The 71,534-nt window shown below is 44.8% G+C and overlaps 1 protein-coding gene and 3 long non-coding RNA genes across 5 annotated transcripts in view; all 4 read left to right on the top strand.

Moving 5' to 3' along the window:
- Window positions 1-5,895, top strand: part of LOC118177068 — a 53,743-nt gene extending 47,848 nt beyond the window's left edge. For both annotated transcript variants that reach the window (XR_004755665.1, XR_004755666.1), the window contains 3 exons: window positions 101-180; window positions 1,147-1,220; window positions 2,023-5,895. This is a non-coding gene — a long non-coding RNA (uncharacterized LOC118177068). The remainder of the gene's footprint in view (window positions 1-100; window positions 181-1,146; window positions 1,221-2,022) is intronic.
- Window positions 5,896-17,494: 11,599 nt separating this feature from the next.
- LOC118177237 lies at window positions 17,495-21,719 on the top strand. Its single transcript, XR_004755715.1, has 4 exons — window positions 17,495-17,568; window positions 18,045-18,171; window positions 19,954-20,118; window positions 21,499-21,719. It is a non-coding gene; the product is annotated as an uncharacterized LOC118177237 (long non-coding RNA).
- Window positions 21,720-30,361: 8,642 nt separating this feature from the next.
- LOC118177278 lies at window positions 30,362-34,547 on the top strand. Its single transcript, XR_004755730.1, has 2 exons — window positions 30,362-30,434; window positions 33,882-34,547. It is a non-coding gene; the product is annotated as an uncharacterized LOC118177278 (long non-coding RNA).
- Window positions 34,548-69,479: 34,932 nt separating this feature from the next.
- Window positions 69,480-71,534, top strand: part of LOC118177277 (actin-85C-like) — a 16,158-nt gene continuing 14,103 nt past the window's right edge. Inside the window, exon 1 of the mRNA XM_035344851.1 lies at window positions 69,480-69,490. The gene's annotated coding sequence lies outside the window, so the exon portion shown is untranslated. The remainder of the gene's footprint in view (window positions 69,491-71,534) is intronic.

Here is a 71,534-nt window from a genome sequence, read left to right as displayed (position 1 = left end):
TTTTTTTTTTTTTTTTTTCTCCCTTCTGTTCGTGTGGTTTAATCTTGATTGTTTATCTTTTTCAACCTCTTATCTCTCTCTTGCATTACTTTTGTATTAGGAATATTTCTGGTGAAGTCAGTGGAGTTACCCGTGTGTAATTCTGGAATAATCAATTGGAGGCAACTACGGACTGCTCTGGTAAGTAATGAGCGCACTGTGAGAGGTAATCAGATTCAGACTCTGCTTGTGAATATCCACTGTTAAAAGATCAGTTATAAGTCTCCATGCTGTTTGGGACTCAGAAATGCAAAGCCAGTCGAGTAATAGGTGTTCATTGCATCACAGATTTGGGCATAAGGAAAAGGAATATCTTCAGCTTCATTTATACTGCAAATGAAAATAATCAGAAAGATACAAACCACCAAGGTGCAAAATGAGTTTTCCAATTCATAAACACAAGCCACCAGGAGTTAAAACCTCTTGGTTTCTTCCCGTAGTGCCCCAGGCAATAGTTTTCATATATATTTCTCCATGGTCAGAAGTCAGAGCAGACCACTGCTATCTAAGACCTTGACTTTTTTTCCCTGACAGTTACAATTATTACAGCCCGGGGGACTCATTTTCTCAGTCTGGCCACCCGCTGACCTAGCCTGCAACCAGAATACACTTTAAAACAAACAAACAACAGCTAGGCTCCCTCTCCTTGCTTCTCCTCCCCCAGCTCTGGAATATTTTTACACCGCACCCCTTGCAAAAGGATATTAGCCACTTTTGCTGAAGGCACAATCACATTATCAGCACCATTCTCTCTCTCTTTCTCCCTCTCCTCCCCCAAAGATAAATTTTTTATGTTGCTATTTTCTTCTCTTTTGTATTTGGCATTCGATATTTACTTGATAAACTGCAGAGCTGCTACTAAATGGGCCCTGATACAACTTAATAAATACATAACAACATCCAGACTGCACTGTATTACTTCGCTGTGTCCTGGGCTGCTAAGGAACCTTGGAGATAATGTCAGCTAAATAAAAGTTATACCTTAGCACAGGGAAAAAAAAAAAAAAAAAGATACTTATTCTGGAATAATTATTTGAGCATTAAATGACTGCTGTTGGTGCTGTTGAAATGAGCTGCCTGATAATCCTTCCCCGTGTGTTTCTGAAGTGCACACATGCTCAGTGTTTCTCGTGTACAGAGAACCTTGCTGTGTTGGAGCATCTATTCTTTTGGAGGAATATGTAAGTAATACACAACTAACAATTTTTTACTGGGAGACTTTCCACTGTTCTAGCCAGGAAATATCCACAAGCAAGACCTTGACATCTGCAGGTTAAACTTTTAGAAAGAAGCCTGTGTTTAGGTGTACTGCTGAACTGAGGTGTGATTCAGTGAGTGAGTGTGGCAAGACCCAAATACAGGGGCTGGGCCTCATTAAATAAAGATATGAAAGAAGGGGATATAGTAAAAAGTTACAGATCAAAGCTGAAATGGAGGTTACTCACTTTCCTCTAAAGTGCACAAAGTTTTCTCTATTCTCATTGTCATATTATAACACTTCCAAATTTTTAAACAAGTTTTTAGCATCTTTAGATTATTATTTTTTTAATACAGAAACCAATTTAAATCAGGTAATTGGTAATCACCCAATGTACAAAATATTATTCCCACATCTGCCAAGCACTGACCAGTGAATATTCCCAGGTGTGCCTGAGTGATGGGAATCACCACTCAGTGTCCTGGAGAAGCACTGCATCCCATGTCTCAGAGATCCTGCTGGGACCCAGGTTTAGAAGCTATTCATAAAGCCCTGTTTCTCTGGGGGAAGGTACCCAGGCATTTCTTTAGCCTTAGCCAAAGCTGGGAGGCCTTTTTGTGGAAGCAGAAGTTCCTTGTTTGATGGTAAGCCCTTCCTTATAATAAGACTAGTCAGAGAGGTGGAAAAATTTGAATGGAGATAACAGGTGAGAACTGTACACCTATCATTTACATGAGGGAACGTTACTTCCTATACAGCACATACCGTTTTTTTTACCTTTCCAGGAAGAAAGCAGAGATAATTCCAAAGTCTGTATTTAACGCAAAAGAGCATTGAACAAAATACCTCAGCAGACTCTGAACTAGCTGTGGTTTTGGGATGACCTGTTTTGCCTTTAATAACACGGTGAAGAAGATGTATGCATGCATAAACGTGGACACACGCACAGGTATATCCAGGAGTCATTCCTCTAACCTTCACTATACTTCCCTTTTCCAGGAGGGCTGGATTTTCTTTACTAGTCTTTTCCAACTGTGTTGTAATTGCTGAAAGCATCAGCATAAAGTGCCATCAACCAAAACGAAGTGAGGCAGACTCCCACAAGCTGCAAAACTTTGCAACACAAAGCCACAGTACAAAGAGTTTAGCTCTATAGAAACCACAGTGAATGCTACGAAGAATCCCAGAAAACTTTGCACGATGCTTCAAAATGCACCACAGGGATCCAGCGCTTGTTACCTCCTGACACCATCTCTCTGTAAAGCAAAAAGCGTGCAGCGCTCCGTGCAGCGATTACCCCGAGGTCCTACGCATTCAGTGCTAACGTTGGAAAGTTTCAGATCTCACAAAGAAGACAACAAGGAGCTTTGATTGCCCCCGTTGAAGCTCCTGGTAAGGAACAGGTCACTTCCCTCCAAGCCTCTGAGCCTCGCTGTGTGGATATTTTCATGCCCGCTTGACAGGTGACTGGTTTACCAGACAGGGTTGTCAGTGCTGCTGGGGGTTATCTGGATTTAGCTGTAGGCAGGAACTGGACCACAATGAGCATTAAAAAAGCTCGCTGTTCTTCGTTTGTTTAGAGACAAGCCATCTCAAACTTGTTTGAAGCCTTTTTTATTGAATTCACACTCTTGTGCCAAGCACTGAAAGATTTACTTTGGCTATTGCTGCAAGATGGAAAGCATATGAATGCGTGGCTGGCTGCCAGCCGTGGGTGCGCAGTGAAAGCTCTGGTACAATGGCCGGTTACATGGAACAAATGTGAATGCGCTGGGCAGACGTGACTAAAGAAAGGCCTTGGCATTCAAAGAACTGTTTGAGGTTTTATCCAAGTGACTGAAGTAGGGTCAAGAGATAACGCTTCTAACCTGCAAAGCTTTTTACTGCGCAGCAGCTGAAAAGTAGCGAGCTACAGGTACGTGTGCGTATCACCTGAAGTCGCAGCTGCCTGGTGGTCCTCGCAGGCTCCAGCTCTTCCACAGATGCCATCTGCGAAGGCAAAGCCCCACTTGGACTTATCCAGTGCGAGGCACCCCAACTGCTGTTGTGTATTTCTTGCAGATGTTGCCATAATTTTGTTGTGGTACAATTTGACATACGGCTCCCTGCTGCATCCGAAAGGGGCACATTATCTCAATTAATGTTTCACAGCAAACGTGGCACTGATAGTATTCATGGGACTAAAGACTATTACCATTTGCATGGTGACTAGAACAAGAATTATGACTATGTGTGTTTTCTGCAGCAAAAATTTGCCCTTGGGCTCTTTTTTTTTTTTTTTTTTTTTTTTTCCTTTTTGGCTTGTGACAATGTTCTCTTTTTCTTCCTCCTTCTGTTTTGATTTCTACTTAAAGTTTTATGGCTCTGTCCCCTCCAGGGTGCTATTATCTTGTATGCTAATAGGGCTATGCATATTCTATTAGCGTTGTCAGTGTGAGATAAGAGGCACATTCTGTAAGGAGCACTCAGGGGGTAATAATCACAGCAAGGGGTCTCAATGTTAGTACATTATCAGTCATCTTCACATTTCAGTGGAGCCTGTTTATGCACCTCTTCAGCTGCGCAACTCAGACACTGAAAATTGCTGAATGTTTACGGAAACTGTTGTAGAGGAACATAATGAGATTTGAGATTGACTTGATAAAGGAGCCTTCTCCCTTGTTGCTTCCAGATACAAGATGTTTGGAACTGCATGCAGTAAGTAGGATAATACGTTATATGGCAGTTAGCAGCTAAAAGCAGGCTCGGATCTGTATTCCAAGCAATAGAGCAGCTATCTAGGAAAAGATTTCATGAGGGTCCGCATCGTTGTGCTTTCTTCAGAAATTTCTGTCTCACTTTTCTACGTGGTAACACATAAATGAGCACACCTGGTTCACATCAATAGGAAGGCTGACAATTTTTACACCCTTTAGTCATGAACTTGAATGATTATAAGTTGGTCCACAGCAAGAAAATCAGCGACAGGATGTGAAGGGCAAACGAGTGACCATATGCAGCGCTTAGTTAAATAACAGTCCCTGGTTGTAGCAATGGCCAGTGGCATTTGAAATAGGTGTCGTGCAAGTGTTTCTTCCAGCTATTGATGATGCTATGGGCTGGTGAGGGTGAGGCAGAGGCTTTGCTGCTGCTGGAAATGTCTGTCGTTTCTCCCAGCTGACTTGTGCTCCCACCAAATGGGGGACTTTGTAATAAATGCAGTGCCTGGTTTTGCAGACCACGGGAAAATAGCCTAATGAGGGATGACACAAAATACAGGGTGAAAAACTAATCACATATTCAGAACGAAGGAGCAGACAGTTCTTGGGGACAGAGAGGGAACTTTTGCTGTAAAACTTTTCCTTTCTGCAAATAAAAAACTAAACATCCTGCCATGGGCAAAGCTGTCAGGAGAGCCTTAAAATGTTGCTCGGTATAAATATGCAAATTCCTAAATGCATAGATGCCTAGTTAGATGGTCTAAAATTAATTCCTGGGAAGCAGCAGCTATATGCTGGCTACAGCTGAACAACCATAGCAAGAAGGAAAGTGCTATGTTTTGGATCACTTCTGTAGTACTTAAGATTACACATGGATATGAACGCTCCTTACTTTAAAAATGTTTGTCCTTGACATTTCCAGACACATGGCTCACACCAAATGTATTCAGCTCCATCTCCTGAGGGTCTTGAGATTAAAACCCCTGCTTTCTCACCTTGTGATCTGGCATTAATAGCTGATAGAAAAATCACATACATGACTGACATCTTCCTAGAAATGTGAGACTGTGGAATTAATGAATGCCATGCTGGAAAGCAGGGGTCAGTTTGGAAATAGGATTTCTGTTGCCAGCCATCCAGTCATGAACTGGACAATCTGCCGTTCATTTTTTTTCTTCAGCATTGAGGAAAATTGGTCTGGAGAATAAAGCAGTCAGAAAATAAGTAGCTATGTTTCTTTGGCCACTGGAGGTTGATGGACTTTTACGGCTTGTGGAAATCAGGCTGACTTCTGGTTTACAGAAGAGCTGTTAGCACATTCTTCGTGCCCTGCTAAGTTCTTTATCCTGCTGTTATCCACAGGAAGAAAATTTGCAAATCTGTAAATCTGCAACTTCTATAGGCTTGGGTGGCCCAAGGAACTGATGGCCAGACATTATGGTATTGTTAGACCAATGACAGTGATACAGCAGCACTAGGCAGCTGCGCTCCCAACCTCTGGATGGTTGGTGAAATGTCAGGGGAAAAGATATCCCTGCCCTACCTGGGGGAGAGGGGTATTTCCAGCCCCAAAGTGCATCAGCTGATAGAGACAGCTGGAGAGAAGGGGCCATGGAAAAGTCTGCTCCGTATGATTTTAAATCACTTTCAGCAAGATAATACATGTGGTGTACCTTATCTGATGTTTAGAGATCCTCCCTGACCCCAGTGGTGCTAATATTGTTGCCTATTTTCTACCTTTTCTGCTCCATCTGTCTACAGTTTTGTCAACGCTGATCTTGTCAATGTGGCCACGATGAAATCACGTTTACTCATGAAATAATATCACTCGTAAATGAAATAGCACAGCCCCTGTACAACACTTTTCACTAGCATGGACTTAAATTGCTAGCAGCTCTGTGGAACTAGTGATGATCTCAATGAAAAAAATAAAATAAAATCAGCACTTTCTAGAAAGTAGATGGTTTCATGAAAGAAATAATGCCTTTTTGTGTATTTTTAGCATGAGATCAAAGCATGGAAGCATTTGTTTTATGGGAAATATATTTCCTTTTCCCTTTTACTTTCTTTCCAATTTTCTGCTCTCTTTTCTCAAGAGCAAATGAAGAAAAAAAAAAAGATAAATACAAAGGGAGCTGGAAGAGAGGATTGGAAAGAAAAAACTTTTAGTTAGACTTTTTTTCTTGGTTAAAAAAAAGAAAAACAGGAATATTTGATTGAAGTGTTTGCAGGTGTTTTTTGGTTTTGTTTCTTTTTTGCGAATGACATGCTATTTCTCATTGTTCTGTCAAGGTAGCTCCCACTCCCTCTGAGCTCTGCTGCAATCATTCTTGTTGCTTCTGGGTGCACACTGGTTATTTTGGCTTCCTCAGTGAAACTGCACGACTCCCGGTCTGTCAGCTAAGCCAGAAGACAAATGCAGAAAGGGAATTATATATCTTTTGCTGCTCTTTTTACATCTCATCAGAAAACAGCATCAAAACCCTATCTGTGCCCCTATCCCTTTCTTTATCCACATTGCACGAATGCACTGAGTGGCTTTAATCTGAGCGAGGGTTAAATCTCTTTTCTGGACTCCCTCTAACTGGATTCCTGACTATAGGTGTGATCAAAGGAAGGTTTAATTAAATCAAAGGTAGTTTGCATTCAGCTAAAGCAATCGTTATAAATAGGCTTTCTTTTTAAAGGGTCATAATAACTGTGTTTGTTAAAAGAATAAAACTAGTGAAAGATCTGAAAGCCAATTATCTTCTGTATTCTGTGACTTCCTTATTGTTTCAGAGCAACTTTTAGAAAAATAAATCCCAAAGCATCCTGTTTACTTCAGCCTGTGGGATCTATAGGTGATAGAAGAGAAAAGCACCGTGCCACCAGGATGCTGCAGGCGGCCTTATTCTGCCTGAACTGTCCCACTGCTCGTGGCAGCTGAGCAGGTAGTACCACGGGCCTGAACCCAGCCACCGCTGGGAGCTGCGCAGGAGCCCTGGTGCTGGAAGACGAGACGGGACCCACAGGCACTGGCATGTCTGAGAGCCATCCCATTTTGATCAGCGAGCACATGAACATTGCACGGGGAGAAATGTGGAAGCAATTACTTTAAGAGCCGTCTTTTGGGCAATTCCCAAAGAGACATCAGACCCTGTATTTATGAAGCCTATTGCATCGGGCCCTAATGAAGCAATTAAGCAAAGGGTCCTCTGTGTTTGATCTAAATGTGGTAATTTTTACAAAAACATCGCCGAGTGATAGATACCCATAACTCAGAGTCCTTAATTGTACTTAATTTGTTTGGAATACGAATGTGCATTTAATTAAGCCAGGGCTTTGCCCACATGTTTAAAGAAGGGCTGTCAAGGAAAATTAAGACCCAGTTTGTTTTCAAAGTTACTGGTTTTTATCAGGCCAGGACAGCGATCTTCGAACAGAAGGTTACAGATAATTAGGCAGAGACCTCAAGCCAAAAAAAAAATGCAGAGACACTGTACAGCTGAGAAAGCAGGAAGAAAAACTCCTTGATGAAGAAACATAAGAATCGGCTGTTCACATAGTAAAGTCATGCATGGCTAGGATTTGGTAAATGTGACCTGTTGGTTAAAATGTGTTTTGTGTTCTTAAACTCCAGCAATGTGGATGGAGCCTGGCTGTGGTTAATGGCAAAGCAGCTGGCTCTGGGACCAGAAGTCGTGCCGCACTTAAGGACCACTGGGAGCTGATGGCATCTCCATCAAACGACAAGAAAGTGCAAAGGACAAAAAGCACATTTCTTGCTCATTCAAATTTACTGAACCTAAAGCAAGGACTTTGAAAGGTGGTTTTAAAATTGTCTATTTCCCAAGCATGGAAATACTGTAGGTGCTTGTCATTCTCTAGGGAAGAATATTAGTCCGGTGCACGGAAAAGGACTTTATTCCTGGATAAGCAGTGCTTTTGACCGGCTGATACTAGTACAGAAAGCAGCAGAATGCAATTTTACACGAGCAAAAATATTTCAGTAGGAAAGGAAGTATTTCAATAGGGGAGGAAAGGCTGTAAATAAAAGTGTTGAGATGTGGATTTAAATATTTTTTTCCTTCTTATTTAGTGGAAAAATAATGAAGTTGAAAACAAATAATGCTTCAACACACATGAAGAAGAAACAGATTTGGATTCCGAAGAATTAGTATCAGCATTACAGCAAACAACGTTCATGTGTGGACACTGAAACCTCCAATTTCTGTGAGTCCTTCACGAATCACGTGCTGGTTATCGGTTTCTCAACACTGTCATTTTTAATGTCACAGGGAAGCATTTATGTCAAGGCTCTTATTGTGGAAAATAGTTTCCCTGGCGTTATCTCGCAGCCTAAATAGGTTACGTGGCTGACAAGGAAAGCTGTGCACACATCACTGGTGAGTGGTGAGGTAAGTCACAAAGAGAGTGACTTGTCTACAGAAAGGTGGTGCATCTGTAACAGAGCTGAAAATTGAACCCAGATTCCCTGCACCGAGGGAACGTCGGGGCCTGAATTGCAAAAATCGTACTCTGAGTGTTTTGATGGGCTACCGCGCTGATGACAGCTGCAGTGGTTCTTAATTACGGATCACAAAACATGTGGAGAATCGGTAGAGCTTTTAAAGGGAAACTCACTGTGGACAGCGTTATCTCCTGTTTCTGGATCTGCTTTTAACTGATTAGCAGCTAATTCAAGCTGGCATCTCACTGTGAGATGGTACCTGGCCTTTTCTGCTTGGGTGGCTCAATTTAAAGTTGGCAGAATACCCAGAACAGCATCAGACCTAATTCAGTATAAAATTATTCGACTTAAAATAAACAGAATAAAATAAAATAAATCCTATGGTATTAGAGTTCTCTTGGCTGGATTGTTTTATGCCTAGCAAAGATTTATGGCCTGCTGTTGTTAAGAGTGTCAGAAGGACTGTACAGTGCACAAGTACAGTGCACAAGTACCAGGGGTCTCCTCACCCCCAGTGTCATAGGCATGTGAAAGTTTGGAGACCCCCCCAGAAGGAGATGCTGAAGGGGAAGGATTCTGTGGGGGAGCAAGAGGGTGCTCAGTGGCACCGGTGAGGCAGAACAAAGGCAGGGAGGTGCTGCCATGCATTCCAAAGCCACTCCAAGGAGGTCTCTCTTTTTTGATGTATCTGCTAAGCACATTGAACCAGTTTGCATGCGCAGGCCCAGAACACAATTCTTCTCGTGGTAAATGAGTATGTCAGCCGTTTCACCCCCTTACTGGTGTTTAAAATTTTTGCAGCAATAACAGAGAATTTGAAAGGACATCAGAGGTGGATTTACGGGACTCCTGGGAAATCAACTGTTTCCTGTTTCAACAGCTTCTTCATCATAACTTGCTTTCTCAGTCACTGAATGATGTTCTATTAATCTTGGTGCACAATGATTACTATTAAATGCAGAGCTGGATTGAACCTCAGTTTGTGAAATAACCTTTTCTGTGTCTTCTGTGAGTCCAGCATAGTAAACTTTGGGTAGAGGTCTACTGACCAAATGGATAATTGTGTTCCAATGCATCCTGTGAATAATGCAGATAAAAAAACCTGGAGTGAATAATTCATTTTGCCTCCACTCATTTTGAATTAGTCTATTCATGTATGTATCCTTTCCAGTCTGCCTGTCTCTATGCATGCATGTATTTACATAGCAATGTTGTAATTCTCAGGTACTTAAATATCAAAGCAATATAACTACTACTCTTCGCATATGTTCCTGACTATGCTGTGTGATTGCATATGTATAAGTCAGCATTGTATATTGTACCATAAAATTCAGGACTTGATTTTAAGATGAAACATGACACATCATTTCTGCTGCTGTGACAGCTATCTAATATTAAAAAAACTTTCAAATGTGGGCAAATCATTTTGGCCTGGCTATAAATTACAGAATGCATATTTTGGGCTGTGTTTGGATGCAGTGCTGCATGTTACCAAAGATCAGATCACATGCTCACAAGTTTACCTTGCTTTTACCTTGCCAGCAACTTCTGGATCCTAGGTCACGCATAGCAGGAGGAAGCACCTGCCTTTGGGGATGGCGTTCTTTGAGGGGTAAGGACAGCAACGAAATTGCCTGCGCATCACGGGCACCTGCCTGCAGCTCAGGAGCCTTCATCCGAAAAGCTGATTTCCTGATTGGATCAGGTTTGTCAGAAAAATTTCAAGAAGCATCTGAAATCTGCATGGACAGCTGAACAGCCCATGGCTCTGGTCTGTGGCAGTATATCAGCTGTGTCTGAGAGCTGTCACTGCCCTGTGGTGGATTTGTTGGCCCACTCGATGCACGGCTCCGGAGGACAGGTACTGGGGATGTTCCCGAGGGCATGGGCTATGTGTTCTCCTGCCTTGGGCAGCCAACAAGTTGTGAGCACACAGCTCCTAATCGGGGCTGGCAGGGCAGGTGGTTTATCTGTGCCTGAGAGGTCCTGCTCTGCAGAGAGGTGGGTGCTGGTTTTGACTCCTTGTTGTGGGCTTTTCAGTTTCCAGTCCATTACAGGTGACACAGCCAATAAGGAGCCTGTCTGTCAGTGCTGTCCCTGGAGGGGTGAATCTTCATCCTTTCTTGTACTCAAAGCAGAGCTGCCTGCTCACACTTTTTTGGATCATGCTGGGCACCAGGTGAGAGCTGCTCTGCTGGAAGCCAGGTCACAGCATCCCAGCCCTGCCAGGCCCTGTCCCACACAGCCCACACAGCACCTCACGGGCCACAGCAGCTCCAGAGCAAACCTCGTCCCCAGTGGGGATGGCAGTGCATAAAACAAATGCACTGTCATTTTCCAAGGGGGTCAGAAGACTTGTTTATCTGTTCTGTGAACAGCTCCAAACCCCTGCTTGGGATCTAGGTTTCTCTGGTAGTGAACAAGCATGCTGTTCACTACTCTGAGCCTTGCTGTTTTTCCTTTGAGCTGACCTCAATTCTAACTCAATTTATTACAGTTTTGTGTTTGATATTTCAAAAATTATTTTCCTAGGGTTAATCCCTAACCCACGGCAATACCATTAGGAAAGTTATCTGGCAGACTGACTTGAAATAGTTACCATTTAGAGCAAGCAGTCTTCTCAATTCATAGGAATCTGTATTTATTATTCACGGATTGGAGAAACTGGAGCAACATTTCTACAGTGCAAAGCATTGCTCCGCTCTAGTTTTGTCTGACAGACCTGTGCTAATTACTCTGTGTGGTTTTGATAGAGAGCCAAGAATGGGTTGTAGAAAAATGTGTATCACTAAAACTTATGTCCCCAAAGTCAAAAGTAAAACAAACAGTGAGAGATCATTATCTGAAGCAGACCCTTACTAGCTGTGTACAGAAAAAAGTCATTCCCATGTTTTGTTTTTCTTTTTCTTTTTCTTTTTTTCTCCTTTAGACCAAGTAGTATTCCTGTCTGTATCTGGAAATGTCATGAGTTTGTACAGTTAGGGCAGACAGTACATTTATTCTGCTTTATCCCTTTTTCCTTCTCTTTGAAAGGCTATAGCTGGCTCTGGGGTGGACTCTTTGTGTGGCCTTCAGTGAGTCACTTAACCTTCCTGTGCATCAGTTTACTCATTTGTAAAAGGAGTATTATAATAATAGGCACCCCTCAGGGGCTCTTCCAGATTTAAATAATTAATGTTGGTAAAGCAGTTTGTGAGTCTCAGATTAAAGGTGCTAAATAAAGGCAATATATAAGTAATTTTTACTCCAGCTCCTTATAGAAAGAGCAAAGCAATAGCCTGGTAACTCTTGGATTTAAAGCTGGGAATTAATGCTACAGTGCTCAGAGTATATTTTGATTTCTGTGGTCTTGATTCAGCAGCGCTCTTAAGTCCATCCTTAATTTTGGAAAGGCCTGTTAATTTCCAGAGGCACGGATCCCAGTCTGGAAAGCTTTGTTGAACTGGTTCCTGGTGACAGACGAGAAGGATCAGCTGTGCATGTATGTGCATGCATGTGTCAGTGTGTGTTTATCCTTTCGCATTTATGACCTCAGTAAGAACATCATTGCAACAAGAATATAATCAGCAAGCCTCGTAAAGGTTGCAAAATTCATCCGGGATGCAAATCAATAAATGTAACAGGAGAGAAACTACAAGCTGTGCATTTCCACGGAGGGGCAGGTTTTGTGGGATGGATAGACGCTGCTGAGCATGACCTAATGCCGCAGGAAAAAAAAGCAACCACAGACCTCAGCATCTAAACAGTATGAATATTGAACCAGAGGTCCTTGAGTAATTGTCCTTTCTTCACTCGAGGGGTGAAAAGGGTACATTAGACATTCACTAGCAGCAAATGGCACCTGACATCTCTTTAAGTGAAAGTCAGCTTGGAATTTTTTTTAATGGCCAAGCATAAATCTTTTAAATTATAAATCAATAAATAGTTAATTCAATAATAGGAATCTTTTAAATATTTAATGAGTCATATGCAGAATGGCTCTATAACTGGATGTTGATGGAACTGTGTCAGAGGAATTTGAATCAAACTTTTCTAAACTCCCCATATTAAAATAGTTATCGATTCAAACATAAACTATGAGGACTGTTGCAAAAGTAAGGGGGGGTGGAGGGGCTTAGCATACATTTTCTCATCCAAGAAAGTGTAGAACTAGCAGCTTATTTTTAATGATGTATTCTTGAGCTTTTCAGGTTGTATTAATGTTCCCAGAACAAAAATGAGTAAGAACCTATGCAGACGAGATTTTGTATGTGTGCATATTCATTAAAATCTTGTTTTAGTGGCAGCTGTGCTCTTAAATAAAAGCTGTGGCAGTCTGCCTCTCATTAAGGGATTCTGCTAACTAGCAATGGCATTGGTATCCTGAACTACCTCCATCTGAAACCACCCCAAAGTTTAATTTATTTACTAGAGTTTCAAGTGAAAGACAGTGGAAGCTGTACCCACAAACGCTACAGCTCAGCTTGTTCCTGCACAATTTTCTCTGGGGAGATCTGTAGGCAGTGTGCACTCTCATTAACTCCGTGCTGCTCTAAGTCAACAACAGTGTTCCTAATTACCCTGAACTGGAGGAATCTCCTGCTCAACCCACAGACCACGTTCAGTGCACTGTTATTTCATAGCAGATATGGTATCTTCAACTAAACTGTAACCTAGCTCTCATGGTCGCAGTAAGTCCTCTAAACCAGTATAACCAGAGCCAGAGTTGCTGCCTCCTTGGCTGGCCCAGTTGTTGGTCTGGCAAGCTGAACATCAGCGTTCCTTCAGCATTTATTTCAGCGTTGGTGCTGGGCACTCTTGGCAGCCTTGGTTTGAGTATCCCTGAGTAGTCACTGCTGGTATCTCCAGTTAAAAGGTGGAAAGGATGGTGCTGAGAGCAGGGTGCGGGCGTTGCTTCGGTGGTGGAAACACAAGCAAACAGGCAAGAAAGGTGCAAAGAGGCAGGAGAAAGATTGGCCAAAAAGCTGGGGTTCTTTCAGAGTTGCTCCATGACTGGTAGATTTGCTTTGGGTAAGCTTATGTGCATTCAGTGCCACACATTTCAGAAACACGTCCTAGCATTTGAGGAACAAAAAAGGCTTTTATGCAAGGCTTGTTCACCATTTTAAAAGCTTCCGGCTTTTAAGCCACTCAGCAAAAATAAATGGTGCCTTTACATTCCTTTAACAAAGATAGCAACAAAGGTGTTTGATGTTGCCTCCTGAAACAACGAAACACGGTATCAGAAACTCCTTCTTGTCACACCTTATTGTACCCATTTTACAGATGGCTAAATACGTTTGTATTCCAAGGGGACAAAACTTGACCGTGCTGAATTCATCCTACTGCCTCTGAGGGGCAACCAGCCCTGATGCAGGCCCTGCCGTTTTCTCTACAGATGCATCTGTAATCAGATGGAGTTGGTTCAGTATTTGTAGCAGATCCGAGTTTCATTTGTATTCTGCACACCTCTTTCCCCTCCCTGTGTATGTACATCCAGAAAAGCTGCCTGCATATCCTTGTTTGGTTTTTGTTGTTTTGTTTTGTTGTTTTCCCCCAGGATGACAGATACTGTAACAATGACAGTAGATTAATATCTCCTTAATCAACCAAATGAACATGACACACAAGGGTGACAGTTCAATTTGGTGCTAACAGATTGTGCCTATCAGAGCCCTTCCATTCCAACGGCTGTTTATTTCTGGCAGAGATTATATGGTTCTGGGAGGACCCCAGCTCCCACCAGCTCATAGACACCCATTAAATACGTCAAGTACCACATAGGTGTTACTCACCCACCTGTCAGGACACTAGCTGCTTGGGAAATTAAATGAGCCTTGACACATGCAATGGAGAAACACTGTCACTTAGCTGGGCAAAGCGGCAGCATGTATTATTGACTACCCGCTGCTGCAGGTCCCTCTCTTTATTGCTTGCTATTTTTTGTTTGCTTGTGGACTGTTCGCTGCTGAAACATGGATCAGACACTGAGTCTGTCTCCTGGGGAGATGCATAACGAAATGTAATGGGGAGGAAATGCAGACAGGGCAGTGGTTTAGGTAGAAGTGATACATTAAATCTTAGCCCCAGAACTGGCGGTGCTCAGAGTTTGTTTGCAGGTGGGATTTCAGGAGGATCTGGTTTCTAATTCTGAAATTCAATCTGCAGGCTCTAATTCAAATCTTTCTTTTCCTGCTTCCTGCGGCATTTCAGATGAAGTAGCCCCAGATACTGTACAAAGGAGCTGCAAGACCTTCCAAAGGGCTGTCCCTGCTCCTGCCCTCAGCCCGGCCACGGTCCCTTCTCTCTTGTGCAGGCTTGTAACACAACACCTAAGCCTAGGAGGGCACCACCATCGAGATATTGAAGTAAAGCTTGGAATTTGTCAGGCTGCACTGTGCTGTGGCTGCAGTATCGGTGCTTGCAGCCCCAGCTCCAGCTGCCTACCCAGCGCTGTGCTTACCGCTGGCTGGGGCATTGGGGTGGCACGCTGTGTACCAAGGCCTGGCATTGCTGCTGCTGTGTAAATCTGTCCTCAGCACTTACAGGTCCAATCCTGCAGCCCTCGCTGCTCCCCATGGGACTGTAATTGAATGGGAGAGTTTTCATTTGCTGAATGAACCCCAGTTATTTATTTTCACAGTGACTCACACCGGCCATCTGCCTGCTTTTGTTTAGACACCCTTGCAATGTCCTTCCCATATATGTGAAACTGCTAAATTTTGTGGAGTCCCACCCAAAAACAAAGCGCATTTGTAGACCTCTGCAAACCTCATCCACAGACAGGAACTGCTCCAGAGCTTAGTGGCAGGCTCATTTCATTACCTTCTGGTTTTCTTACGGAGCTTCGTTGCACAACTCCCAGCAGTTTGCTTAAGAGAAGACAAGAGCCATGTTTATTTTTGAAAGATAAAATGCAAGTAAGTTTCAGCAAAAAGGGCTCCAATACAAAATTAACAACAAATTACCCAAACAATGACATTAAAAGATATCCATATGATTGTAATTATGAAGCCAAATCCTTCCAAAGGAGGGTTCTGTCATTTCCCATACTTGTTACAATTGCTGTCATACAAATGTGTTTGGTATTTTTATCATTTTTTTCCTTCTTATTACAGGTTTTGTCATAAGAATAACTCATCAAGGTTTTATGACTAATAAATTCTCTAAATTACAGTCCAAGGATGCATTACTTTAATTTTTTTCTCCGTATTCTGTATTTTAATTGCCTAGCTATTTCCCACTTGCCTTTTTTAATGACTCATTAGGCTTAAGGGGAAAGAATAGAATTTAGTCCACCTAAGATCTTGCATCAAGTTCTGGGCACCTCAGAAAGGAAGTGATATATGACGGGAGGAAAAATGTGACTTGTATGTCTCTGGAGAAGACTTCAGATTTTGAGTATGAAGGATCCTCAAAACCTACAATATAAAAATACTTAAGAAAGCCCCAGGCCAGGAATTGATTATTAAAATTATTGGAACAGTTATTCCTAATAAAAAATGCATTCAAGAGGCATTTGTAAAGTATAGATACAGGCATAAACTTTACATGTAAGTAGGTCTACTGAGTTCATTGGAGAGTTCTGAAGCCTAAAATTAGGTGAGCCTGTAAGCACGCTGTGAAGCCAGGACAAGCAGAACTAGAGGGGACATTTTTGGCCACATCCTTTTGGGGACAGAGTGCAGACAAGGGCAGACAGCAGCCATAGACAGGGTACCTGCTGGGCCTCTTTTCTGGAATAAAAGGGGAAAAAATGTTTTGAGTTTGATGAACCCCTGCCCATTCCAGCACTGCCTCATGCTATCAGAAACACACTCCAGGATAACCTACCATGGTACCTGTGTAAGCCAAGAAGGCCCCAAAATGCCTTTCCAAATGCAACTGCAGGATCATTTTACCATCCTTCCCGTAAACACCCATGTCTCACACACAGGAACACAAGCCTTGCCTCGATTTTAAACATCAGAGAGATGTGAGCCCCAAGGAAAATATTAGCTGCCAATTCCAGCTGCATAGAGTCTTTTCTTCTAGGTGGTCCTGGAGACCTTGTCTCCTGGATGGACCACGGCTGCTGTGGTCCTCCTGCCTGGCTCACGGGCCGTGCCCCGCTGACACTCATGCACACCCCAGCACGCGTGTGCCGAATAAATCCCAACAGCTTCTGCTGACATGCTGGCAGGATGCTGACCTGGGAAACTCACTCCTTTCTCTCCCTTCTTTGTTGTTAAATTGGTCCCAGATTTTTATGGGCCATCGCTGGCATGGATTTCTTCTCTGAGCACTTGGGTTTCAACACGAGGTCACTAACAATCTGCTTTGGGGCAGAGCGAAGCCCGCGGCCTCCCGCTGCGTTCATGGGGTGGGCACTGCGGTGCCACAGCAGTGAGAAGAGCCCAGGGGGACGAGGCCCTGCCCCACCACCGCCACCTCCTCCTCAGCTTCTTCGCTGCAAGGGCTCTGCCACACCTGAACCCAGGGCACGGAATGCTTCCTGTTATTGTTTGTCTTGCAGGTTTCAGAGGAGGGATATTCGACCTTGCCATTTTCCCAGTGGGACGTTGCTGCCATGGGCTCTCCTGTTCGACCTTTTCCAGCGTCACACGAGGGCCCTGCAGGGAGCTTCAGTCTCCGTCCAGCTCAGAGAGGACTTCTCACCTTTGAAATTTACAGAAATGCTGGCTAACTGCCCCATATACAGCCTGGAAAGGCAGTTGCTTGGCAGAGCAGTGCCTGTATTTTCAATACCAAGCTAACTGGAGTGGGAGAGTGACTGCCAGAGACGTGGTTCCTGTGCCTGTCAGCACTTCTTCACTGCACCGAGGTACTCTCTACCTTCTCTATTCTATTCTGTAAAAGTTACCTATTAGCATGAACAATCGTGGTTATCAGTGTTTGAAACTTGCACATTGAGCCAGTCACAGAGAGCCAACGGAAGGCACAAACGTGACGGTTGCCTCCACGGTCAGCAGCGAGGGGCAGTGTGGGGAGCTCAGCCTGCAGAGCCGCAGGCCTCAGGTGGTGAGGCAACGAGCACCCGAAATGGAGGGACACACCTGAGTGTAACGCTGGGTAATGAAATGCATTCAAGGAAGTGGGACAGCTGCTAATGGGCAGAGTTAAATCCCCAGTACCAACAGTCAGACACCGTTTGCTGCATGGCTGTGGCAGGGATTTGGCTGAACTGCGCTGGGCCTCTGGTAAGCACACGAGCTTTGCCTGTGATGCTGTATGGAGAGGCCATCTCGTGACATGCGTGGGCCCGAACATGACAGAAGAGCTCGGCTGTTGTGCTGTTGGCCCCCTTAGTTAGGGGCTGGTGGTTTAATTTTGCTTTAGGCAGACCTAAAGAGCGAGTTGAAAGCCCATTGACTACAAGCTAACAAAAGCAGGAAAATGCAGCTTTACGGTAGTGACTACCACACAAATCTCTCTAGAGGGTGGCAGAGAGCTATTTCGACAGGAAGATTTGATAGTTTATGTGTGCAGCACAATCAGGAGCAACAGAAAAGCACTCTTTGTCAAGTGTGTTTCAGGTGGCAGCACAGGTTATGCTAGTGGCAAAGTCCTTAAATATTCACCTCCATCATCTGCTCAGCAGGGTTTTTCTCTTGCAAAAGCTGCACAGTACTTTTCCTGCAATTGCAGCTCTCTGACCATAGCCCATCTTGTGCAGAACCAGGGGGTGCTTGCAGGGAACCAGCTCTGAACTGGGGGCTACCTCATCAGGACTGGAAATCATAATGAAGTAGCCTGGTCCTCGCGGCTGTGCTTCCAGGATGGCAGCTAATTATTTCAGAAATGTGAGTGTTAATTCAAATGCACTTCCCAGCATTTTTCGTCCTTCTGCTGATCGCGAGCAGCTTTCTGCGAATGTCTTCTCGTGCATGTTCAGAGGTGTCGCCGGGTGCCTCCTTGGGTTTCATTCACAAAACCACAGATTTTGAAAATTGCTTTGTGTATTCAATGTGGGATACAATCCTGCCTGAAGCTGATGAAAAAATGTTTGTTAGCTTCAGCACAGGGTTTCAGAAAATCTTCTTTTCCACTAAAACAGTTGTTTTTGTTTTCTTTTCTAAATCCTCAAATCCTAAACTCATACAACAATCTAGTCACTAAATCAGTTTTACTTAGTGTACAGATTTTTGACAGCACAACATGGTTTTGTACCTTTTGAGGCCTGGCTTTTTGGAAAATTAGACTCAGAGAGGACGCAGCTCACTGCAACACGGCCGTTCCATATGCCCCATGCCCTGCAAACCCAACCTCGCTTGTGGGTGCTGGAGCAGGTGGAAATGCTCTGGTGCTCTGAGCGAACAGAGCACGGGAAGTCCTGCGTGCGCAAATCTGAAATTCAGTTTGCTGCCACGCACAGAAATCTGCCCCTCGCTAGCTGGGAACAGGCCGTAGCAGGACGCTGCGGGTCACACAAAGAAGTTTGCAGAAGCAGTGCCCTGAAGAGGTCTGAATACAGGCTCAATTAAAGGACTGAAACATCTGTATGTGTGTTTGCAGGCCGTGTTTTATCCCTGATAACTCAAGTCATAATGTACATAAACTGCTTAAAACCGATTTCGCCACAGTTAAAATTGAATATGATGGTTATTCTAGAAAATATGGCCTATTTCCTTTTACTAGTTAGCTTTTAAAGGTGTTTTACAATTCAAATGAGCCATGCAATTAAAGGTGACATTGCCAAAACTGGACAGACTAAAATTAGACATTCCTGCTGTGTGTTAGAGCTTGGCCCACATTTAGCTCACGCTGTCTTTGGGCTGTACCTGTCTGCTCCAATCTTATGAGTCAACAGGATACTGAAATGTTCCAGAATCCTGCTCTTTGTGTTTCTCTGTTCTTTCTGTCTTCTAGCATTATGCTGTCCTTCCTTCCCTTTATAGCATTTAATGCTCAAAACCACACTCATGGGCACACACTTGTATACATACATGCACTCAGAGCAATATTTTAGCATGTTTGCATAGAGAACTAGGAAGCACTTCATTATTATTACACTTACTGACTTGACCACTATAAGCCCATAATTAGAAACAATCCCCGAGTTTACAATCCTAATAGCAGGCAGCGGGGTGGCAGGCTGTTATCTGTGCTTCTTAGCTAATAAACCGAGGACCAAAGGGGAGCTTCAGCTGTGCTAGGTTTGAGCCACAGTCACTTACACATGCTTTGGTCTACGTAGATTCAATGGAATACCTCAGTTACAAGGTTGTCTTGAAAAAGATGATTTTCCCACCTGTGGGTGGGAGCCTGGAGCAGCGCAGAGGGCGTGGGGGATTTTGAGGAACACACAGGAGGTCACTGGCAGCAGCAGCAACAGTACCCAGAGCTCCTGACATCCTTCTAAAAAACCCTATGCATTAATTAAATACATAATTATATGGTCCCTAAGTAATCAGTGACATGATTGCCATTAACATTTAACAATGCAAAGCGTTCTGCCACAGTTTGGGAACAATGTGTTAGTGTGGAGACTCCTGAAAATTCCTGTCGTCAATAGCTCAAGGCAAATTACAAAGTCAAAAGTGAGGGATATCTCCCTGAAAATGCCTGTTGTTCTTTGAAAACAGGATGTGGCCACAGAAAATTTCTCCTTCATTTTGAGTGCAGCTCAATGCATTTAATAAAGACCTTCTTCAAGTCAATGAAGTCTGTGAAGTCACGATTTAACCACTCAGATTGGTTTCATATCAGTACAAGTGAACTGCCTGACATATCACACTCCTTTATATCAGGTAAGCGAGGAAAAATAATTATTTTCTTTGTGCGAGAGCAGGTTGGGTTTTAACCTTGATGGTTGTGTACTGTGTGTGCACAAATACGTGTAAACTTCAAAATCTGGCACAGAAATTATATTGAAATTCTGTGGGTGTGAATGGTGCTAGGAGCCTGAAGAACATACTATATGTGTATTTTAAGTCACCCTGTATAGCTCCCTGCCAAGATAAGATTATATTCTGCAATACATAAAAGTGTAGTGTTTGCATAGCACCTATAAGGTACTAGGTGCTTTACAACGTGCTGTGGAACTCCCATGTTATAAAATAGTGTATAAATATGCTAGGAACTAACTGTATTGCCTATCTTTTTTCCTAAATGCCTTTCGCCGTGTATCATTGGAGCCCTAAAGCCTGTCCCACGGAACATGCCATCTGATTCCAGGAGCAATGAACTTCCAAAAAAAAAAAAAAACAACAACAACAAAAAACCCACCACAGTCACTTTTTAATGGCACCAGTTACAAGATCCAGGTCTTTTCACACCGGGCCAGTCATTTGAATCCAGACCAGGTTGGTAGTTATGTCTGCTGAGTGACCTATATGAAAAGAGTTCTTGGTTTCAATCCAGTTCCTAATGGAAAGATGCCCAAGTTGCTGAAACGAGCATCCCATCTGGCTGCGCCGCTAGCAGTGTGAGCACCGGGGCGAGCTGGGAATGTGCCACAGAGCCAGAGCCTGCGCCTCGCCCCCACGGGTGGTCTTCTTGGGTCAGGGCTGAAACACACTGATGATGGTGACACAGGGTAGCTTGCGTTACTCCGTCTGCTGTACAGATACATGGAAAAACTCTTTCTCCAACTGTGTTTCAGTGGCACTGTTCCGACTTGCTTTAGAGGTTATTAGGTTCTTGCTGCAGAGTGAACACTTGAAAAACTTAAGGACCGCTCTCTGATGCCAGATTTGGCTCCAACCATACAGGGCTTTTCTGTACAAGTAATTTCTGGAGTGAATGAGATAATTGTGGGCTGCTTCAGCAGTGCCAATATAACAGAAAGCAGAGTGCACATAACTTGGATCGAAAGTGATTTAACACTGGAGCCACCTCCTGAGCAACACGGTGGATTTCCATCTCTTGCAGCCCATAGATCAAGACTGATGTTCCAGAAGAGGTGCCACAACCCAGACAGTTGTTACAGGTTTGATGGAGATATTTCTGCTTGATGCATGACATTGTTTGGTTTGTGCTGTTCAAGAGGTCATCCTAAGTCATCATTTTGAGCTGGCCTTAAAATATATGAATGTGGTGACTGCTGCAGAAAGATTGACATGTGGCAATATTTACCCCAGAGATTTTATTGTCAGCACTAAAATGCCTTTCTGTTAATCCTTTAATAGCTGTCGGCTTCATATCTGAACTTGGAGCTCTCTCAAAGTCTGGGGTCAGCACATGCTCGCGCTCCCCAAGCCCCTCCAGCAGCCATGGCAGCAGGGACCCTGACACGACACGCCAAGAGCTCCCGCAGCATCTCCCCCCACCTCTGCCATTGTGTCAGCAGGTACAAATATGTTCCCTGGCAGAAAGACACATAAATCCCAACTGTCAAGAAACAAAGCACTTTTTAAACTTTAACGAGCAGACTAATGGAAATAAAATACAAAGAAAAAGAAAAAACGGAGACTAAAATGTTTTTTTTTTTATTTTGGTATTCTGCAGGAAAAAGTGTGTACGCTAAATAATAAATAAGCCACGCAATGTTTTTACAGCTTCTTTCATATGCGTGAATATTTAAAACATGCAAAAATGTGGAATAGGCATTTACTGAGGACAAAAGAAGAGAACTTATTTTATGTGCAGAGAGCAAGATGGTGAAAGCAGAGAGATGCATGTTTAATGGATTGGTGCTTGCACAAGGGAGGTATTTCCAAGTGTGAACGTATTTGTAGACAAACCAAGCTGACAAGTTAGCTTGGGGAAGATGTATTACAGCAGAATTGGCCTGGGAAACGGGATTTTGTTGTGAGGGTGCTCATTAGTGCAAACATTGCCTGCTGGGTGGTGGCAGCCCAGCAGCCAAGTCCTCCAGCTACTCTGGAAGTCCTCAGCCCTGGTTTCTGGGAGCTCCTTGTATGTAGCCAGCAAAAGATTTCTTTTCATACCTTTGTTATAATTGAAGCCAGAAGGGACTCACTGCTGTGACCCTTGTGTTTTGTAGGAGGGAGTGCAGAGATACAGGTATGGCCGCCTTACCTAACGCAGAGCAGAGAGGAGGAGTATTTCCTTCAGGTACTGTGTGAGGGCAATTGCAGCTGAGGAAAGAAAAGACTATTTTCATGGTAGTAAGGAGAGAGACAGCCTGGAGCAGCGTGGCACGTGAGGCTATCAAGGGCTTTCTCCATGGCTAGCTGGGCCATGCCTTTGTGTTTGGAAGTCGCTGAAACCAAAGAAAGAAAGGCCTGTTGCCATGACTGGCAGGGTCTCATTATTCACTGTTCCATGGCTTATGGTATAATGCTTGTTTAACTGGATTTTTTTTTTCCTGACTTTTGATTTCTTTTTGCCAACTTTATATTTTAATACATGTTTTTATGGAAATATTTATAGTGCACATGTTGCATATAAAACACCATCATAAAGCTTTTTTCCTTCAGCCCTGTTGAAATAAATGATGTTATTATTATAATAATTTCATAGGGTTATATCTGTTCGGTAATGAAAAAGACCTGTGGCTGCTTGAACCATCAACCCAGGCAGGTTTTACAGCTTTCTGTAGCTGCAGTGACCTCATGGAGCTGCTGGAACTTTTAAATACCCCGTTCCCCAGCCGAGGGGGGCACGCAGGGCAGAAGGAGCAGCTAGGAGGTATGGGACACTTGCATGCTGCCCCGCAGAGGACTGAGCATTGGTTCAGTGCCTACATTGCAGACACCTAGTGTCCACCACCAGCTTAGTAGACTTGCAGGTGTGTTTCTGAACAAGAATAGGTCTGAATGAATATGGGCAGGCAGGCACATAATGCATGTGTTGGTGCTTTTCTCTGCTGGGATGTAGGCTGGAAGGGGAGCAAGTATCAGACTAGAAAGATAAGGACTGAGTATGTGAGCATCTATTGGTATAGGCTTATGTACTTGTGCGTGCACGCATTCTCACAAGCTTTAATGATAAATTTAAAGAAGGCGAGGCAAACAACTGTAAAATACTGTGGATTTACAGCAGATTTTAAAAATTAATACTAAAACATGAAAATGCTTTATACAAGAAAGAAACCTTTTAATAACTTCTCCGTCCCAGGAAAAAAAAAAAAAAAAAAAAAAAAAGGATAATGAATAATTCAGCTACCCACCAAGAAAACCGATTTGCTGAACAAGTGTAAAATAAATCTGAGGGAGGACTTGTCCAGATTCCCTAAATTAAGAACCTGGTTTGGGAATGATAAAAGTAAAGCTCGATATAGCGTGACAGTCTCTGTAATACTTTTGTTAGTAGTGTTATTTATTACCATTCATCTTATTGACTGCAGTAGAGCCAAGAGTGCCCCTGTTGTGACAGGTCCATCAGAAAGGCACCACAGGAGAGAGCTGAGCTCCAAACGCTTGTGACCCACCCAGCAGAAGGGGCAGAAGGAAGGGGCATCACGCTCAGGGTGGCAATTCCTGTTGTTGGAATGGAAATGCGCTAACACTGGCTTTAGATTGACTTTCGGTGCAAGAATAAAAAACATGGAGAGAAAGACATTGGAGAGAACAGCACATTAATGCGGCAGCACCTGTGACTCCCTGTAACTTGTCCATGGTGTTATCCTGAAGACTACACCGTGAGATTGCCTTCTATTTATGGGTACCACAAAAAGGTGAGCTTGAGGAAGAAGGCTGGCATTCTCTTATTTTGCCATAGATCACAGTGTGAAATACTTTGTGCCTATGCACAGCCTCCCTCAGCAAAGTCACGCGTAAGCTGGAGTCACATGAAAAGATGAGGGATTAAATTATATGCTGGGAGAGCTTTGCTAGTTAGAACTGGTTTGCCTGCAGAATAGGACCCAAATCTTATCTGAAAAGAAATAAATGCCTTGGTTATCCTGGAATAACCCCAAGACATAAGTCAGTAATGAGTCTTTAATATACTTCAATTTACACTAGAGATTTTAAAAGAATTTCATAATTGATAGGTGGCATTTTAGAAGCAGTAACATCTGCAAAAACACCTGCTGGCTCCTATTTGTTTTATCTCTGAGGGGAAGTAATGGTCAATGGCTAACAAAGCTGACACCAAACTCCAAGCAGGGAGGACAGCAGGATGCCTTTGACAGATCAAGGTCATCATCCTTGGAAGCACAATTCTCCCTTCCAGGAGAGGGTCTGTCCTTCTACTCCCAGTGATGCTCCGGAGTTTAGTTCCTAGCTGTGAGCGCATCAGATCTGAGAGAAGCCACTGGAGACAAAGACCTTGGAGACACCTTTGCATGTAGCAAGGACTGCTGAAGGTTGGGCACACTGTTCTGGAAATGGCACCGCTCTGGGCGCTTCTTGTAGAAGGCCCCTGCTTTACGTACGCCGCCTTCTTTTCCACTTCTGTGGTGGGACTGAGCATAGGTGGGGTGCTGAGGAATTCCTGGTAGAAAGGACTAGTGTTTCCTTACTTGTCAGCTTACTTCAGACACAAATTCATTTGCTGCCCCTGAAGCAACCCGGTCAAGGCTGTGTGGTCTGCTTGGAGGCCCAATCCTGTTTCTGATGCACGGGAGGTGCTCTGCATAGACTGAGCCCCTTCTCTGCCATGCTATAAAAGAGTTGGGCTTTGCGTACTGCGCTTTGGAATGAGCCCCTCGGAGGAACAGGCTCCATAAAGTTTTTATAACCCATATTTTATAAGGTATAGTGAGTTGGACGAAAGGAGTTTTTTTCATGTGTATATGTGTATATGAATCAGAGCTAATGCACAGGTAATTCAGCCTGGCAAAGTAGGCTGGACCACAGTCCCAATTTCTGTCTAAGCTGACCTCTAGGATGTGGATGGGAATAAAGGCTATGGGGAAGAGTATGGCAATAGTTAGAGATGTGATAAAACTGATCACCTTCATAGCAGAAGAAAGAACCCTCCTGGTGCTAGCCCCCCCGTCCTTGAGTGGTGCAGTACAAGGGTTTTGCCAGGGAAGGACCAACCTTCTCCACATTCCATTCTGTGGGTTTGAAGAATTGCTTGTAAGAAATACTCATAAAGTGACTGTGACTGTGCCTTATGTGTCTGTTTTTTAAACCTTAATGTGATTATGAAGAGTGGTGTAGGCATATGAAGGCACTCCCACTGTCATTGAGTGGGGGTGTGAAAGAGACAACAACACGAGGCATTGCTTCTGTGTTTTTTTGTTTGTTTTGTTTTGTTTTTCCCAAATGAATTTTTATTCCAGTAAAGCTCAGAGTTTTTGTATCTTACTGCATCTCTGAATGCAGAAGTCCCTGTATTGAATGCTGAGCACATGAAACATTTATGTGTCTTTTTATCTCATAGGCTCCCCAGGAGCAAATCTTTCCATTCCCAACCCAGCCCTCTCACAGAAGCGTGAAGGTCGTTCACACAGTGTGCGGGTAGGAGTTACGGCTGGGGCAAGAGGCTGAACCACGCGATGCTCTCAGCACAGTCTGGGCCTGGGCAAAGCTCTGGAACCTCATCAGTCTGTGCACATGTTCTCAGCAATCTGCTCCACGTTCCAGGCTCTCTTATAAAACACAAATTTTGGTTGTAGGACAAGAGCCCAGTGGTGACCACTGGTAAGAAACCTGGTCTGATTCACATCGATGCCCTCAGCCTAGTGCAAGCGTGAAGTAATCCCAAATCAGACCCCACACATTCATGACATTGCAAACACGGCCATTTGAAACGCTTTTAAAATTAGGGTTTTCGGCAGTCGTGTTCAACCTCAAAGGCTGGAAATGTCGGCAGTCTCTGCCACAAAGATGACCACAAGCCAGTGGGGATCACTGGCATCCAGCCACAGCAGGACAAGCAGGAGGCGCTGGCCCCCTGCTGTGCCATTTGCTGTCCGATGAGCACCAAACCTGTAAAAAGCTGCTTCTGGCTCAGGGTGGACTTCTGCTGGGGAAGAACTTCAGAAGGGTGTCTGCAGTGGTCTGAGCTGTGAGACAGGGGAGAACTTGGTCGCAGTGTTTTGTAGTTAACAAAACAAAAATTAACGTTATTCTGCAACAGTCATTTAGACGTGGTCAAGGTTTTAGCAGTTGTAAGGAATATTACCTGCTATAAAGTCTGAACGGTGTTGAATTTACAAAAAGTGCCTGATGTAAAATCATACTGTCAGGAACAATTAGCCATGGTGCATAAAAAACCTCTTACAGAGATTACACTTCCCAGATTGTTTTACAGAGAAACTTTGTGTTAATGTTATGCTTTGAATGCCTTTTGCCGTGAAGCATTTAAGAAACAACAGTTTATAGACTCAGATCTTTATGGTTTGGAAGAATGAACACTCCCCTCATGTTAGGCCAAATTGATGTTTTAAATTCAGGAGAAACCCCATCATGTTATAAAAAGGAGAGAATGTCCTAAGAAAGTGGTCAAATCATTCCAAGATGTTATGGGTTTAAGGTTTTTTTTTTTTTAGCTTTTTTTTTTTTTTTTTTTCCTACGGAAAAATTTTCATGATCCTGGGCATATGGTCAAAAAACACAGAAGTGAGATATTTTTAGACAAGCACATTTGGGATAAAGTTACCCGCCCCGGCGTGCGCACGGGGACAACCTGGGCTGCCTTCAGCAGCGTGGGCACCGTGCAGGAGGTGTGCCCGGCCAGTGCAGAAGGTGAGGGTGTGAGCATCCCCTGCTCCTCGCCGCCTGGCTTCTCTTTGCTCAGAGAGACCGTGTGTGCTCCAGGAGCACTGCCTGCCGTGGGGATGTGCGCACCGTCCTGGCACAGGGCTCGTGCTGTTCGACAAGGCAGGGCTGAGGCCAAGCAAACCTCAAAAAGCAGGATGCCTCCTCCTGCATGTCCTGCTCCAAGCCTTGATGCCACAGTGGGAAGGGGCTGAAGGACAGGCCTATGGGCAGGTGAGGAAGCCCCCCTGTTCCCCTGGCACTGAGGGCACTGACACAAAGCCCAGCCCTCACCCTCCAGCCAGCAGTTTTGGGGTGCAGCCACAATTCATCCCCGCCAATGCCTGTGCATCGCTGGAGCCCACTCCTGCGGCTCAGGCTCAGTTGAGTGATGCAGGATCCAACTTTGTAAGATCTGCCTGTAGTTTTTTTCCAGCCCTGTCAGCGCTGCAGAGCCAAGGCATCCCTGGCAGCTCAGGCTGGATTCTGTTTGGCCTCACGCATCATCACCAGGCTTGCCGGTTAATTCAGGCAGAGGGTGATGATGTGTGAGGCAGAAAAAGCACAGCCTGGCCTTCAGGTGCTGGGCACAGTCACCACAAAGGCAGGCAGGAAAACGCTGTTTCCATTCATACACTTGAGTGAGCATGACCTGGGAATTCTGGAGGCTGCAGCAGAGCCTGGACCATGGCAAGGCTGATGGTGCGGCCACGGAGGCATTTGGATGGCTGAGAAACCTCTGTGGCAGCAGACTTGTGTCTCTGTGGGCTATGTGAACACTGGGCTGGCACTGCAAGCCCACATGAGATCCCTGAGTGATGTTTTCAACTCAGTTACACGTGGGGCACCTCAGCACCCCTGCAGCCAGCACCCGGCATGTCTGCTTCATGGCTGCATGAGCCCACCCTTGTGTGGATGCCCCTGTGGGAGGCTGTTCTCTGGTTGTGTCCTTAATGTGTTCCCTAGCTGCGATGGATGTACAACTATTTTTAGGAGTGGCCAGCAACAGCCTGGCATTGGATCAATAGATGCATACCAAGATGAACTCTGTGGGGTATTTTCAGTTCCCACTGCCCCATGTTAGGAGATGTGGGACCAAAATAACTGGAAAAGCCTATAGCCACGCAAAGAACACAACACAAAATGCAGACCAGGAAACAGGCTGAGGTATGATCGTCAATAATGCTTAAAACTCACACACAGTCCACACAGTTTCTGGCAGGAATAAAAAAGCAAACCACACAAGATCCTGGAATATGTGTGCAGGTATGCACTGAGTTTATTCTGGCGTGAGCTGAAATATGGCCCTAATAAAAAGTCCACATCTGACATTGTGTGCTGTTCTTTTGAACTGACACAGAGAAGGTTTAGCAGGACAGTGACCAAGCTACATTAGGCCTTGGATTTGTAGATGACTAAGCCAGACACTGGTCTGCACATGAATTTTGGAAGGCTGATGGCATCACAGGCAGTTACTGTGCTGCAAATATTCTTGTGTACGTAACAAGACCAAGGTGAGGAACATCGGGGGAGACGACTTTGGAAGTCTGCTCGTTCTTTGGCTTGTAGGCTTAGGTTTGCACCTTCCAGAAGGAAAAGCGTGAGGAGGAAGACACATGCCCACAAGCTGGGAGAGAACTCCTCCTTTCTGTAAACGTGGTGTTTGGAGTGAGTCATGCTGCTCAGAAGGGCCAGGACTTGATCCAAAGCTGACTGAGCTCAGCAGCAGTCTTTCCACTAAATTTAAGGAAAGCTGGAGCCCTTGGACAGATGCTGACCACTTGGGAAGAACACAGTGCCCTGGCAGTAGTACCGTAGACACAGAAAACCAGCCCTAAACTCCCTTAGAAATGCTACTGTTTGCTCAATTTTTTTAGTAATTCATGCATAGAACCTAAAAATCTCATCACAAAGGGCTTCCCAAACAGATGGTTGTACTGTGAACCCCCCACCTTACTTGTTTGTAAAAACACATGTAAAACAAGAAGTCAGATGTGAGTTAGGCACTCTGCCTATGGTGGGATTCCTCCCGAGTCCAACGGGAGTGCCAGGAGTGCTTCTTTCAACTTCAGATTATGTGATATATTAGTTCGGTCTCAGAAGACACAGTGCTTCCTTATTTATGTAGCTTTGATCTAAAAAGCTGTTTATTTATGTTTTATTGAACTATAAAACATCCAGTAAACATGCCTTATGTTTTTATTATGTTCTACATGGACTCTGTCATGAAAATGTCAAGGAAAAATAATGAAGATCTTTATTGTGTTGCTGCTGGTGTCTTCCTTTGGAAGTTCCTATGCTTTGTGTTTCTGTTCAGATGACTGTAAAATTCATAAGGCCTGCAGATGTCTTGCCTGCTGAGCGTCTGGAGGAGAAAGGAAGTTTTTCCTCATGGAGAACCAATGGATGCACTACCAGGGGCATTATCAGAAAATAATCATTCGGCATTTCTTTTCAGATGCCACTCGACAGGATCTCGATCATAGCTGTCTGGAGGTACGGACTGTTGTGGTGGGAGCTGCTTTCTGTGCCCAGCTGCTTGTGAGAAGATGCAGGACCTGCTCTGTGCCTGCAGCCAGCAAACTACCAGGAAAACCTGACCAAGGCCCGGGGCACGGGCTCTCAGCCTTAATAGCACAGAATTCCTGCGGTGTCCTTGGGTAAGGACTTCCAGGTTTTTAGAGAATCGGTAATATCCTCAGTTATGTAACAGTGCTTCCTCCTGGCTTACGGCGTTCCCAACGTTGCTTTAAAAGAGCCAAGGTAGAAATTGGTAGTCCAAGGGAGCAGAGAAGGAGCAAGGCCCCCGCTGATCGGCCAGGGGCAGGCCCAGGTGAGCTGCAGGTGTGTGCCGATGGGGCTCCCCTGTAGCAGGCTGCAGCTGGCCCTCCCCCCAGCTGAAGTGCTTCATGCCACGGAGGCTCCACGCTCCTGGACGCTCTCTGGTATGTCCAGGCCTTTCCCAAGGAACCCAAAGGGTTTTCTGGTCTCGCAGCTGCCTGGCCCTGCAGTGAGAGGGGCTTTGGGTGGTTACTTGTGTGGGGAGGGTGCCTGAGTTGGGGCTGGGAAGGCTCCTGGTGCCTTTGCAGTGAAGGCTCAGGCCTTTGCACTGGCGGCCATGGGGAAGTGGTCTCAGGGCTCTGAGGGGGCTGTAGGAAGGCAGGGAGCCAGTGGAGCCCTTCTAGGCTGCGTGTAAGTGTCTCATGAGAAGTGTAATAAATGGTGTGTTGGGAGTTAGTGCGCTTCTCGGCTCCCTCACAAATTGATGTTAGGGTTGTTGTGGTGGTTGTTCCTCATATCAGGCCCAACCCAGCTGCTCCAAGAAGGGAGCCTGAAAATGAGCATGTTCTTGTAGTGGGAAATGTGTCGTTTTTCTGGCACTCTTCTCACCAACTCTGTTTCTTATGGCAATTTTTTCCTTTTTTTTTTCTTAGTGGTAGAAGTCTTCTCTTCCTGCCCAACAGAAGACAGCGGTGCGGAGCCTCGTACTGCCATTAGCCAAGCAGGTCAGTGCCCCGTGCGCGAGAGGAGAAGTGGGTTCTTCAAGGTGGGGAAACCTGGAATGCTTCAGACTTACATGGGTATGGTTCAGCATTTCAGAAGCGTAATGTCATGGCAGTCAGGATCTGGGCCTCGTGTTGATAGCATTTTCTCTACAAAATGTGCTCTTCAAGCTGCTCTGAGACCCGTGCGCACAAGTCCTTTTTGGGGGTCTGCAGCAGGAGCAATTCAGACATGTGAAAGTTTGCTTCCTTTCCATTTGAACGGAGAGCGAAAGGCTAATTCCATTTTACAGTCATCTTTGTACCAATATAGTTTGTATGTTGCATTTGACCTCCTGTAACAAGGTTAAACCACAAGGATCCCCTTGAGAAGTTGCTATTCATCTTTTATATGTGAAGATTTTCAAGTATAGAAAGGGGATAAACCTAATATGGTGTTTAATGGAAAAAAATTATGACACCAATAACACATCTGTGTCTGTAATTTCACAGGTTTTCTTTCTGTATATTTATATATGTATATATGTATAATTTAATATCAGCCTCAGGGTTGTGGTCTCACATGTCATCAGCTTGCAGGAAACTGGATCCTTGGACTAAGTATCAGATGAGTTGCTAATGTTTGGAAAAAAAGCAAAAAACATGCTTTGGGTCTCTGTTTTATGGCCGTTATTGAAGTAAGAATTTGTGATTGTAACCTGATGCTTGCCTCACCAACATGTTTTCATTATTGTCTGGATAATTGAAAGTCCAGGCAAATTTGGATGTTAGGAGATATTATACATGAAGGTCTCGGTGCTCAGCACAGCTGAATGTAGAGGTGGTTCAGATTAAGGATGAATGTTTCACCATTTTATGTGGGTTAGAGATTGTTTTATTCCCCACCAGCAGCAGTCCAGACACAGGCTGATTAACATGTACTTAGTTTACTTCCAGGGCTGCTTCTCCAGCACAGCCAGGCTGTTGTGCACGAGCTCTTGCTCTGAGCAGAAGTGTAACTTCTCAGGCTGACTTGGCAGCAATTCAGAGTAAACTGTTCACAACAATACAATGATGTATTTTATCTTACTCTGCAAGGAAATGCCCAAACAAAAATGGGAGTCGAGTCTGAGCTAGCCTGCGTGTGTCTAAGGAGCGGGGGGGTCTAGAGGTGGAACTGTGGGAAAACTGCTTGCAAAATTCCTTTTAAACTTGAAAATGACTATTGTTGTGGTTTGTTAGGGTGGAAATCCCTGAAATGTCTTATCTTTCCTGCTATGAGCAAGACGTTTCTGTAGAAAGAAGTTGCTAGATCTTGCCCAGCCTGTAAAAAGGAGTTTAAGCCTTTCTGTCTGTCTTGGGCCAGTCCTCACAGAAGTTCGGCTTGTTTTTGTTTGTTTATGCGAAATGGGTGGTCCTGGTTCAGTTTGTGGGTTCCAGGGCTATAAAAAAGCCCAGAACCTTGGTTTGTTGGCAGGAGCTGACATTTGTTGAAAATCATCAGAGCCGAAAGGACAGATGATGGGGACCTAACCCAAAAGGTGGTCCTCTGTGTCAGAGAGACATGATGACAGAGGCACCTCTCTGCCATAGTCCAGGCCTATTCCTCTTCCGTGGGTAAACACATGATTTAAGTCCATAGGATTTATGGATCTAGCGGTTTCCCCACTAAGTTAACTAAAAGTTGACATAGAAAAAGGTAAATGAGGTTTGTAAGCTAATCCCTATTAACTGGGCATAACTGGAAAATTAAACCAAACAAAAACTTTGGGTGGCTTTGAAAAACACCATGAGACTTTTCTGCCAGATTTCTGAATCCTTTAATTAGATGCACGTGTCTGCACTGACTAAAAACCAGGGCTCGATCACTCATTAATCTTCACACACGAGGGGCAACCAGTTCAGCGCAGCGTTCAGCCACGGCGCGAGCAGACGCTGGACAACGTGACAGCAGAGCGGCTTATTGCTGACCCGCCGCTTGGGTAAAAAGCCTTTGAACAATTGGAAAAACCTAACTCCACATTTGAGTTCTGCAAGGAACTAATTACTTGCCTGGACTCTGCCCACATACCAGCTTCTACCCCCATAAATCCACCGAACAGCAGGCATCCATGAAAGTCCTCCACACTTCTTTTCTGAATCAGGTTCTTTATGTGTATCTCAACTTGCTTGTGGAAGATTCATGGCACAAGCTGCCTTAAGTGTTTTTGTTATGAATAGGAACCCTTAAGCATTTCCTTCTCATTTAATTTATCATTTTTTTTTAAGCTTTCAACACTTGGTGCAAGCTAGAAATAATGGGAGGCAAAGTTTGTCCCTGAGAAAAGGGCCTTAAAATAATAAAGCATGCAGTGGGGAAGGAGAGGAACAAGGGAAATAAATTAGCCACTTGTGAGATGGGAAGTTTTTGTGTCGTGTGGTTTCTGTGTTGTGTCCTGGTGTCTCTAAGTATTGACTCGATTCCGTGTTCGAGTGTGCTGTTGGGCACAAATGAGTAAATAGCAAAAAGAGCCATGACAATTGGAACAACTGTGCCCCGTGCTTGCTGCTGGCTTTGGGACGTGGAGGTGTGCAGAGGTCATTCCTTGCTGCCGGGACTTCTTGTAAGGAAGACTGGCCACAGATAAATGCAGCTCAGTAGTTCCACTTCTGCAAGGTTCTTGTTAATAATTAATTATTAAGCACTGGTGATTTATTTCCACTCGCACCAGTGTTTTTTCTCCATGTGGGCTGGGAAAGTTAAAGCTGTGTTTTGAATTAGGGGTTCAAACAAATCTGCTCAGCTCAAAAGGAAACGGAGTTGAAAACATTGACTTCCTCCTGGTCAGGCATCACAACAATAAACCTGTTGAGATTTCACTTGGAAATGGGTTGCGGATTTGCTAATAAGTTTAGTAAATCATTTTACAGCTGGATTTGCCCTTTAAGTTCATAACAGAATATAAAGTCTAATACTAGCAATATCTGTAGAATTTAAACTAGAGCCATGTTTGGAGTAAATTCTTTATTTATTGCATCTTTAAAAGAAAAAGGAAATTTAAATTAGATACAAAATAGGGTGTTCTGATCTATACAGACATCCCTAAGATTATCCAGTGAGCAATGCCTGTATAGACATCAGCCTTTCTGTGAAAAAAAGTATGAAATGCAAGTCCTGAGCAGTTGCTTCATGTGCAGCTTGGCCCTCAGATACAATAACAGGCTACTTTTCTCAGCTGCTGAAAGCACTCTTTTATGGGGGCAATTTGGTTAGATGTCTTTTCAAAAGGAAATGTTATCCACCTTGTTTTTGACTGCGTGCTGTGTACGTGTGGCATACGGACTTACAAAAGTGCAAATCGCTACCAGAGTAAGAAGGAACCTTACCATGAGCAAACAATAAGGTGTGTGCGATGTAAATTTTCAGGAGTTTCACGTTTGGTCAAATCACACTTTATAAAACGTCAGTGATAAACCTCGAGTTGTCTTTAGGTGGAGCAGTTCTCTTCCTGTTGCTGAGCTCACCTTGGTGTTTGCAAGCCAGCTCCTCTGCTGCTCGGACACTCGAGTATCTCTGAGCTGAGTGCTGGAAATGAGGTGCCTGGATGAAATGTGGTTACCTTCCCAGAAGGCGAGGCTTATCACCTCCAGGGCTGCTCTGCTTTCCACTGACTCAGAAGGAGAACATTTTTCACTGCCTGTTCCAAACCAGCCGGGGAGGTGGAAGACAGCCTATACAGTTTCATCTAATCTGATGCTGGAACTCGGAGAGCATTGCATTGGTTAGCTGTGATTCAGAACGTTAACCACTAAATCAGTTAGAGGAATTTATAATTCATTTCAGCTATTGCAGGATTTAGTACAATAAGATCATTATTGCCTTGAGATATCCTTCAGGTCATTAATTTAAATTAGAAATGCCTTCAAACAGGATATCACGCACAGCTCCTTCCACGGATTCTAGAGTTTAAGTTCAATAAATGCTTCCTGCCAGATATATTGCTTCTGCCAATGTGAGACGCTGCTTCCCAGTTGTGTAATACCTGTTCACAGTTCTCAAAGGTGGCATTGCGTAAGTGGCACGAGTCTTCTTAATTATGCTAATTACCATTGCTGCTTTGTAAAGGACAGAATTCTTCTGTAATTGAATCACTCTCCAACATTCCGTGGTGATTTTGGCGTCACAGGGGTGGGGTTTATGTTGATTGCACAACTCGCTTCTAACTTAACGTGCTAGTGCTGTAAAGCCAGGGGATCTCCGATACCAGTAGCAGCTCATTCCAGCTAAGAATCGGCTGTGGTGGAAGGTGTTAGAGGAAAAATAAGTGTGACCGTGTGGATGAGGTGGGCATCTGCTGCGGAATGCAGCTCCTGTAATAGGGGTACGAGGCCTGGGATAGGGGGCAGGACTTGGTAGGGGACCTTCAACACCAGGACGTGATGGTGTGAGGTGGCAAGGGGCTGAATGAAGGGCTGGGGCCAAGCCAGATACGATGGGATGAGCTGGGCATGAAGGAGGTAGAATGCCCCAAATACCCAGGGCTGTGGGAGGCACTCTGTGCAGGTCAGCTCATCGTGAAGGCAGCCCCTCACAGCCAGGTGTTGAGCTGGACATATCAGCATAAAGACTGTGGGTAGAAATAATTCTCCAGAGTGAATCGATACTCTACCAGCCACCTTCAAAAGTAGTCTACAATTTGAGCAATTGTTCTTTTAACAGAGTGGTCTTAAACTGGAAAGAGAACATCGAGAAGTGGATATGATTGAATCGGTTTTCTTTATCACCTCTTTAAGGGATTTTTTTTCTTTTTTTACAGTGCTGCCATCAGCAGTTGATAACATTGCTGCTTTTGAATACATGTAAATTCTTTTTACACACCTGAGAACAGGCCTTGTGTAAAGCCAGGGAAAATGTTTCTGTTAGTTTCTGCTCTGTGCATCTGATGACGGCTTCCTGAAAGGCACTAGGGATGTCTTCAGGAGCCCCTGTTGCTTTTTTTATTGATGAGCTGGTAGTAGCTCTCTCTGTGCGGTGGGGATGTTTTTGCTGCACAATGAGCCAAGGTCTTGCACGCGCAGATCACTTGTCTGTGTTGTCTCCACCTTGCTCAATACTTGAGCAACCTAACTTGCAAAACTTGCCCCAAACTGTAGCATAAAGCTGTGCTAAAGGTTCAGCAGAAAAGACTCAGAAGCATCTAAGTGTCAATTTCTTTGGTGTTTTAGACAGGCCCAGCCTTTGAATATTTTTAGCCTGAATTCCCCTGTTCAGAATTAGGATTACCTCACAGCCATGGTTTCTGTTTCACCTGGGTTTTGAGCAAAGGTCTTCACTGAGCTTGTCAAGGCTACAGGCAACTGGAGAAATGCAGGATTTGGGCCCGAGCATCCGTGCTGGGGACCGCGAACTTCTCTGCAGAGGTGTTTCCAGCGAGCATTAGGTGGCCACAGAACCACCACGAGCTCAGGCAGCTCTGAAATCCTTTTAGGACCGGCCCGTGGGAAGCAGTTCAGCCCCTTCACAGAATGCTGGGCGTTGCAGTGGAGACTGATGGCTAGCTGGAGACGTGGCTGATCGCTTCTCCTCTGCCCCAGTCCTCCCTGTTGTCTTCCCACTTCTTGGCTAAATGGGGAAAGGAAAGCTCCTTGGCCGCTTGCCACGCTGAAACCCCCCAGCCCTGATTTATTATCACTGAAACCAGCTGCAGATGTTGGCTGGGCCAGGGCTCTGCTGCCAATTAGGGCGTCTCATGCAGAGATTACTGCTCCCCTCGCCTGGCACTCAGAGGAGAGCATGGCTGACGGGAGCGGGGCTGTGCAATAAAAATGGGCTTTAAAAAGATGAAAAATAGGTTTCACCTAGGCAGGTAAAGACAAAGCTGAGCGGCTGGAGCAGTGCTCGGTGGCGGGGGAGGCTGGCCCAGATTTTTAAGACGTGGTATGGGTTCCCTTTTCTTAGGTCTTTCACTGTGCTAATGAACCCTAAAATTCCACCCTGAAGCCTGCCCAGCCAACGTGTCCGTGTCCATGTGTGGTTTGGGGGCTTGTGGTTTGTCTCGGGCTCGGTGAACGTCTGGCTGGACCGTTCCTGTACCTACATGAAACCTGCAGGAAAGTGGCCCTGGGCTTCCAGGAGCTCTGCCAGCTCTACGTGATGGTAGGGAACACAGTTTTCAGGGAATTCATCTATGAAAATAGCTTTACCAAAACCAGTGTAAAAGGGCAGGAGGAGAAGAGAGACCACACTGAATGTCCGTGATGTACACACTGGTCGCAGGACAGGCGTTTTATTCTGCTAGCAACCTGTTGCTTAACTCCAGCTGGCCACAGTTCTAGATGATCCAATTCAAAATTAGTCTGATGTAGAACCCGATCGTTTTTAATCCCTTTATCCCACTTCTATTATATTTTTGGTCTATCATCTTTTGCTGAAATTACAGTAATTTAGTAGTATGGTACTTCCAGTGCTATCCATATTGCCGTGTGACCCATGTAATTCTACGCATATGAATTTAAATATTGCCAAATTTAAGTTTCAGTGGTGTGTGGAGCACTGCAATTACAGTTTGACAAAGTTAAAATATGACTCAGAACCAGGGGGATTAAATTTAGAAAAGGTTATTGGAGTGAAATGAATGTATGGAAAAACTGTAGAAGAATAAAATTTGACACAGCCTTATTCACTGACACCATTGTAGCCTGTAATGCTGGGATGCTCCCTTAGATAAGTCATTGTGTTTCTTTTCACCCAAACAGGAAACCTAAATTTATTTTTCTTTAAAGCTGCATTTTTGTCTTGTTGCGGTTCAGCAAAACAAAATCTGAAAGGTATTCTGTTACCTTGTTCCTGTCACATACCTTTCTAATACAGGCTCAATACATTTGCTGTGTTCTGATGCTTTCTGGAAAAAAAAAAAAAAAGAATTCCAGGAGGACTTAAACATGCCTCTGTTTCTAAAGATTTACCCCCTATCTTGCATGGACTTCTCCATCTTTTTATATGCTTGCTATCATTTTCAAAGCTAATAGGAAATGAATAGAACAAGTTATTAGAGTATTAGTTTATAACTCCTTCAGATCTTGATATTTTCTTTTTAAAGCAGCTTGTATTGACCTACTCAGGTATCAAGTGCTGAGCGCTCCAAATGAAATGCAAAAGCTAATCTCAACACTTGACTGGTTGGAATGAATTCCTTACATATACAAGCAAGATCAGAGCCCATTAGCAACCAATATTAGATTAAATGAGACTAAACATTACATAGTGTGATTTTCCTTCTAGAAGTAGTTTATTATTGCTATAATGCAAAGCACTTCTTCGCTGCAGTGCAGTTCAAGTGTTTAGTCTCTCCCGGAGAGCTCGTGCGGTGCTGAGCACAGGATGCATGAAGGAGATCCCGCAGCTTCAGTGGCTTATCGGGAGAGCAATCTGATGCAGTGGCCCCAGAAGAACAGAGGGATGAAATCTGATAACCAGGCTTTACCTAAACTTAATAGCAACATAAAAGACTTTATTTTCTCTTTTAAGGTTTGAAATGTATTTCGTTATGAAAATGCGGTGTTGCGTTACCGTAATGCACAAAAGGATTTTTGCGAGCAAAGCCTTCAATAAAGTTTCACAGCTACTGTATCCTGTGGACAGTGGGACACTTGACGGGACACTTGAGAACAGCCGAAAACACACCTACGGTTAAGCCAGGAAAATAAGTGTGAAAACTGCTCAAGATGCCCTCCTAAGGACAAGCCATGGGGCTCGCCAGACCTCGGTGGGACAAGCAGGAGATGTGTCCTCACCACTGGCACAAGTCTGGCTTTTTCACGTTGGGTGGGGCACTAGAAAAAATATTATTTCTTTTGTCCGTCGCTGGTTACTTGTGAAACTGAGAATTGATTCCTTGTAGTAGGAACCGCTGCTTGCCACCAGGAGACATTTGTGTTTGAAATGCCATTGTTCTGCTGCGCTGGGGGCAGAATTGACAAAGCAACGGGGGGCGTTTTCATTTCCAGTTTCTCGAAAGATAACATAAAAATCATGTTAGATCTCATGAGGGGATTATGCGGTGCTTGGCCAGGTGTTTTACCTAGACTTCTGAAAGCCACGAGGAAGCCTAACAAATAACACTGACACCGACGCTCTCCTGGTCTTTCCCGTCCCAGTTATTGCGAACTGCCTCCCTCCCCCAACCACCCCACAGCACCCCTTCAGGCTCTCCAGATGCCTGTGATGTTGGGCTCTCAGGGAACTAGAGCTAACTTGCAATTGATGATGAAAATCAAGCAAGGCAAATCCCACGCTCTTCTGAGAGGCGCAGCTCTGGTGCTAGATAGAAATGGAGCCAAAACCAGGTTACATCAAAACCCTTTTTAGAAGAAAAAATTTAACCAGAAGCTGTAGTAGAATAAAGCAGTACATCTTCATGCGACAATCAAGCGTAACGATAGATTTTCAGTCATTTACTCTAATATGGATGTATTTTCTGTAGGACAGTATGGGCACATATTGTTAGACATTTGAAGGTGAAGTAGTGTCTTAATGTAATCAAATATTTCAGTTCTGACTTTTAGTTAGTTAATGTATTTTGGAATTTGAGTTTCACTCTTTTTTTTTTTTTTAGAATTTTAGAATCTGAGTTCTTTATAATTGGAGCTCTGTCTCCTCCTTTGTCCCCTCCTGTGAGGTGGTACAATATTCTGTCAGGAGGGTCATGCGGTTCATACAGAACTGTCATAAACTCATATTTCTAGGCTGCTTGTGGAAGGCGACCCCATGCAGGCAGGCTGTGTGCTCTAGATCAGAGGAGATGGCAGCAGCGTGCACATAAGCAGGCACATACTGATCAACTCCAAACATTAAATAGTATTTCTAAGATGAGGTGAATCATCCCATCTCGAAATAATGCCCCTACCTTCCCATGTGACTTGTGTAAACCAGGCACCTATTCTTCTGGATGCTAAATGTGGTGGGGATGCATTCCCACGGAGTAGTTTGCACAGGGTCCAAAGGACATCATCTGCAATGCAAGGAATGGTCTCGGATCTCCCCAGACCTAATAAAGTGCCTTAACCATAACATTATTCTTTCTCTTGGTAATTTAATGGTGTATGGAAGCGTTTTATTAGTATGTGGTTTTGGACAAAACATAAAACATTTGAGCAGACCAACAGCAACTGCACGTGTACAGTTTGGTAAAAACTGAGGACAATGTTTTATTAGTAAGCCTTCATGGGTGATTTTAATCTCTCCAGCTTCTAATGGAAAGTAAACTGCAACCGGAGCAGTGAATCCGTGCAGGTTGGCTCTTCTGTTGTGCACCAACGGCGAGGTGAGCAGCTCTTGTCTGCTGAGACCTGGTCCTCCAGGCGCCGAAGGGCTCTGCTCCTGCTGAGCCCGGTGGGAGATGCTGCTTGGTCGTTTGCCAGCAGGAATGCACGCTGCAGCATCTGCAGGTTGTGCGTTTTCCACATTCGATGTGAACCAATAAAACCAAGCCTATAATATACAAAACCAGGGGCTGGGTAGTTAATGGTGAGACTCTTGCCTGCTTTGTGCAGCAATATTTCATTTAATAGGGTGCTACATAGTGCAAATTCACCATTTAATTATAGACTGTCAGAATTCATGTTCATATTTGCAAAGTTGGGTTAATTCTCTTTACGGTATTTGTGCTTCCCAGTCAAAACAGGAGTCACTTTCTTTCACAGCATACAGGTTCGTAACAGGGTAAGATTGATGGGTAGAAAAGCGCACCTACTAGAGGTTGATAACCTAGGCATTATTTTGCTACTAGCAATTTATTTTGGGTAGACATTGAGAAATCAAGTGAAAAAACAGATTGCAAAGCAACATGGAGAAAAAATTCACCCTACTGAAGTATAATCCCCTCTAAAGGACTGTCCCTGACAGAGGAGAAGCCAGGAGAAGCTGGTGGGCCAGGGGTGGCTGGAACATCTCATTGGTGTGCTGGGCCTAATTGGGCCCTTTTGGTGCTTGCACGGTTTTAATAACATTTGGAGATGGAGAACTGAAGGCAGTGGCTTCTGTTTCTGATAGATTCCTTTGCACTGAGATTTAATGGATTAGCCAAAATGATGTGAAAAAATGGATCTCTGATTTATTACCTGCAATTTTTCGCTTACTGCAGCATTTTTTTTACTCAATCACAGTGTTTTCCACCCTGTTAAAGTCTTGTGTGAATAAGTGCTATGTTGTGTTTCTGGATTTGCCCGGAGGGCTCATCAGAGGACCCTTTGCCTACAGTCCCCACCAGGCCATTTAAACAGGAAGTTTAATTTTATAGTATTAAAAAAGAGAAAACGGTACTTAATTATCTGGCTGTGAAACAGCAGTACTCTTTCTTAATTTTAGTAGCTAATAAAATGCTGTTCCTGCAGTTAACTACTTCTGGTCCAAATGCACTACAATTTTGGCTATTTGAATAGAATATTTTATGAACTGTTATATATTGCACTACAGTTTTTAAACTCCACTATGACATATTTCTCTCAAGATTTATTAGCATTTTTTATTTAAAACAATATATTAAAGAGAGGAGAAAGAGTAATCTTAGCTAAAATTCAAATATTAGAAAAACATAACATAGACCAAATCTTTTCATTTAACTTCCCCCCCCTCCCTTCTCCTCTCCCACTGTTGCTATAAAAAAGTTTTTTGGAACAACAACCCACACCTGCATCATTAATTCAATATGTCTTCCAACATGACTCAAACCATAGTATCAGTTTCAGGGGCCATTTGCTACTTAAATGACTTTATGAAAACAGAACAATGAACTGCCCCTCTGCAGTCCTTGCATTAACTCTGGCTAAAATAAACCCCAGGATCGTTTATGTCCCAGTGTCTTTTACATCCCTGCTCCTTTCCTCACAGTTGCCGCTGTGCCTCTTGCCCCCCGAGCGCGCGGCCTCTCGTTAAGCGCGATGGCTGTAGTGCTGCGTCTGTCCTCAGAAACTCGTTAGTGCCTAAAGCGTGTCTGCACCGGGACAGGAGCCTGGCTGGAGGCTTTATAAATTGGAAATGGTTTGGGGAGCAGGCCTTTTGTCGCAGCTGGTGCTGCTGGGGTTCCAGTCTGGGGACACGGGGTGGGCGGTGGGGCCAGATTGAGATCTCGATTTGGCCCAAATGCTGAATTTGGGAACCAGCAGCACCCTCAGCCTGGTGTCGCTCACAGCAGTGGAAGTGATGATCAGCAGAGAATTCACTGCTTCGTGGTGAGGAGAACGTGGGTGCTCCTCGTGTGGTGTAATGGGCTGGGGGTTGATCCAGGAGGACCTCAGAGCTCAGCGGGCTCGATCCTTCCCTCTGTGGGAAGGAGCCCCCAGGTCGCGCTGGCGAGGCTCTGACTTTGTTCCCAGCCTGGGGTGCTGACAAGGAGTTGGCTTAAGCAGGGAGAAGCGAGATCGGCTTCTGCATCTCTTCTGTTTCTGCCTTTGGTTTTGTTCCAAGCAGCAAGAGGGAATTCCCTTCAGAGAGATGGGGATCCTGCAGCAGGCACTTCGTGTTTGTTCATCACCCTTTGAGCTGAAACACTTTCCAAATAGGAAAACCACAAGAAAAAAAAAAAAATCAGAACAAATGGAAGAAAGAAGAAAACCCTGTGCAATCCAGCACAGCTGTTCACATTTCCACGCCCTTGTGAGCAGGAGCACATGGAAGACGTGCTCCTGAAGAGATGATGCCTAAAGAAGCAGTGATGGGGCACCCAGCCTCTCAGCACAAGAGGGGGGCACACCTGGGCAGCTGATTTCAAGCCATTACAATGAAATGACCAGGGAGCTCTACTCACAAAAAAGTACGTTCAGTGTCATGGTCTCAGCTTTCTTACCCTGGAGAGCCTTAGACATTTTGCTTCGTGTGGCGCGGTGTTTTTTTCTTAAATGACTCTGAATCCTCAGCAGGAGGTTTTTAACGGGAGGTCAACTTCTGTGCTACCAAGTCAGTGTGTACCTGTTAGAAGAAGGACAGAAAATGTGAGGGGGACCAGGTGAAAAAGTGGGAACCACTGCGATACAGAAATAGAAGACAAATCAGTCCTGTCCATCCAGCACGACAGTGTCTTTGGCTGTTTTAAAATAGGAGGACATGTGAAAGGCAGCATTGGCTCCATCACTGCAATGGCCCGTGTTCTGTCGGCATGGCTGAGGATGGCCACTGGAAGGTAGTTTACTCCTTAGGTCTTGGATGGGAGGAAAGCCACTTAGAAAATTGGTGCCACTCTCCAAAATTCACCTGCTCTTTCTCAGGTGCTTGACTTTGGAGTGAAGTCCAATTGCAGAGCCAATTCTCATGGAAGTAGCTGCCATTCTAAGGGTGTGTATTTAGGCAGGATGGAGGCAGGAGGAGCCACCAGGCATCCCTTGTGCTGCCCCTTGGGATCACCCTGACCTGGCTTCATCCAGGCTGGAGGGGAGGCTGTGGCAGGGTCCTTGGAAGCGGGACTTGGAAGAGGAAAGCAGGAATCGCCTCCTGATGTTCTGCAAATATGCAGCACATGAGGAATCTGCAACTTAAAATCATTTAACCAGATTTATCCTTAAGTTTATTCCTGCCCACGTATTATATCTCAGAGATGAGCTTGTCCACATACTGCTTAGCCTCACTGTTCTCTCTGGGTATTTTATGCAGCTTTAAATATTTGCTGTTCGTAATGAAAATGCTGTGGTTGTGAGCGCCTCTTATAAACTCTGCGTAAACAGCAGCTTAATGGATGTGCTTCTCTTTGTCTCCTCAGTGTTTCTAATGTCAGTTTTTAATGAGATTAATCATTCTGAAAACTCCTGTTTTTCAGCTCCTGAAAACTTCCCAGACTTATTTAGGTAGTTCTCTTAGGTGCCTTTGGAGACACTAACATGCCAAAGTTCTCCAAGGTCCCACTGCCACACCGGGCCCTTTCATCTTTATGGCTAATGTTCACTGCAATCCAATTAATGGCACACCCATTAATGCAATCCAATTAATGGCACATCAGCATGCCACAGTGCTACCGGCACGGACACCTATTGCAGGCTGTTGGACGGAGGGGTGGTCTTAGCTCCACTTTACTGCCTAGAGCTGAGCCCTGAATCCTCAGATTATTTCAGTAGGGACTGTAGTGGTGAAAGCAAATGGGTGAGAAACCCGCTGCAAATTTTGGTGTGCACATGTGCAGCTGGTGGGAAAGCGGTGCTTAAATGCACGTGGTGAACTCAGTCTGAGGAATTTGCCAAGTGATGTCCAAGAAGGCTGTGGTGTGGGAGGAGTGGGACTGTGGTCTTCAGAGATGCAGGTTTATGCTTGTCACAACTCCTGTCAAGTCCTTTATGTCCTTATTCCAGGCCAGTTTGTCTCATCTTAGTGGACAGAGAATTGCATATTCAGCATGCAAAAGCCGTGAGATCGCTGCCATCCTTTCATGAGGCTTTGTGACTTTCCAGTAAGATATTCTAGATGCAGATCCGCAGCTTCTCCCATGCCAGGACCACGCAATTTTCCTCCCTTATCCATGCACAGTCTCCTTGACTCCAGCAAGGTCGTTCTTGAGTTGTACAGGCGTGACAGTCCCTGGGTGTCCTGTCTGCTGGGGAAGAAATTCAGAGTAAACGACACAGCCCATAATTCCTTATGAGTCAGGTCGCTTATGATGGAAATTATCATTTGTTTGCATAAGGGATAATACCCTAGTGAGCATCTGCTTAATCTTAGCTGTCACTTAGCAATAGAGGATATGCAATTCATGCTGCCCCCCACTGTATCTAGCAGGAACCAGTTAAAAAGGAAACCATTGTCATCAATTACGTGAGTCAATGTTTTAGGGAAAGTATCCTCCACAGCGGTGTCTCCATAATTTAGATGAGTGTAGTTAGTTAATTTGCAGGCTTTAAGAGACTCGGGCAACTATCAATATTAGCCTTACAAGCATATTGTATACCAGCACAAACAAATGAGGTTATCATTAGTATACAACAGTCTGATAGAAAGCATGCTGCGGTGGAGTGTCCGCCCCTACACATGCTCTTTCACGTGTACATGTGGAGGAAATGCATCTGACAGTCTCCTGCTCTGCACAAACCTTTTTATTTTTTTTAGTGTTACAACTTCCACACTGCTTATCACCTATCCTAGGCATGGCTATGAATTGTTTGGGGGAAAAAAAAGCTGCCTATTCCCTTACAAAAAGCTGCTGCTGCTCATATCCATTCTGCCTTACTCACCCTTAATATAGACATCTAAAAATCTTCCCAGATCTATTTTCAGTGCTGCCTGAACACAAAAATATTTCTGCAACAGAAAGCATCTTTTTGGAGTATTTAAGAGTCTTCAAGGGCTAAATTGGGATTGGATGAGATCCAAGTTTCTGAAAAGCAAAGGCTCTGGGGCAAGGGCTTTACAAAATCTGTAGCAGGGAGGATGACAAGGAAGCTTCTCTGCTTTAAGAAATACTACCTTTTAGTTCGATACCTCTTACTTCTACCTGAACCAGAATTGATTATTGCAATGGAAAGAAAAAAACAAACACACACAAAAAAAAAAACACCAAAGCTGAAAAAGTAATTAAAAGCAGCGATGTTCTTTAAAAACAGGCTTAATGTATCTGAAACATAAAGACATCAAAACTGGTTTACATTTAGCAGCTGAGTTTCTCGTCATCTGTTACAGACACCTTGAATTCTAGGTCTAGAATTCAGAATTAAGAGGAATCAAGAAAGGCTCCGAAAGATGTCTCTGTGGGACAAGGTAGCAGCAGGCAACTGTCTGCAGAAAGTCATGTGCAGCCCTACGTCGGCAGCTCCAGATCGATGAATGAAACCCAAACCAGGGAGCCTAACAAAGGGAATCACTCCTTGAGTGCTCTCAGAGTCTGTTGGCCAAGGGCATTGGGAGGAGATAATGGAGAGAAGGGAGTTGAAGCAGAGATCGTGGCCTTGCCGTGTGGCGTATGGGGATCATTACCAACCACCTATAAAGTCATCCTCTTGGCACGCACACAGTAAACCCAGAAAGAAGTCTGAAGTACAGCAAGCATTACTCTTTTTGATCCAAACTGTAGGATGGCAAACTGACTTGTTCGCAGCGAGGGGAAGCCTTTAAGCACGGGGGTAACACTAATCGATTTCAGAGGAGTGGAGGAAAGAGCATGATGCTAATTGGTAATGGCTGGACTTCATTAATTTTAGACAAAATGCCTGAGACGCCATGTAAATTGTTAGTATTAACCGTTGCAGTGGTGGTTGCTTAACTTAAGGGCATAGGATAAGGAAGTCTGGCTAAGGCGTAACCCGATATTAGATGTTAGACGATAAAAATCACGCACATCCTGCCTGGGGCAGCGGGTCTGTTCTTGCTTCTTCCAGCTGGGATGGGCTCTTTGGAGGCCTTAGATACATCCTAGCACCTCTCTGGGGGGAAAAAAGGCCTAGCTGCCATCTGAATAATGCTGGAAAGAAATATATTTAATAGGCATGCAGTCAGTATGGAACATGCACTAAAAGGGGCTGTAAATAAATAGATGATGAGAGCCTTGTATGACTGTGGGAAAGAAAGTACAGAATCCCAAAGCTGGTTAAGTATTCTTGAAAAAATTCACCTACATTTCTGAAATCTGTCTGTGGCTTTCCAAGCAAGTTCCAGGGAATCTCAATGCAGATAAATCTGCTCTTGAGAGATCAAAAACTTCCTGGTTACCAATATATATATATATTTCTCCCAACTACTTAAGACAAGCAGAGTGTCCATTTTTGAAAGCCCGGAGTGACAGAAGTAAACAGCTCTGTGGCTCCAGCCCAGGTCTCTTTGGCTCTCCCTACCTCATATGTCCTATCCTCCTGGCTTCTTCCTTGCCAGACCTACAGCTGTGCCACTGGATAGGTGAAAAGCAGGAAAATCCCACGTCCCTGCTTTGTCCCTTCCATATTCACACATCCTCCAATCAGCTTTAAAGAGAAGTCTGTAAAATATTCAGCAAGACCAGATTGTCCCATCTGAGTCTATGTAACAGCTGTGCTGCACTGACTTAAGGACCTTGCTGAGGCCGTGGGCTTTTCCATCGGTGTGAGTGCATTGCTGAGATGTCTATTGATTCACCTGGAAGGAATGATGTATGCAGCAAGCACTGGGAGAATTTAAGACACATGTTTGGTAAAAATATCAAACTGTAGAATCCTGGTGGGCCCTTTCAGTGTTAATGTCAGCCTCTGAATGAGAAAGAGGTCTCAGAAGTCCTCCTAAGTGTACTCTTTGTCTCCGTACCATAGAAAGCAGCACGCCCTTTAAGAGCAAGAGGATTGCATAAGGGAGAACTAAACTCCAGTCACTCCTTTGGTTTTTGACTCCTTGTAATTTTTTTATTAAGATAATGCACCATTAAGTAATGCCCTGGCCAATATGCTGATTGCTTGCTGTTATTTCAGATGTCTATCAGTGCTAAGCAGCCATTAGTATTTACCCACCTGAACGTTATCACTGTGTGCACTTAGTAACCCGGATTCATTTGCCATTATGTAGATTTCTTTTCTTTTGGTGGTTGACACACTCTTTCTTTAAAGACAACAACCCAAATAAGCCTATTAGGGCTGCGAGCTTGTCAGTGATCCCTGCTAAGCGGGCTGAAATCAGAATGTTTGCCCTTCGAATTTGCTCAATTGGTCCTTTTCCATTATTCGACCTGGATTGCTGCTGTTCGCCACCCTTGTCCACTGCATTAGCTGTCTATTACCCTGTTTACCATCGTTGTGTTAAATGCCAGCTTATGAATGTCAATTTGTTCTCCAATTAGCCATGCCTTATTGACTTGCCCTTAGACTTTCAAACATAAGCTTTCTGAAGTGCCTACCACTATAAAACTGATTTGTTTAATTTTTTAAAGGGATATGGCTTTACCCTGTCCTTTTAGTTCAGTTATCTCGGTTACCCGTGTTTAAGGTCTGTTGTTTTGGCAGTGAGGCTCCTTCTAATAGCTGCATATCTGTGTTAATATTTTGTGACAGTTTATGTACTTACCTCGTGCAGGGGATGCATTAATTTCCTTCTGGATGTGGCATGCTAGCAGGAACCTGTTAAAGATGCAAACATTTCCCAGAGTCTGAAAGTTAACTACAGGCAGGTTTTGTGGGAGGAAAATTAAGCAATCCTTCTGCTTGGGCATCTCTCAGGTATTTTCCCTGCTATATCTGTCAGTGGGGGCAACCAGCAGTGGTCCTGAGAATGCGGCGTGGACAGAGGGCACAGAGAGCCCCAGCTCTCGGCGCTGCGGAGCAGGTGAGCACCCACGTGCAGCACATCCCGGGCCTGCTGCAGCCCTACAGGACCGGTGTCAGTGCGGGGCTAACTCGTTACCCTGGGACATTCGGAAATAAGAAACAAGGAATTGCATCGTGAAGCACTGAGACTCCATCTGACATCCTGTGGGGGCCACCAGCAAACACTGAGCTGAATGTTCGCTATCACAGAGCTGCAGGAGAGGCTTTTCCTATAGGAATCAGCCATATACTGGTTTTTATGTTGATAGCTGGTGGGGCTAGCTGCCACGTGTTGAAGCACGACACGTGCGTGTGCTGCTGTCACGTTTGCAACACCTTAATGGAAAAGCAGAGCAAGCCCTGGGTGGGCTGAGCAAGGGGTTAAAAACCAGGCAACCTGGTTCCGACTTTTCTCAGGTTTCTCCAAACAGTCTGCTCAGGACACCTCTGGCAATTATCTCATTGCTGAACGTACCTAGAGGTAGTGCTTGGTTTGGGCTAGCTGTTTGAGTGTTTACTGGGAGTTATCTGTCAGGAGACAGAGACAATAACACACTGGCACAAATGGTTTATTTTTCTTTCCCCACTCCTAACTTCAAACATCCTTTTCTGCCTTAGCTCTCCTCCTTCCAGCTAGAAAAGGTCCCCTTGGATTTAGAAAATAACTCCAGAAGAGATGACACCAGTAACACTCTTTTTTTACTGGGCTCTCCTGGCTGTCCAAAGATTGTTTAATTGTCTGTTTTAAAGGATGGAAAATCAGAACCTTGTTAAAAAAGTTGTTAGGAGGGGAGGAAATCCAGCTTCTCCATCCTCTAGACTCAGGTCACGCCACCCTAAGGGAACCAGGCCCTGGTTATTAGATACCCACCGGGCTCACGCTGATGTGACCCCCGGGTTCTTGCACGCGGTGAGCTGGATCCTGCCTTTAGCCACCAGATTTTAATTGCCATCAACTGCTGAGTCAAGCATGATGGAACACATACACTAAATTAGACTTTTAATATTTTAGCCTTTCATTTCCTCCTGTCCATGGCAACTTGTCTTCGTGTTTTATCAGCTAGGTTTTCTGCTCCGTCTCTACAAAAAGCCCTGGACGGTTTGGTTCGTTGGTTCCCCCAGCACCCCAAATATTGCTTCCTCTTGTTGCTGTGTTCATCTCAGGTCAGTTCTGACCGATTGTATCAGTGCTACCACTGAGAAAAGCACAAATCCTGCTTCAGCTCAAGTCAATTAGTCCAAGATTTCCCCTCCTATGGAAATTGAATCTGCCCTCTGAACATAACAATTCTCTCTGTCATCCTTAGAGGTTTTTTTTTTTTTTATGTTTATTTTAAGCAAACTATCCAAAAAGTTACTTAGACTTTCTGAAGAGATCTCTGGGACAGAAGTACAGAGAGCTCTTAGGAAGGAGAAGAAAACAAATTCTGTGAGCTTTTTTTGTGTGTGTAGAACCGTATATGACAAGTGTTTTTTGGCATCAGAACAGTGTCAATAAATGGCTTTTGCAGTTATCTAAATGCTTTAGCTGTGCTCGGGCGTTTAATCTCTTGTAAAAGCTGTTTATTGCTTTCTGTATTGCTCTGCAAGGCACATTATCCCTTAAGTATATGAATGACACAATTAGTCCTCTTAGCGACTTACCAAAATACTGTTGATTAAAGGTCAAGCATAAAAATTCAGATGCCACTCTCCTTAATTAAGAAAACTGGCCCTACTGCATAAAGACCAGCGTCTGGAGGGAAATCTCAGAGAGAGGGGGAGAATCGAATGGGTTCAGCTCCGTGGTGAGGACAAATGCTCCGTGGCCACGGATGGTTTCTAGGTAGCAAATTGAAATCACAAAAGGTGTTCATAAAAGTCCATTTGACTATTAGGGATCTTCTCAAAACAGATTGTTAACTTCAACATGCTGTAAAGTGTAAGTGGCATTTATAGGTGGCATCACAAATAACAGGCAATCAAACCTCATTAACACTGTAGTTTATAATTGCAGATTACTGTAATTTGTGAGGTATTCAGGATTTTGCAAGGGTGTTATTTCTACCATTGGGAGCTAATGAACAGCAGTAGGAATTTACTGTAAGTTTAGTCTGGTATTTCGCTGTAGAAAACAATTGACACTAAAGACTTAAACCATAAGTGTTGTTGTTGTTGTTGTTTTATATTAAGAAACAAAAACAAAAAAAGAAACTGTTGCACTGAATTTTGTTTGGGGTGGAGGGCTGAGAACTCAAATGTTTCTAGTAAATGATGTTCACCTCTAAAGGCTGCCTTTAATCCCTCCTCTTGCAAGGGAAGGAACGGCCAGTAGGTAATGCTCTAAGGAAGAAAACAGTTCGTGTCTGCACTTTGAAAAACTTTCTGATCATCTCTCTAGCAATTTAATAAAAGAAATTCATCTTGGCATGTTTCTTTACTTTCTGTTTTTGATGTCTAGGCAGCAAGCTAAATCGTTTCTTGTAACTGTTCTTTGCAATTTCAACAAATGTGGGCAGTTCAGATGGCCATCCCATAAGTATTCAACTTCTGGCTATACATCCAAACTCTTAAATGTTTGAGGTTAGCCCTGCATTTATTTGCTTTCAAGTAGCATTTGATTGGTACAATAAAATGAATGACACATGTTCTTCATATAAATTAGGAAGGTGTCCAAACCACAAAGGTTAGAGCTGCGTTCCCCCAAATTTTAAGGATGTTCATAATTAGGGGCTTGAATGTGCATGGTGTTGCATATGTATACGTGTCTTTGTTCGGGATCTAGATAGTCCAGTTAGGAAGGAAGGTTTTGAGACCTCCAGATGTTGTTTGCTCACTCAGGCCTCAATCGTTTGTAGTTTCTTGGGTATAAAGCTACCTGCCTGGTGCATGTGTGCGAACAATCGGGAGCATGTCGCTGTTACAGGCCATAGATGCGACTTGAGGCAAGTCGTTCGGCTGCTTTTTAAAGACAGTTCTGGTTTTTCAACTCTTGATATGAAGTGTTTGCCAAGGTCTTGCTTTTCTTTGAGGCGCTGAGTAACTGCTTTAGCGAAGAGCTGTGGATGTTCAGTCCTCCTGAAAATCTGGGGGTGGGTACTCAGAAGCTGATACAATCAGTGGCCAGTTTTGAAATGAAATTTCAAAAAGGACATTTCTTACTGTGAATGTAAAACAACATTTTATGAAATGGGGAGAGCTGTAACTGCTTCGTGGCAGTTTGCTGCAAAGGAGAACCCACAGGAAACCTGTTGCATCCTCCTCTGTTTGTCATCACTTCTGATGCCACCCTAGAAAGGAGAATTGCATCTATTTGTTTTGTGTGATCTTTAGGGAAAGTCTGAAATCAGGTTTTCTGAACTGTTAAATTAGTGAGGCATAGCCACTTATGCCTTGCTGCTGCTGAAAACCTTTCCTCCAAATGGAAAAACAGCTTTGCTTTTGGTCCGTGGTTCCGCTCTTTTTTACCGGGTGTTGGTTAAATTTAGTTTGGATATAAATGCTGAGGTACATTAAACATGTAAGGACCCAGTTGTCATACAGAACACGAACACACTTTTCCTACCCTGACATTTAGACAATATTAAAAGATTTCAAAGCTTCCTTTGTCCCAGAACCAGCTATGCCACAGTTACTAATGTGATTTAATCTGCGGAGCTGCCTCTGCCTATTTTTTTGTTAAGTCTGTCTGTTCCCTTGTCCCTGAGAATGCCTGAATTGTGAATCCAGTTCTTCCACAAACCTTCTCCTAAAGTTAAAAATAAAAGTTCAAAACAGTGCTGGCTGGCTGTTGAAGAGATCTCTTCGCGTGAAGCCTGCTGCTCAGCAAACAGCGTAGGGAAAATACCCTCTAGCAGTGTACAAATATTAGTGGATTCTAACCATCACCCACACGTTCTGGGCACACACCAACTATTTAAAAGATAAAGACATGTTATACGAATTGGTTTGATTTGCAGGACTGTTGGATTTTGGCATTGTCAGAACCACTGCAGCACGTACGTACTTGGGTGCTTTGAGACTGAAGTCGCTTGAGGACTGCACCGGTGCTGCAGGAGCATCCTGCCCCACTTCCAAAATATCAGATTCAGGCTCCAGTATCCACCGCCAATAGGAGCTGCAGCAGGAGTGAGCAATGCTGCTTAAAACAAAACTTAAAAACAACCAGCGGCGGCTGCGTACTTTCATCTAGCATGCCTCAGGACAGCCTGCAATTGCTTGAAGATTTGTCTGTACAGCAGTGACAATAAAAGATGTACGAGGTTTACTTTTTGACTGCTTTCATGGTTCACAGGCAGAAATAAAAATGAATACCCTCCAATTTAAGTCCTTCAGCCAAAAATATGTCAATTTGCAAAGCAAAAACCAGTGACTGATATTCTTGACAAAGCTAGTTTTGCTAATTTTAGGAGATATCCCTATAGGTGAGCTTGGAAGGATGTCATATCTGACTCTTATCTTTGAGTCCCATATACTTATGTTTATTAAAATCAATATAATCCATTAGCCTACATTGTTTCCATTTTTAATAATCTATTGATATATTGCCTGGGCTTTTACGGGACTAAACAAATTTCCTCTTTATGTGCCCTGTAATAGCCGGAGGTCAGGCTGGTTGAGAGCAGTTGCTGTATATAAATGTTTATTTACTGCCTGACTACTGATTGAGAACATATCTGGTCCACAGGCTTCAGATGGCTTTTAAACTAGAGATTTATGGCTTACTTCCTGTTTTCCAGACATAGTACACCATTTTTAAATAAAGTAATGAATGCAAGCTATTGTGAAAATAATAGGCAGGGATTGCACCAAACCCCATGTTTGAGAAGGTGGGTTACCGGGACCCCCGTTATTTCATCATTCGTTTGGTTTCTGTTCAAGGCGGTTATGTACGTGAAACACTTCTGATTCACTCTCTGGGCTCACTGTGTCTTTTTAGCCAGGAGCTGCCCTCCTGGAGCGGCTCAGGTGTCTGCCCCAGCCACTCAGTGGCCAAGGCAAAGCAAGCTGGAAATGCACAACGAAGAACCCGACCCGTTTTTGCCCCAAAGCTGTCACTTTCTAGCAGCTTCTCTCCTCTTGGAGGAAGCATTCCCTTGGGGGCTTGGCTTTGAGCGGGAGTCCAGGTCCTTTCTTCACGTGGTTTCCTGCCTCTTTGCTCCCAGCTGACAGAGCCATGCAGGATGTGCTTATTTTTAAGCCTGTGAAAGTAACAATTGAAATGGACTTGTCTGGCCTGTAGCTCTGTTTGTCTGGTTTTTGGGAGCCACATTACACAACGCACCAATTAACCAGGCTTGTGCGAGTCCTGTACCCCCTGTGGGATATGCACCTGGTTATCTGTTAGACGGTACGCGTGCTCTGGACTCTTCTCTTCCTTGTAGGGCAGTAGCTGAAGAAAGTTCCAAGTCCCTTTTAGCTTTTTGTTCTCCAGAAGTGTGAAAATTCACCCACCTAGCAGAATGCTGATCGCTCCGTTGTCCTTGCTGTTGCACGACAAGGAAGTCATGGTTTTATCATATTGCTGTGATAAAAGCCCTTACTGACAGTTACCTTAAGTTGACGACAACAAACAAATAACTAGTATTGTGTCACAGCTGTGACAATAGGACCTTCCTAACCTGAAGTCTTCATAAAGTTCTTGGTCTCAGACTGAAATCTGCTGCACAGCCGCAGTCAGTGGGTTTCAGTGACAAGGCATAATATCATACAGGAAAATTTGCCATCATTTAGGACATTCCTGCCTCACAGGGACCCTTCCACGTGTAAATCCTGATAGTCTAAATTTCTTGGCAGCAAATTAGATGTGAATACAAGAGCAATTGACTGTAATTGTCCCCTGGGGATGGGATCACTTATTTATTTGTTTTCACAGTTCTCATTCACGCGGTGAATACCACTTCCCTCTGGACACGATGTGGTTTAGAGTCATCATTGTTATAAAGATGTTTTACATCCTTACGGAGATCTGAGGATTTAGGAGTCGAAGTAGAGCTTGCAGGAGGCAGCAGTTGAAGCAGACGAGCAAGCAGAAGGTCTGCTGCTGGGAGCGCAGCTGGCCATAGCACCCTTGTCTCGTGTACCGAGCCAGGTTTGCCACTGCTGACATCAGCAGGGGAATTTTTCAGCTAATTTCAGTGTGTTTGTGGGGATTACATGTAGTGCTGTGACTACCTTTTCTCCTAGGTTGTTCTTTATTTGATGGCAACCCTGAGGGGCACGGGCTGGGGAACTGGCCGCTGCCTACTGGGCAGCCCAGGGGAAGCCAGCTCTGGTTTGGGTATCTTACAGTCACATCAGCTCGATCTCTGGAGCCTCTTTAAGCAAGTTCTGTCACGATTTTAGCGTGACTGTGGAAGCTCTGAAGGCTGTTTTGCACCCCTCTGACTCAGAGGCAAAGCACTGGAGGCTGCTTTCTCTGGTGGGGGGTACGAGCACCCCGCTGGCACATCACCAAATCCACAGAGCCCTTCCTTGGGAGGAGCTCCGAAGAGTTGCAGTGGTAAAGTTGGCTTGTAGTAATGAACCAGCTCAATCCCGGTTTTTCTTGACCTAAAACATTTCACAGTGTGTTGCTTCAAATAAGAATAAGGCACTGGGTCCCTCCCTTCAGGATGGGCAGTTGCACTCAGGTGGAGATCTGCAAGAGCTGCTCGAGCTTCCTTGGTCATGTTACAGGGGGTTCCTAGTGCTGATCTCTGGTCCCTAGATGATGCTGTTCATCTGTCAGGGAAGGTTTCCTCATTAAAGATCTAAACAAGCCTTTGGCAATTGCAGAATTTTGGCAATGCTGCAGCACGACAGGAGCTGGAACAAATGTGCCAGCTCCTTGCTTTCCTTAGAGTGAAATGGGGGAGAAGAGAGGTGGCTGCAAAAGGATCCTGTTGCAGTAGCCCTGCATCACAAATGTAGGCCGTTTCTGGGAGTTTTATGTGCATTTTTAACCTGTTATGCCATAAAAGAGTCCTAATCAATGCAACACGTAGCACAGTGTGGATTGTGTGCTGCCTGGGGCACACAGAGCCCCTTCATGGAGAATATGCTCATTAAAACGTGTAATGACAGGCATAACTCCCCAATATTTTGTATGTTCATTAAACGTCTAATTATATCAGCATTTTCTATAATAAAAAATGTGGCATTCTTTATGAACGTGCTTGGCACCAGAACAAAAGGGGCAGGGAGGGGCCGGGCCACTGGCCGCCCCCTTGCACTGCTCGCAGGAGTTCCTGGAGCTTTCCCACTGTGGCTCCGCATAAAGCAGCACAACCGCTACGGCAAGGGCTTGGCTTGCGCTGGGCTGTGAGGGATGGAGCCTGTTCCATGTGGGTACTGAGAAGATGGAAGAAGCGAGGGAAAAGTCAGCATTAAGGGCTTGATTCAACACCCATTAAACTCAAGTTGAGAGTGATAGATTTTAAAAGGAACCTACAGGTGCAATAGCTACTTAGCAGGATTTTCAGCAGCGCTTGGGTGTCTAATTCCCATTGATTTCACATGAGGGAATTGGCCTTCATTTGTAGGGCACGATTTACAAACAGAGGTTCTTCCATGTGTAGATCCCACTGATCTGCAAATTGCTTGGCAGCAAATTGAATGTGAATATGAGCACAACTGGCCATGACTGCCCCCGGGGCAAGGGATAATTTCTTTGTTTTTACAACACCCACCATGTCCAGTAAACACAGTTTTCCTGAAGGGATGATACCAAGGGTTCCAAGGAGAGAGAAGCTCCTGGCTGCTCTTGAAAATCCTGGAATGTGTTTTTAAATGTCTGAAAAGCTTTAAAATTATGGGAAGCTTTCCATTGTCTCCTGGAGCAATACTCAAAATTGGAGAAGCTCACCCCAGCTCTTCAGACACCACGAGGAGCTGGAAGTGATGCGGAGCAAGATTCAGTCCCTCCTTTGAGAAGGAGGAAGGAGAGGATTTGTTCAAACTTCCAGATTCAATCTGCTGCTAAAAAACACTTGCACTTGTAAATAAGTACATATTTTCATTAACATTTAATTTTTAGTTAAAAATAAATTCACAGCAATATAAGTCCCAGCTTATCTGCCACCCTCAGAAGCAGAACAGGGCATTCCCTGTCCCGGTACATGTTTCACATATTTACCATTTTACATATTTCGCCTCCACTTTATTTTGAAGTGATCACTAGCCTGTGTTTGTGGGGTTAGGGCATGGATGTGACCGTAACTCCTCAGGAACCTGCTGGAGGTTCTTTAAAGAAGTCGGGGGGCACTGTACATGGAAGACAGCTGTGGGCTGTTACTGAAATGAGGAAAAATCTGCTGAGCATCCTCCCTGTACTCTGAGCCCTGGCCCATTCAGTCCTTCCCAAGCTGCTCAGGTGGCCAGAAGCTGAGGGTTTACAGGGTTTCTCTGAAATGCTGTATTAACTGAAAATAACCCACCTTCATGGTTCTTTCACCTTTTGTGAAAACGTCCCTTTTAAAGAGTTTTATGGAGTAAGCTGCCTGCCAAGTGTAACTCTGTGTGGTCATGGCAGCTAGGAACTCACCAGCCCAGCTCAGCAGCTAGCAAACACCACGTGGTGAATTCCCAAACTGCTGGAGTCAGCCTGGGGTATCTTCAGAGGGCAGAGCAAGAGGTGTCTGCCCTGGGGGTAAAGCTGCTCTTGCCCCTCACTGCCACCAACGAAGTGGACTCTTTCTCCCAAGAAATAAATGCTGCAAATGCAAGAGCTACCCCTGAACCTGCAGAGAACCAAGCTCTGACACCTTGTAATCCGATCAGAAACGTGAAACCATCGCATCACTTAATAATGAACAGCTTAGTAACTGGAGCAAAGCAAGCCAGACCTGAAGGATTCGCTGTGGATGCGCGTGCAAAACGAAGCAAACCCCAAATAACCTTTTGTTCTGTCTCCCAAATACAAATGATCGAATGATTTGCAGGAAGTGTTGTGCTGAAATAGGATGCACCAGTGAGTTGAAAGTCCTGAAGGAGACCTAGTGATTATTGTGGTGTAAGAGAAGCGGTGTAACTGGCCCTGAGATCCAGGAAAGCTGAGAACAAAGGCAAATGAATTAACTTGTTATTGGCTTTAAGAAGCTAAAGATAGGCTGGAGTTGAGGACTAATGATCCACCTGCAGGTCAGTCCCAATGCCTCATACCATAAACACATAATCTGATTTCTGCAGGAAGTGAAGAGTGGAGCAGATGAATTACTGCCGCTCCACCAGAAATAATTACTCATTGGATCTAAATCCCTTCCTCCAGCTACAAGGGGAGGACTCTTGCTTTCTGGTGGCAAGCGTTCGTTCTTCTCTGTGCCATCCCTGCCATGCTCAGGAAGTTCTTTAAACCAAGCCTATGAACATTTCTTCTTCAGTTTGTCAAGTTTTAGTGACTGCCGAGACAACTGAAGTGTCTGATCACTGTCCTGCCCAGTATGGATCCACACAGCTACATTTTTCTGCATTAGAAACGGCCAGCAGACACGAGAGTGTTTGTTTATGCCAGTATTTGTTCTACTAAAGAAAACCATCTGTACAGTGCTAAGCACACCTCGGAAAGCTCTAACTGAGGGCTTGGTCACACATATAGTCACTTCTTTTCTTGGAAGAAGGCCATTGCTTGAAAAGGAATCCAGTCTGTCTGCAGGCAGGTTAAGCAATTAGTCAAGGAATTAGGCAGTGAGTGTCTTTTCAGTCACTGCAAATGGCAGGAGGTGACCTCAGGACGTTTAGGTGGCTCCTGCAGAACCTGACCCCGGGTACTGCCAGAGTCATCTCACCCGCTACGGATGTCATATCCACTTCGCTCCTGCAGGGCTGTTCTGTACCATAGGAGAAGAATGTGCACCAGCTTTAACTTGCACTGTTCTAGGCTCCATTGCTGGATTTCATCTTTTCCATCCTTAATTATGAAACACCCATATAAATCACCCCACAAAGAAAGGTCCATGAAGCCTCCAGGTTCCCTAACGGATATCACTGCCACCGGCTGCTGGTTTTAACCCTATTACCAGGAACATCAGAAAATGATTAGGGCACTGCTCCACCAGAAGCTGTGCAGTTAAGCAATAGGCAGGCAGTCCCTGCTCCTGGCAGTTCCCAGCCTATTCCACGTACAGCCAAACTCATCGTCTGTGGTGGAACTGAACTCACTTTCAGAGTTTTACACCCTGGATGAATTTGGCTTAGAGCATTTCTAACTGTTTACTTTCTCCCTTTTCACAGCCTGCAAGCTGTCAAGCTTCTATCCTTTGTTTGGATGTTAATTTGGATTATCTTGTCATCGAGGAAATCATTAACTTATTATTGCCTTGTAAAATCAGAGTAGGCAAGGAGCGCACCCAGTGATTTTGGACCTCAGCAGCAGGGCAGCCTGAGAGCTGTCACAGCCGGCTTCGGTGTTTTTCTCCTCCCCCTCTTTGTTTTTAAGAGGTCTGGGGCTGTGGGTGCTAGAATGAACAATATCCAGCAAGTGCAATGTGTAAATTTTGAAAAAATATTAAACATGTGGTTTGTGTTTCAAAACCCGGAAAATATTATGAAAGCAATAAAATATCCCTACAGCAGGCAGCCCGAGAGGGCTCTCCCTTTGTGAGTACACGCACTCGGATTTAGCTGTGTGTCATTCTCCAGCCAACTTCGTTCCAGGAAAGCCAGGCTGGGTCTGTGCCTTGAACCGAGCTAGGCAGAGAAGCCGTACAAAATACAGGGGCAGCAGCCGCGTGGTGTCCCCAGTGGAGCCTGATCCGGACCGGGATAAAAGGAAGGTAGCAGAGCTCCTTCTCCACGGAGTTTGTGTCGAACACCTGTAGCTGCTCCACCAGCGGGGAGCCTCGTAAAGGGCTGGTGCGTGAATTTTCAGCCAGACTAGCCGAGAGCACAGGTGCCTCGTTAAGGCCTGCAGTGCTGATGGTCATAATTAATAACGGTCAGGCGGCTCACGCTGTCTGCTCAGTGGCGGGGCACTCAGTAGCAGTAAGTTGTCTGGCTTCCTCATGCAATGTAAGCCTGCTCTGACATTACCCCTGGCTGTCCTCAGGTGGGGCTTCACGGCTGTGCTGGCCCCAGCAAATCAGAGGGGTGCATTTTGGCTCAGTGACGAGATGTTTCGTACTGCAAACATGCTCACAGAAGCTCAGTGGCCCGAGGGATGGCTAACAGTGTCGTGACATGTCACACAAAAGCTTGGGAAGATGTAATTAACTCATAAATACTTCTGGCAGATGCAGCGACAGGGTGAGTACGTTAGCGATAGGATTCTGCGATCCTCATGCCTTCAGATTTAACCAAAGCTGCACTTAAACAAATCATTGTTTAGGGAGCGTGGACACTTTATTTTTTAATAGTCTGTGACCTGCAATAGACTTTAGGTTGGGTGTTAATGACCAAAGGTTTTGCAAGTAATTAAATCTGCGGAAAGCACTATCCCTGAGAGGCTGAGGGGTGCTTTGGAGAACAGGCGCGCGTCTGTGCATGGCTGGAGTCCTAAACTCCGCTAGGCTGCCTGCGTGCAACCTGAGCGGAGCCGATGCTCATTGATCCAGGTGGCTCTTTTAACCAAAGTCTGGACTTGGACGTGCTACTGCTGTTGTGCTTTGTTCATGTAGAAACCAAATATTACAAAACCATGACACGCACGTTTATGTCGCAGGATGTGACCATCTGATTTTCCTCTTTGGGCAAAATAAATGACATGAGGAGACATGACTTGAGGTATAACTCATATACATCACAGAAAAACTTTTAATATATACCAGCTGAGAATCTCATGCATGTATGCATTTATATATATTAAGCTAAGTGTGTATATATATATATATCTCTCTCTTAGACTTCACAAAGAAAAGACGTGGGCTGGTGTGCATGCTACCCTGCATTCCTAAAACGTAGTTCTGTAACACACGGTGCTTTAGGATCCGTACACAAGTCATAATGAATCTTGTCTCTCAAACATTGTGCTTTATAAAGCCACTGACATCTTCATCTAAACCTTTGTGCTATTCTTTGGTAATCAGGCCACCATTTTTCACTTCATGTGTGGTACCTGTGCAACCATACTTCACAAACAGATGGCTATCTATCTAGATAAAAGAAGGAGAAATCCAGGTTTCACCCAACATCTCAGATCACACCTTTTCTGAGGGTAGGAAATAATGCTACTAAAAAATCATAAAAATAAATACATATAAAATGTCATTTCCATGCTTGGTTGAGCATCAGGGTTCCAGCGAAGGAACTTCTGATATGTGTGCTTGGAAAGAGGGCAAAATTTGGAAACCTCACAAGAAGGCCGGTTCTTCTAATGGCTCAAACCCAGTTTTTCACACCCTGCAAGGCTGGATTTATTTACTTTATTTTATGTCATGGGCTGCTTTTACTAAGGTCATGCATTATTCATCCGTTTCTAAGTGTCTGATAGAGAACAACCTCTTGCATGTGTGATGAAATCTGTGGGGCCCACTCTGAAATGCTGACTTATGTGGAGTTAATTAGGCATGAATTAGAAGGGGGGGGGGGGCAAAAAAGCCACAGAGGTGCCACAAAGCGAACATACTGCCAAGACAAGCTAAGCAGCAGCCCGGGCTATTACGGGTTAATTATTATGTAGCATTTCTAATGAATCAGAGAGGCACGCTCAGCTGGGGTCTAATTAGTGCTGCTGAGCCCTGGGGTTGCAGAGGCTGTAAGAGGGTGCTGAGAGATGGCTGCGGTGATTGGGGAGGCGTGAAAAGGGTTGGGCTGTGACGGGGTGGTGGAGGATGTAACGGTGAGGACATAGAGGAAGCTGGTGTTCCTATTTCATTTTTTGCCTTTCCAGCAAAAGGACCTGATCCTAATTCCTGGGTAAAACCGCGCTAGCAGTGCAGTCTCAGTTAAGGTCTTAATTTTTTACCACTACCCCTAACATTTTAATTCATTGTCTTTCCTCAGAGGTTGTGAAGTGTCCAACAGGTGATCTTTGCTGCCTGAGGCACTGCTAAAGTAGCTGTGTGTTACCCTGACTCTGCATTACTCTTTGCAGACTTTGCTTGTTATAAGGAGCCCAGTTGGCCAAGTGCATCGTCCCAGAGAGCTGTGAAACAAACGTCTCGGGGCAGAATGCAGCATCTCTTTCTGCGGTCCTCCTCCTGATCAGTGTGTTTTGCATCACAGGGTTCCTCATTCAGATTCGCCACCCATCCCTCTAGAAAAGCTACATGAACGGTACCTGTAACACTGGTGTTATCTGAAAAGAGCAAATGTCAAAACCGTTCCTCTCTCCCCCTGCCTGCCGGGTGGTGTAACCCTCAGTGTGCTCCGTTCCCATTAACTGGCTGCTCCCTTCCCTTCAAACCCTTGAAGCTCAGGTGAACATTTATCCAGTCGAAACACCAGGCTTTGTATGGATTAAAGCACGTTTTTAAGTTTCAGTAAAGAATATTACTGGGTATTCACAGAGCAAGACTTGTATTTCACCTGAAAGACCAAAGGCTTGGGGACTGGGTATAATGCCAGGGCCAAAGCCTCAGCGTTTGGACGCAGAGGCACCAGGTGGCTCAGGCGCTGCTGCTCCTCGCCCAAATTCCGATGCTCACAGCCGGGCGCTGTCCTCACGGCCGCTTTGGTCAGCGGCCGAGGCACTCAGCACCCAGGGCTGCAAAACAAGAGGAAAGGAGGAAAGTCTTGTCTTTTTTTTTTTAATTTATTTTTTTTTCCATTGAGAAGGAAGGGATGGGGAAAGGTTGTAAGCACATAAAATGGGTGCATTTACAATGTTGTGTGCTTTGCATGTAGGATTACCTACTGTGTACTGTGGCTTTAAAACACTAATGGGCCCACTCAAAAAAAAAAAAAAAACCAAACCCATGACAGTCCACTAGCAACTAGCACACTAACAGGTTCTCATCTGACACCAGTAGGGAACCGAAGATATTTTATTATTTGGAAACTCCTTATAGGGAAAGCCAGCCTTGAATCTGTCATTACTCCAAGAACCGCACCTCCCCTGGGAGTTAATTATTTTCTTAAAATGCAACTTGTACTGTTAGTTTAAAACATTCCAACTGTGTTCGCACTCTTTAAATCTTCTGTAAACCTTAGAGTTTAAATCACTTGCAGATAAGAGTAATTCTATTAGAAAAAAAAAAAAGCTCGGTGGAAGGGGAAAGAGAGGGAAATAAAAGGGCATTGATAGAAGCGTCCTTTGGGTGCCCATTGCCCTGTCACCTTTAGAACTTGGCAGGAGCTGCAGCCGCAGTAACTTTATAGGTCCTGGCACAGAATGAAACAAAATAGGTGCATGCCACATTTTCCTTCCAAAAAAACACCAGAGAGAGACTTGCCTCCTTTGTAAGAGGCTCAATATCTGCAAAGGTATGCTAAATTTAAAAAGAAAGAAAAAAAAAAAAAGCTAGCGGGACTGACAGGTCGTAGCCTTTTCTGGGCTTCTATTTTGAAAAAGGCATTGGGCAAAGGGCTGCATCTGGCTGGGAGCACGCTTGGGAACTGAAGGGCTCGCAGAAGTGTTTAAATATAGGGCGCTACTGCAGTGTTTGACCATCTTAACTCCTCTTGCTTTGGCTCCTTTCGCTGCTTTCATGGGAATTCCGGGGCATTAAGAAAAATAAAAAATAAAAAAAAAAAGAGAACTCATTGCTGTGGGTTTGCCATGAGTGAGCCAGGGAGGGAGCGTATGTGTCATTTTTGGAACTGTCTGTGCAATCGTTCATATGTTGTATTGGCCAGGCTCCTAGAAGTAAGGGTAATTCAGTGGTTCTAGAGCTGGGCTTTTTTTTTTCTCCTTCCCCTCCCCAGCCACCCTTTCTCTCTCTAATTTGTTTGGGCTGCAGATCAGCTTCCCGAATTCTGTGAGTACTGTTTTTCTTTCTGACCAGTTTTCTCGAGAAGAGAGCACGTTGGTTGAGCTGCGATTTTAGCGGTGATGAGAGCCAAGCGCCAAGCACCTGTGGGAGCTTTTCTCGAAAGGAGATGGGTAAAAGCAAAGTGCGCATCGTTGGTAGTGCTGGCTGTGCCTCGTGTAGTTCGGCTATAGAAAAAAGAGGTTCCCTCCACCCAGTGATCTTCTGAGAGACACCACCAACTCCAGCCCCCCACTGCTGGGTGCTGCCAGGCTTCAGAAGGGTGAAGGAGACCCAGATCCTGCTGAACGTTGATTTCTGCTGATAAGAGCGCTGCACAGAATTGGCCCCTCAGCCCTCCAAATCTCAGCTTCGCAGCAGCGTGTTGATTATTGCACACACACGTAACTTCAGCACTTATTGGAAAAGGTATGTGCTGCTGAACGTCTGAGTCGGAGAGCCCAAATGCCGGGGCCTGTCCTAGCAAGCTAATTTATGAGTGACTCTAGTAGCAAACTAAACCTTAGGACCTTGGGGTTTGTTACAGTGAGACAGAAAGAAAAAAATGGCCTATGAATTTTAGGTCCTTTATAACTTGTTCTGAAAAGAAACACCCATGAAGCAATAAATAAATTTGTCAGATGCTTCCGCTTTACTTGAGGCGGGTGTCTTTCTGTATATTCCTAATTTAAAACAGATGAGACACCGGTACTGAATAAGTTGACGTATTTGTTATGCACGTTGCTCGTGAACAGCTCTGTGCATAGCGAAGCCATCGGGCTGCAGAGGATGAGGGTGATCGTGCCACCCCTGCACACAAGGGACGGACAGGGTGATGGATTCCCCTGCACATTGCCTCGTGTGCTGCTCCCGGGGACTTCTCTGTGATGCAGCACGTCAGTGATTTATGTCCCAAGGAATCCGAGCGTTGATGCGGAGATCCCCTGGGCCTGCTGGTAGCACTGTCGCCTTCAGGCCAGGTTATTTACATGCGGGACCAGGATTTCCTGGCCTGGTGGAGCTGCCCTGCGAGCTGTGCTGCTCGGGATGACGTCCTGGCAAGGAGAGGTGGCACTGCAGGTGGGCAATAATTCCATGGGCCTGGACAGAAAGTGGAGTGTCAGCAAGAAGCGGGGATCCCCTCTCACAGCTTTACTTGTGTCACCTTAGTTTTTTTTTTCTGGCCTTTATTTATTTATTTATTCCCTCAGCGTTAAGTGTGCTGTGACCGAGGCATTGCGCACCAGCTCGGAGTCGCTGTGTGCTGCATCACCAACATATAACAGATCGGTGAAATCTCATCCCTTCGTCTGCGTGTGCTCCGTGAATGCCCCGTTCCTTGAATACACCACTTTAGAGAGAAACGAGGCAGAGACAGACCAGAGGACACCCCCCTCCCCTGCTCTCCAGTGAGGATTAGATGTGAGGGGCTCTGTGTGGCTGTTAATTCAGATTCCTTGTGCCAGACGTGGCCAAAGGGCATCTCAGATTTAAAGACTTGGAACTTCGAGGATCTGCAGAAAGAGGTCGGTTCTGAAAAGCTGACCCTGCCAGCCTTTCCTTCCTGAGTTAGATGGCCCCAGAGTCAAACCGTGGGATATGGGAAAAGGCGCTTCAGAACATCTTCGCAGTTCGTGCCTCTGGTTTGAGCCAAAGAAAAAGCAGGAAGAGCCCAAATGATGTTCCAGCTGACTTTCTGGTCAGACTGGCTGATGCAGCAGTGAAGGTGCCATAAGAAACATGTTTGCAGAAGCTTTTTTTCATGATTTTGCAAATGGCAGTTTTGTGTGGCACATGTGTCCAGCTGAAGCTTCAGATCTCTTGCCTCTGCGTGTCGTCTGCCTACACCGCCCTCCTCCGCTGTTATCCTGTGTTTGTCCTGCAGTCTCTCGAGAAACCTGGGAGGGCGATGAGATTTTGAGATGCAGATAGAGTTGTGTAAAATTACCACTGACAATATAAGCAATGAAATGATTTCTCCCCTGTGCTTGTCCTATTGAATGAAAATTTCTTGGCCATAATTTAGACCAGAGCAGATCCAGAATATTGTCTGGAGATACTTGTATGATTTCCTCTGGTTTGGTTAAAGCACGTAAACATTTCATACAAACTGATTCTAACAGAATGCACAGAATAGCCTTATGCAAAGTACTATCAGCAGACTAGGAAACACTTGAGATTACGTTTTTAGGCAGAAATAAACCCGTATAAAGGACAAATTTCCTCTTAAAAGTGCGCGTAATGAGACACAGGAGCCCACTGAAAATAATGAGCTGTTAAAGGAATAAACACTTAAAAAAAAAAACACAAACAACAAAAGGCCAAGCAGCTTTGGAAAGACAAAGAGAAAAAAGCCGGATGCGACGAGAAGACACGCTCGGTGGCTTACAGAGCACGGGGATGTGCTGCAGGGGCCGGGGCAGGGGAGGGGAGTCGGGGGCAGCCGCGCTGCGGGGGGCGCCGCCCGGCCGCTGCCAGCACGGGGCGCTGCTGCCCCGCGGGGCTCCCCGCACCGCCGCGGCTCCTCCGGCGGCTGCTGCCCGCGGGGACCTTGCGGTAAGGCCAGCGGTTATCGGGGAGCCTGACCGGCCTTGCTGCCTAGGTGAGGTGCGAAAGGTACTTTTTAAATTATTTTTATTTATTTTTTTTCCCTTTTTTTCTGGATGCAAAATCTGCAGGAGCTTGGCTGCGTTGATTGTGGCTGAATCCAACATTTATTTGTGGCGGAAATGAACATCAATTTTCCTGACTTTCACCTGTTTCAGCATATTTATTGAATACCGTTCCTGCCATAAACCCTGCCTCCAGAAGATTAATTTCTGGAGAGAAAGTACTTGCTCTTATTATTGTAAATGCACACCTAGTAGATTTTAGGCACCGTGCTCATCTAGCCAAGCGATCGATAGTCCAGAGACGTTCTCTCCTCGCTGTGTGTGATCTGTGGTCATCTTCTGAGCATGGCCAGCACCCTGGCTGGGTCCTGGGCTCCCAGCAGCGAAGTTGGTGGATGCTGCAGTGCGGGTGCGCACCCCTCGGCTGCGGGGGAGCCCCGTAATGCATGGCGCTGCTCCTGAGAGCTCTGCTGCTGAATGCTGCCTCGATCTTCCTTTTTCCACAGTAAGAGTTGTCCTCAGGCATTAATTCCTATCCTAATTTAACCGGAATTTCTCATCCTACTGGAGCATAAAATAAGGAGTAATTAGTTTTAATGTATCTACAGCCTCTTCAACAGAAGAGAAAAATCTCCTACCCTTGGTTCTCCTTGGTGTGAGTGAGCCTCATTAAGGTTCTTGAAGTTAAAAGAATATACAAAGAAACGTGCTTTGTATAAAGCAGATGTGCTTTTCTGGTTTACTTAGAGCTCCTCAGGTCTTGTGGGGACATGTTTGTCTTCTGGACACCGGCGGCACAGAGCAAAGCCGTGGTGGCACCGAGCAGGTGCATTGCGACAGGAAACAAGCGTCAGAGCCAGCTCCTGAAAAGCTCGGGCGAAAAGGCTGGTGGGGCTGGGGGAAGGTGCCCTGGGATCTGGTAGGGCTGGGCCTCGGCAGCCACACTCGACAGACTAAGCCGGGCGCACAAATAATCCCAATATTCAAGGTATAACCACAAAAAATCACAGTATTCTAGTAAGGGACCAGCAAAGCCTTTATTTTGTTCTACCTGGAAGCCACTTGATTGCTTTCTTTGTCTTTTTTTTAGATTTTAACATGAAATAAGGCTTTTTTTTATGCTTGCTGACCGGAATATTGAGCACAGAGGCCTGGGAGTTGGCCAGCCAGCGGGGTGCTCGTACTGCAGAGCTGAGGCATCCAGCGAAGTTCATCTCTGAGCCAGCTTTCTCTTGCTGGGTCTACTGATACGCTAAGCGCTGTTTAGATTGCGTTTGCTTGGTTTTGTGGTTTATTTCTCCTGCTGGTTCCATTCCAGGAACACTGGTATGAAGTTGCAAGTAAAGTACCATTCTCTGTTGCCTTAATTTTGTCATTTGGAAAGCTTTACAAGTTAATATTTATATGAAATGATCTAAAATTCATCTTACTTGATGTGTGTTTATTTAATGTATTTAGGTAAGGGCTGTATATATTTTTTTTCTAAACTACTTGCATTTTAAGGTACTTCAGTGTTGCAATTTTAACAAAGCCTATCTTTGTCTAAGCCTTTATCCGAGTTGGTTAAGATTTTTACATTAGTTCCGTAGTTATACTTTTTATAAAAAAATATATAAATAGGTATTTCTTGCTTCAAGACAAAAAACTTTTAACATAAAAGTCCTGTGGAGTGAATAGAAAATGCTAACCTTTTTTTTAATTATTATTATTTTTTAAACTGGATTATGGGTATTTGAATGGTTTTCAGAATAAAATACATTTCTCTGAAAGTCGTGGTGAATTAAATTCAGTAGACCAGTTCTACAGCCTGTAGAAATCGTTGCGGCTTTGTTGGTCTGTACTGCACAGTGCAGAGCCAGACCCAGATGTGTCCCCTGAAGGCCGGCGGGCTCGCTAAACTCTGGGATTGCTCCGCGGGTCAGGGCTGGAGTTCTGTGGGCCTTACTGTAAGGGAGGCCGCTGGGTTTCAGTATTCGCTGAGAAAGAAGAGCAGTACGGCATGAAATAACATTCTAATCAGAATTCCCTCCTCACTTAAACTCTCTTTAGATAGACAGTTAATTTATCTCTGTTTAACTGCTGAATCAATCCATCCATCAAAGCTACAAAAGCTAATTAGCTGGAATCAAAGCAGCAGCAGCTCCGATACACGGTAGGGTATGTAATACCTTATAACATTGCAGCAGGGGATGCAAAGTACATTTCCCTGCATACGCCTTGAAGCTGCCTGAGAGGCCCAGGTGTCCACTCCCTGCTGCGTTTGCGGGCGCCGGCTTTGGCTAGAAGCCTACCTCATGTGGTCACTCAGGGACCTTCTCCTGGTGGCATTCCCCCTGGGCGCTTGGCTGCCCAGCAAGCTGAGCACGTTCTGCTGTGCCCACAGGTGGTCCTGCAGAGCTTTGGGGAAAGGAAAGCAAGGCTGAGGGCTTGGAGACCCAGCCCAAGGTGTTGCAGGAATTCCCTGCGATGTTACTGCTCACCCGGCTTGGGCTGCAGGCTGAGGTGTGCCCCGAAGGAGTACTAGCGGAGTGCTGCTTGCTTGCAGTGTGGCTGGTTGGTTGGCACTGAGGCTTCTGTTGTGCAAAGCCCTGGTGCTACAGGATCCTTCCACGGTGTTGCTAGTGCACCAACCCATCTTACCTGACTGTAGGGGACACAGAACTAAGAGCAGAACATCCACAGAGGCACCAGGGGAAGAACAGCCTGGGCATGAGGTGCAGTTGTTTCCCTGGGGTGTTTCTCTGGTGTCTGTATGCACACTTCAGCTGCAGAAGCAGGGGACAGTTCTTAAGAAACATGAACCTTGGTTTTGTGCTATCCATTAATAACTCTAACGCTCTCAACAGCTTTCTTAGCAGAATGTCTTAAATCTTTCTCACTCCTATAGCCTTTACCTATCCCTGTTCAGTAAACTGCAGTAAATACGTACCAAATACTGATCTCTGCTCTGGTATGGCACGAAGTCAGCTCCGCTGTGTGTTAGCATATACCAACATCACACATACACCCTTCAAGCTGTCTGCAAGAAACGTCCCCTTTGTCAAATACTGAACATCCTGGGAAAGTCCCACTACCCACCGTGGTCATCGGCATGAGGTCTAAAGCTTCCTAATGCAACATGAAGGGAAGGTGAGCACAGCCCTTGTCTGTTTTAATACTTTGAGGATTCTGTGTTGCCAAACCTCAAACAATTATTTCCATCACGTGGAGGTAGCGTGGTTCACCATTCTTGTGCGCTGTTTTAAGCAGTCACTGTAATCATTAAACTCCATGTCCATTAAATCCTGATAAATTGCTTGATGCTCCATTTGTCATGCTCTACGACAGCATGCAGTCTGTGTTTTCTTAACACATGTTCCATGTTAACTGTTTTCATTGACTATGAATCCATAAAAATACATGTGGAACAGAAGGTACATAGTACAGTCGTGTCTGTCTGACTCCTTCCCATTCTAATTGGGTAGCAAAGTCGTTTAATAGAGTCTGTGGAGTCTGTTTAACTGCATTCTGCCAGAACAATGCTCTATTCATGTTTTCAACAGAACACTAGTGATTGGACTAATATCTTTAAACTAGAAAACAAGTCTTAATTGGAACAGATGCTGCAAATACCAATGCAAATGGCCAGCTCTTGTGTGATCAAAACCAGGTACAGTCCATTGATTTGTTTTTAATAGCAGCTTTCATTTTTTATTAGTGTACACAAAACTCACTAACACTATACAAAAAGTCAGTAACAATATTCTGAAAAATCATCTTGTTTAAAGCAGACTCTGCCATGCATTGTTTCTGGCAAGGTGCTATTAAAGAGTTTCCGTCCTATTTTGGCAGATCATGTTACTGAAACACTCTTCTTTACTTTCCTCTCTTCTAGAATTTGAATAAGCCCAGTGCTTTTCCTAACAAGCTATTGACGTTACATTTAATAATCTGTTTAGATATTCACTTACATTACAAACAGGCATTCAGGTTAGATTAGGCTAAATAAATGCACGGTCCTGGTAAGCGTGTGTTAGATTGCGATCTGCTTGCTCTGGGTACATGCCTTAGCAGAGCAGAGCACACGTTCCCACCGCATAAACCTTTTGTCATGGCACTGTTTGGGCTGGGGACGCTCTGAAATGTTAAGGAGACGGTGATTTTTAAGCTAAGAATAAGAATATGCTGTGATTTTCTAGAATAAATTGGCTTTGTCTTTAGGATATATGAAATGTTTGATAGCAGCAAGAATATCAAAACCATTCAGAGCAGAGCAGAGAGACATTCACTGCGGCACACCTGGCACCTGTGAATATTTGTTGGTCTTTTTGTGAAGGCAGATATTTTGGGTTACCCTGTGCTGTGGCACTGGAGCATCAGCAGAGACAGGCCAGCCCGGGGGTGGCCCAGCAGCATGCCCAGGTGGCCACTGTCCCTTTCAGCGGAGGGCTTTGCAGCCTTGGCCATGGTCACAGAGGTGCAGCTGGGGAGTGCTGGTCACCAAACACAGAACATAACTCCAAAATAAGCTGATTTCTGTGAGAAGTGCTCCTAGAAATGGCCCTGAAGAAAGGTGCTGTTTCTCAGCACAACCTAAGTCTTTAATGAAGGGGGGAAAGTGCATTTTAGCAGGTTCTCAGCTTGAAAACAAGCATGCTATTGTGAAATTTCTACAAAGGGAGTACAGTGCTGGGAGGCACTGCAGCCAGAACCAAGCAGATCTCCTCGCGAAACTCCACAAACCCAACAGTGTTCACTTCAAACAGCACTAAAAACCCAGAGAGTCTCCCGCTTAAAGCCAGGAAACAAACCGTCCACGCTGACAGCCCAGCTTCCACCCTGCATCTGGGTCCCTTTTGCTCCGCTGCTGCTGCTGGCTGCCTCCGATCCTGACTGCGGAATGCCACGTTTAATTCCTCAGGCAGGGGTCATTGCTCCAAACGAGACAAGTGGAGATGACGATTGGTGGTAACACGTGACAGATGTGCCAGCCAGGCAAGGGTAAGGACACTTCCAGTACAGCTGCAAGTTGTATTTGGAACTGCCTGCGTGGAGGATGCACTATTTCCGTCCAAATGGAAAGAGGAGGTGCAAGCAAAACCAAACGACACCAAAAAGGCTCTTGTCCCTGTTTTGAAGTCTGACTTTTTTATTATTATTATTTTAGAGAACTTTGTGTCATTTAGCTTTACAAACGAATGTGTCACAGAGGGTTATCAGACATAGGTGCCTGCTCTTGGTGCCTTAGTGAGGTGCAGCCAGGGATGTGGGTTGCTGTGGGTGGAACGAGCCTGGAAAGGCGACCTCTGCGGCTGCAGTTTATTTAGAATAACGGAGGGCCATGCTCACCAGCCCACGTGGATGCTGCTCTATGTGTCTCGGATAACCACACGATGATGCATGGGCTGTGCTGAGCACCGGCTGTGATGTGAGGAGCAGCGGTGTGGTGTTCAGGTACAGCTCGAAGTGTTCCGAGCAGAACAAGCCTGCAGCCTCGCTCAGCTCTTGTCGAGCTTCCAGCAAAGCCATTTGAGCGTTCAGCCTCAGCAGAGGCAGAGCCAAGGCGTATTTTGCCTCGTCAGGTTTGTTGAAAAGATGCGACATTTGAGGAGGGCTGGGGATTGACTTGATGAAAAAAAGGCTTTGCTGGCTACCTACCGCAGCACGGGCAGGTCAGGGACGGGGCTGGCGAGATGAGGGTTGGGCTGGCTCAGGAGGGGTGTCCCAAAAGGGATCTGGATTGAATTTGGCCTCCTCTGGAAAAGGAGGGCCCGTCAGTCATCCCCGGCTTTGTAAAGAAAGGAAAGGCATCGTGCTGGGCCAGGGGTCGTGGAGCCAACGCACACACAAGGGCTTGCAATGGAAGCGGTGGTGTCTGTGGGCTGGGCAGGTCTCCTCCTCTCCTGCCTGCCCAGCTGGGGTTTTGTATTCCCCCAGAGACAGAGGGCACGCTGCCCTGCCTGTTGCTGCTCAAGAGGCAGAGGACTGGTTTTCTGAGCAGGACTTTTCCAATGTTGTCTTTCATATTTATCCAAAGAAAATTCGGTCTTGTGGCTTGATTCATAGCAAAAGAATCTGCTCTGATGGGGCTGGTAGAAAGGCATTAATTTCATCAGATAATCAAGGGGCATGGGGTGGCTGCTTGAACATTGGGCTCTTTTGGGATAGAAGCAGCTCAGTACAGAACCAGTGAATTTCTCCTTTTATTCTGAAGGACTTATGAAAAATTACAGGCATGTAGCCAAAGAACTGGTTTGGTTTTAGGCTAACCAGTTTAGATAAAGCAATGTGTATGTACATGAATTAATTAATCCTACATAAAATTATTCAGAGGCTTGAAATAGATGATGTTCTGCGTGGCTATGGTGAGCTCTGTTATTTAGTGCTAACGTTGCTGTAGGTATGCACAGAAAAGATCACATATTCAAGGCTACACCAACCCAGTTGTAGGCAACTTGCTGATGGTTCCCTGTCCCTGCTTCAGCTTCCCATTTGCTGTTTTTTATCATGCAGCAAATCAT

Source organism: Oxyura jamaicensis, chromosome 21 (assembly GCF_011077185.1).
Source record: "Oxyura jamaicensis isolate SHBP4307 breed ruddy duck chromosome 21, BPBGC_Ojam_1.0, whole genome shotgun sequence".
NCBI classification, from domain to species: domain Eukaryota; kingdom Metazoa; phylum Chordata; class Aves; order Anseriformes; family Anatidae; genus Oxyura; species Oxyura jamaicensis.
This window is presented reverse-complemented; position numbering and strand designations above follow the sequence as displayed.